Source organism: Mixophyes fleayi, chromosome 6 (assembly GCF_038048845.1).
Source record: "Mixophyes fleayi isolate aMixFle1 chromosome 6, aMixFle1.hap1, whole genome shotgun sequence".
Taxonomy (NCBI): Eukaryota; Metazoa; Chordata; class Amphibia; order Anura; family Limnodynastidae; genus Mixophyes; species Mixophyes fleayi.
This window is the reverse complement of record NC_134407.1, coordinates 38,208,646-38,280,734: the sequence shown is the minus strand read 5'-3', so window position 1 is coordinate 38,280,734 and position 72,089 is coordinate 38,208,646. Positions and strand designations below refer to the sequence as shown.

Genomic DNA, 72,089 nt, shown 5'->3' with positions numbered 1-72,089 from the left:
ACGTCTCCAGCATGTCAGAAATAGCTGTTATCCATGTGGCTTTGCACAGTATATTTCTTGTTACAGGCTTAACTGGAAATATTTTTATCCTGATAGTTCACTTTCTAGACTGGCAGAAGACTCGTGATCTTAATCCTTGCAATCTTATCCTTAATGTCATTGGAATTTTCAACATCATGCTCCAAGGAATAATTGTTCTCCAAGAGATTGCTTACGCCATGTTTAAGGAAATCTACCTTCTAGAATGGGTAAGCAACTTAGTTCAAGCAGTCTCCACTTCAGCTTCACTCTCCAGCCTCTGGTGTTCCACCTGTCTGTGCTTTTACTATTGTGTGAAGATCGTCAATCTTAGTGGAACATTTTTTTGCAAGCTCAAGGCAAAGCTTCCATTAATGGTGCCCTGGCTATTATTTCTTTCTATTGTCCTGTCTTGGGGTGCCGGAATGTCAGTCTACTGGGATATGTACATAGACATTGTCGTCACTCCGCTCAATATTACAGGGAACATAACATTAATGTCTTCTAATGTCTATTTTAGCAAGTGTAACTGTATGTTTCAAATGTTCATGCTTATTGTTTCTGTTGCTTTTACTATAATCTCCCTCACTACTGTTGCCATCATCACCTCTCTGTTTAACCACATGAGACGGATGAGACAGAACAATGAAGGATTTGGTCAAGCTAGAATCACTTCTCATTTATCAGCCGCCAAAACAGTGACTGCACTCCTGATCAATTACTTAATTGTGTATTGTGTTTCTATATTATTAAGTTATTCTTTAATAATGCCAGATGAACTAACAATAACGGTCTGTTATATTGTACTTTCCAGTTTTCCAACAATAAATGCTGCTATTTTAATCTTAGGCAACCGAAAACTGACAAATGTCTTGAAGAAACTCCTAGGTATGAAATCTATTGTTGCTAATACTGAAATCACAGTTACAGCTTCATAATGCTTTTTTATGTTTTCCAAATGTTCTGTGCATCAGGGAACACAAAGTTTTGTTTTATGCGAAAGTATGTTATTGTTTTATAAAGACCATTCCATAAAGATACAGTTTAAAGAGAAAATATACAAAAATGTGTTTTACTTTATTGTGTCGTTAAACATACTTGCCAACTCTCCCGGAATATCCGGGAGACTCCCGAATACCAGGTAGGCCTCCCGGACTTACAGGAGAGCTGGCAAATCTCCCGCATCTGCTGACTTCCTAGTGAAGTGGGCAGATTTCAAGCCTTCATGATGCGAATCTCTGGGAATTGCATAATTTTGCCCTTCTCTGTGGTAAAATGACACGTCACGGGTCATTACGCCACGGGGTGGGGCCAAAATGACACGATTCACGGAGCCCCGCCCCCTTACACCCGCCTCCACACCAAGACTCCTGGAGGACAATCTTCAAAGGTTGGTAACTAACTTGATAAATAAAATGGAACTCTGACATTTATATCAATACATACAAACACATACTTTTATTAGATGTATTGAATTATGACAAAGTCCTTTCTTTCCAGTACTTTTGGTTAAATTTTCTTTTAAACAGGAATAGAGTACAGTAGATGCAGCCATTTTGTTGGCCTGAAGCAAATATTCACGAGACTTCAACCTACAAATTCACAAGGAACACATGACATCAATAAACACCTTGTGCAGCCATTTTATTGGCTAAGCTACATGAGTATGTAGTATGTAAGTGCTTCAGTGATGTTGCCCTTTCCTAATGAATTAATAGACTGCATTCTAATAAATATTTGTTCACTCCACAAAATGACCGCCTCTATTGTGTGACGGTAACACATGCCCTTTGACCTGGGGTCAGTTTATTGACTGAGTTACAGCTGTTGTTACAATACCTGCTGTCTATAAGAAGATACCACATATAAATAAGTTAATTAATAATAAATACCACACTCCTTCAGTTTGATTCAAATAAGTCATTTTTGCATATGTTTATTTTTATGGCACTGCAAAATATATGCAGAACAAATGGGGTGGCACAGAATATTTAAACCTAAGGATAAAATAAAGCTTAGACTTTAATAATATGCAAATATCCCTATACAGATTAAATAAAATTGAATGCATATTCTGTGGCCCAATTAACTAACGCTTTCCAGACTGTTAAAATGTGTGGCATACTTAATTAACTGTTCTCCTATGTAAAAAATGTGATATGTTATTATTATTATTATTATTATTATTATATTACCGCTCGAAATATATTTAAGTGCATGTTATAATATAAGCAACTAAGAGTGATATTTCTATTGAAAACAGTTCTTGAGCTATATCAATTGCTTTTACCTCACATACACATGTTTTTCAGTGAAGGACATTGCTACATACCTGAAGCAGGAAAAATATGGGAGCCCATTAAAAGGTTTTTCATTTCACATAATGCTTCATTTCTTTATTATAGTATTTGTACAAATTGTTCAAAATTGTATAGGAAGAAATTAAAATAATATTATAATATGTTATCTAAGCTGGTCATACATGACTTGGTTGCTTTCTTTTTCTCAGTCTTTATATATATTTATATTTCTGTCTTTATGTGTCTTCATGTTGCTGGATGGCATTCATTTTCCACACATTTTATATAAATAAATCCACATTCAACCTGGTTTCCTTTTATGTATCACAATAAGGAGCTTGATTCAATGTGTTAGTATTATAAAGCCTGTCAAATTGGCAAAAGAAATCATTATAACTACAAAAAAGGTTGACCTTATGTAGTTTCCATACACAAGTTGAGTAAATAGTTATAAAACTGTTTGTGTCAACAAGGACTAGTTATATGGACACAAACCGTAAAGCTTTGATAGTGGAGAAACTACTGCCGTTGAAGAGGGCTCATCGGTTAAGGCCCCAGAGGTGATAGAGGCCCCCATTAGTTCCATAAGGTATATACCCTACTTCAGACCAGAGACTGTAGATTAATTATAGAACTGGAGTCACACACTTAGTAATCAACCTTAGGAATATTTGTATTATCACTGAAAATGAATTTCATCAATTAATCTGTTTGTAAAATAGATTTCAATATATATAGTGGAGATATTATTAAAATGTATATACATAAATATATATTCAATAGGTTATTTATATATTTTTTTCTTCCTTATATATGTTTTACCAGGAGACAACACCATTGTTACCTTATACTAATTTCAACCCAAATACATTAACTTACAACATATCCATACCTGTTAAATTAAAAATGAGTTTGATAACACCTTAACCAGCCTGTTTCTTGTCTCTCACAAAATGTGGATTATAGCATGTACTTTTTATAGCCCTTGCTTTTGTTCTCCAGGTCAACAGAATACCACTGCAGTGTTTAATTGCATGTGGAAAAGGGAACATTGTAGCTCATTATAAATATGTATATTGCATATTTTATATTGATGATGTGGCGGTGAGGTTGTTAATTATTGTCCTTAAAGTGATGTCGGGTGGGTTATGGGTAAAGATCAAGTGGTGTCCAGGATACAGGTGAGGGGGCTGAAGCTGCATGGATTCTCCCCACTCCTTCCTCTATAGGAAGCATGGAACAGCTGGGGACCCTGTGACATCAGAAAGTAGTGTAAGAGGTTAATTTTACTAGGTTCTGACTGCTACCCTATCTTTGGAGGTGGAGGGAGCCAATTAGTATCAAGTGTTCTCCATAGGACTGGTCCAGACGTTTTGTCTGCATCCCAGCAGGGGGCTTCTGTGGAAGAACAGCTCATCTCCACTCCCCCCTCCAACTCGCTGATCCAGGACCTACCCATGTTTAAAGAGCGAGAGACCCAGGGGTTTGCCGAGAGAGGGGAAAGCACTGTGGAAATTTGACTCTAGATATTAGGAGCCACTCCAGGGGGGAGGTGGTGTTCATTCTGGGATTTAATTCATGGAAGGTGCAAGATCTGGTTTTCAGTTGTCGTTCTCTACCAGAGTCTACATATGCAGCTGAGAGAGATCCATGGATCGTCAAGTCTGGACAGCCAAGTGACTGTAGCTCTTTAAGCTAGTGGCGTAAGGAGCAGATGATGTGGTAAACCTGCCATTTATTTACTGTGTGTACATAATAGTCTAGTGATTGTTTTTATTACAATTAATGTATTGCTTTACTTTCTAACTGCATTTGCCTGAGTAACTATACGAACCCTAGAAGGTACTGGGTAGACTTCCCTGGCATAGGAAGGGACCCGTGGGTGGCCAGCTAGTGTGAAGTGGGTAGCATTGGGCCAGATAAACATGGTATCTTCACACAAAGTTTCTAAACAATACATACATCAAAATGGATTAAAATAATCATAATAATAATGCAATTGAACTGTACTTCGTACTCAAGGTTCCCCCATGCATTCTTCTGGAAAGAGACAGAGGCTTCTGCTTTTATATATGCCCTCCCTGCAACCTACCTTACCTACTCACTCCCATTGGCCTAATTTCTCTATATTCACTATTACGCTTTCCTGAGAAATCCCGCTATTCCTCTTCTGTTCTGCAAGATCCCCTTGCTCTCATAACAGATGTGGGCCCCTGTCATTCTCCTTGCTGCAGTCATTACCTGCCTGCTGATTCCTAGTGGGGGCTTTCAGGGGCTAACTGACAAGAAGGGCCAGATACCACATGAGCCAGGGCTGAAAATTATAAAGGGTTTATTGTGAGCATAGATGGACTCAATTTAAAATTTACACATATATAAATTGGCAAAGCTGGGTGCAAATATAGTCCCCATTGCTGTGCCACAAGTTTGGATATAAAGTTTACAAAAATTAAAAATAATTAAATGATAGAATAAACCAAACTAATTGACAGATGAAGTCCCTATGAGTATTCACAATATTCAAATTAAGTTCCAGATAAAATCTTATGGCCTGAATGCCCTTATCATGGGTGTCACATTACCTTATCATGGGTGTCACATTATTGGGGCTAACCTAGCTATGCTGACCAGCTAACAGTGCAATATATAGAGCAAAATGAAAATAATCCCTTTTGCCAGCAATAACACCCATATTTAACAGTAGAAAAGCTTTTTGCTCTTTGATAAATTAGTCCTTGAATTCTATACCTGCTTATGGCTGCTGCTCATGGGCCAGTGTGTTTCCCCAAGGCTAAAACTTGCCAGCAGGGCCGGATTAACAATTGACCTGATGGGGCTGCAGTCCCAGGTGTCTCCACAGAAATAGGCACAGGCCAGCCAGAAGGGGAAAAACATTTTTTTGTTTTTTTCGTGAGGGAACCTGGCATGGGGGGAGGGGTAGGGGGGTTTGGGGCAATGAGCAGTACGGGGTGGTTATGTGGCCTTCCTGATTTCCAGGAGAGTGGTCATGTCATTGTAGTACAACAGGCAACCAATCGCAAGGCTGTCTGTTGCTGAGTGGGATGGGGCCTTCACCTACAGAGCCCTATAGAGGCTGTGAGTGACTCATTCTGTACAAACTTCCACCCAGTCCCAGAGTGAGGTCACCAGTGCTCAGCACAACAGGTAGCAATCATTTATTTTTAACAGGGGATATGTGACAACATAACATACATGTGTGAATGGCCTATGTGAAATAGCCTAGGGGTTAGTTCCTTTTCTTACAAAAAAATTACCAACTTTTTCAATGGAGATTATACCCTGGTGCCACTGATAAGTAACTGTGTTTGACTATTTATATTTTGAAGTCTGCACCGATGTATGAACACTTAAAGAAAGAATAATTATATATAACAAATCTTTTATACTCCCATTTGGCCATTTGCAGTGTTAGGAGGTATGAAAATAAGCAATAGCTTATAATCAATTTCTCACACATTAACTGCAGAGTTTGTTTGTATCAATAAAAATCATATTTTACTCTCTGTATTGGGCAGCGGTCTCATGGCTGCCCTCTTTATTGTGTGGCAGTGACAAGGTTGCCCTCTGTATTGTGTGGCAGGGACAAGGATTCTATGTGTTGCATGGTAATCACAAGGTTGCTATTTATTGTGTGGTGGTCATCAGGCTGCCCTCTGTATTGTGTGGCAGTCACAAGGGTGCTGTGTGGTCTTCTGCTGCTGTAGCACATCCACTTCAAGGTTAGATGTGCTGTGCATTCAGAGATGCTCTTCTGCATACTACCCATGGTTGATTGAGTTACTGTCGCCTTCCTGTCAGCTGGAACCATGCTGGCCATTCTCTTCTGACGTCTCTCATTAACAAGGCGTTTCCACCCACAGAACTGCTGCTCACCGGATGTTTTTGGTTTTGAACACCGTTCTCTGTAAACTCTAGAGACTGTTGTGTATAAAAATTCCAAGAGATCAACAGTTTTTGAGGTACTGAAATAACCCGTATGGCACAAACAATCACCCCACAGTAAAAGTCACTTAGATCACATTTCTTCTCTATTCTGGTGTTTGGTCTGAACAAAAATTGCAGTTTTTGACCACCGTGTCTGCATGCGTTTATACATTGTGCTTCTTCCACACATTATATATATATATATATATATATATATATATATATATATATATATACACACACAGATAGTAGAGGGCACTTGGCACATAGGGTTTGGGTCCCCTGGGATTCTATATAAAGATTAAAGGATCCCTATAAAATCATTCGATATTTAAAAAACGGCACCAGACAGGGTTGCTCGTTATCACCATTGATTTTCATCCTCTGCATGGAAACTCTTGCAAGAGCAATTAGAGCCAATCCTGATATTTCTGGAATTAAAGTAGGGAATAAGGAATGTAAATGAGCACTTTTTGCTGATGATTTGTTAGCATCGATCTCCTATCCCGTAACCTCGCTCCCTAGCTTGATTACCGAATTTCACACTTTTGGAAATCTCTCAAATTTCAAAATTAGTTTTTCCAAATCTGTGGCCAAGAACCTTACCATCCTTCTCCCGATAGTTAAAAACTTTAAAATATTTTTTCCATTTATCTGGCACCAATCTCATCATAAATATTGGGAAAGACCTTTCCCAACTCTTTTATTACAACTTCTAAACTATTATTTCATCTGTAAAGACTGACTTGGAAAAATGGCATTTTAAAAGGCTATCATTGATTGGTATAGTTAATGTTATTAAAATGAACACAGTTCTTAAAATCTACTATAATAAAATGCGAACTCTTCCGATCCATATTACCTCAAAATGGTTCCAAGGCGCTCAAGGCTTAAACAGACGTATTATTTGGGGCAAAAAAAACTCCCCGCATTCAACAAGAAATTTTATTCAGATGCAAACACTTAGGAGGACTATAACTCCCACAGATATCTAGTTATTATAAGGATATTATGCTAAATAGGATCTTGGAATGAACTAGGTCCAATGATAACAAACAATGGGTCTGTATTGAGGAACAATTCCTACACCTCCTAATTGAGATTATGCCTTGGTTGCTGTGCCATAGCCTCAATTTCTCACCCAACTGTTCCACCTACACTGAATTGTTGGAAACAATTACAAACTTTACCATATATCTCTTCTAAAATTTCACCACGTACATCCTGCTTAACAAATTCTCACCGTCCCTCTTCCAAAATTTGGTATCAAACAGAAGACTTTAGGTTGGGACAGTTGATGGATACGAAAGGTGTCCCTCCATTTACTGATATCCAATATAAATGGGATATACCCAAACTTGATTTCTAGAAATTCCGACAAATTCACAATTTTTTACAATCAGCTAAACTAACCCAACTAGTATATAGAGAACTTAATGATTTTGAAACCACATGTACATCTGTTTCTAAACCATCCCCTACAATTTCAATTATATATAGATTTATTATTGTAAATTTATTTCAATCACTCCCTCATTTCACTAAATGTTAGGAACAAGATTTACATAGAACCGTTTCTCCAGAAGAGTGGCAGAAAGTTTTCAAAATCACTCGTATATGCTCCATTAGTTCCTCTATAATAGAGACAGAATACAAAATATTAACTCATTTGTACAGACATCCTGTTACACTTCAATGCAGAAATCACAGCTAAGGAGCCCGAAATATGGTGAAACACACAATGTTTATTGCAGGATGGTACCAGCCAGATGTTGTAGGTATAGAATGATGATTGCAGGTAGATGCAGAAAGGAAATACCAGGAACACAGCTGATGCAGGTAAACAGGTAATATGAAAAAATCCCAGGGAACAGGTAAACCAATAGCACAGCAGGGAACAGCACAGCAATATACAACAGCAACAACAACAATGACCAGCAAGGTATGCAAGGAGTGGCAGGTATAAGCAGAGAGACACCCGAAAATTTGGTGCAACAAGTTAACCCCTGGTATGAAAGGGAAGGCACAATAGCAGCACATCTGATGAACAGAGGCATTGCAGATAATACATGAAACACAAGTCTAAAGTCCAGGAGGCAGAAGCTGTCAATGTAAGCAGCATGTAATGTAGAGGTCTGCAGGCAGATCCTGACACATCCGAGTTTACTTTTAAAGGTATACCAGAATACCTCCAATGTATGCTGGCAATGCTCCAATGCTGTAAGAAGTTATTTACACATATGGTGGGATTGTCCCGTTATTGAATTTTTTTTGTAGATGTTGGCTTGATACATGGAATATACCTTACGTTATCTTGCTACTTAAGATCCTTACTTCATTCCCCCCTTCTCTCCCTTCCTTTCTCTCCTCATTCCATTTCATTTATCTTTATATTTCTTTACTATTAACTATGAAAATGGAAAGTTTTGAAATGTATCTTGTTATATCAACACTGATTATATTTCTTTACTTTATTATGAGTTTTTAATAAAAATCAGTTTTAAAAAAAAAGGAAAAGGTAAAAAAAAAAAAGGAAAAAGGAGTGGCAAGGGTGAATTTGGGTAGATCGGGAGTGACTTAAATGTCCTTGCTTTCCAAAAATTAATATTTGAAGACATGTAAAGCCAAATAAAAGACACTTTTACTAAAAAAAAATCCCCGTCCTTTGGTCCAAAATATGCATTCTTTTTTCAAACTCCAGCAAAGCATTAACTAACATTCAGAGTATTTATTTTTCTATATAGAAAGATGAATTACTTTATATTAAATGTATTTTAAAAAAAACCAAAACAACATTTATCCATTGACTTGTTCAGCCGTTAACAGTTTGTAAGATGTTAAATATTTTATTTGTAAAACTTTATTCATAGAATTACCTATTCAAGGTTTGAACCTGTGAAATAAAACACAGTTTTGCATTTTCTTTTAAAACAGCCTACATGCTATTCAATACAAACACATGCAGCAAGAGCCCTACATTATTTGCATTAGACAGATTAGTGGCAAAAACAAAACACCATTTTGGTTACACTGCAAATTTGCACTTAGTTATTATGTTGTGGTGCTACTTAGCAGGTGTAGATTATTTTGCATGCAGACGTAATATCCCCATTTTGACCAACACAATAGTTTTATGTAATCCATAACAGCTGTCAAGTGACTATTCCTTTTGCCTTAAACAAAGGCACAAGAACTGTGGTTCTCATGGCAAAAAGAATAAATGGGGAAAGCATAGTTGAAAGCCCACATGGGAAAAAATAGGGACAAAAAGGTGGAGGGTATAGTTTATAATTACAATGATAGCAGTGTTGAGTTGGTGAAGAAAGGTTAGGTGTGCCAATAGAGGGAAGTTAAAGGGCATGTTGGATGCTTCTCTTGGGGTGAGTTGTTCTCATAGGAGGAATGGGAGAAACAAACCAGCTGCATAAATTTGAAAAGGGGATGGAATGGAGGATGTCATGGGATTCAGGCAGGAGCAGGATGATTGTGCAAAAAACATTTGTTTTTTGTAAAAACAAAGGAAGTCACTGGAAATAGGAGGTCACTGACAGAAGCCCATTAAAAAAAGATCACCAGATAAGCAGATGAGAACACACATCAGGAAACAAGAGACAGAACCCTGGTATAAACTACGTGACTGTAAAGTCTTTCAGCACAGAAACACAGAAAACAGATGCAGGTGGAGTGCTCATAGGGTAAGTAGGTAATCCAGGAGTAATAGAGTAAAATAGCCAGTCCAAGGGCAGGCAGTCATAGCACAGTCAGAAACAAGCTGGAATCAAGAAACAGAGCAATGACTATAGTTACAGAACAAGTTGAGTCAATAAATGTGAAGTAAGGACCACAGGTGAGCTGCTCAAATCTCAGTCCCTATAAGAGGCCCTTGACCTTATCACTCTCTGTCTTCCCCTAGACCAAGGCAGGTTTGTGTGGTGCTTCAAATCAATCAAATACTTGAAGCACAATACAAATCCCCACACTGGCTCCTCATTTCTTTCAGAATTGAATTCTAGCTTTCCACCCTCACCTTCAAAGCCATCACAAACTTCCCTCCCTCATACATCTCTGATCTTTCCACGAGATACACTCACTCTAGCCCTTTAAAGATCTGCCTCTGAGCTACCCCTTTCCTCTTCTCTGGTATATCTCATTCCTGCCTCCAAGACTTCTCCTGTGCTGCACCCTAATTATGGAACTCTCTACCTTGCCTGACCAGACTCTTCCCCGAACCGTCAATCCTTCAAGAATTCTCTCAAAACCCACCTCTTCACTATAGCCCATCCTCCCCACACCTGAAGCTACTCCCTCTAAATGTTCTACCAGCTCCAATCCTATGTCCACCCTGAGTCCATCTAGCTCCTCTTGTCTCAGCATTCTTCTCTCCCAATAGACTGTAAGCTCTTGCAGCTCCTTATGTCAATCTTGTATGTACTTGTTTAGTTTTATGTGCAATTGTATTTGAATGTCCAGTGCTGTGGAATTTAGTGGCGACCTACAAATAAACAATGCTGATACTTGTTTGGAATCCTGCATATGCTTGTGGAGTACATAATGCATGGAAAACACACCTTTAAGGCTATAGGAGCAATTCAATGACAGTCGATCGCCACTGCTTGCTTTTTCTCCTGCTCCCGTTCATTTTACATGGTATAAGAATGTCCTGGTAAATTCACTTGTAATTGAATTGCCGCCTATGTCCTTTTAATCTCAGAATCCACCTTTACAAATATCAAATAGACAAACTACATAAAGACAGCAATAGTTATCGATACAATCTTAATTATTGGAAAATATTGGAAAAGTTGCACATTTTATGCTATTTTAAGCCATATCGCATAAGTGGACCCACAACTATAGAATATAGATGTTCTAAGAGAAATCTCTCTATGCAACCTTACTAATCATTGCCTTGTATCATGACAACACATAGACAGGGATTCTCCGCTAATACACATAATGCGTCCCAATGAGAAGCCTGTAATAGCTGCTCACTGGACTTCCTTTTATTCTACCGGGCCCATTCACCTAGGTAACATATGTCTTTTCACATATCGTTATATTAACAAAAATCTGTCATCAACTTAACCACAATGTATTATAAAGGAGGACAAACTATTTAACCATACTTTCAGTTATGAAAAACACTAACCAAATACATAGTTTTACTTAAGAAGATAACTATGAGAACATATAAACAGTAAATAAATCCTTATGCATTGTACCTATAATATAACACAGTTCAACAGGTAAGATAATAAAGCCCACTAAAACACTAAGACAGTTTCCAGTTGAAAGTTTATATCCATAAATGCTCTTCCTTTTCTTCTCTCATTTAACTCTTAAAGTTAGTTATACACATTTGCAGTAAACATATGTATCCCTACATTCTATTCACAGACACACCATAGTAGATAGCCTACACGTGGGACTATACTGTATATAGCTTGCTTTCAGCCACTTGCACACAGATTCTGCTATATATAGGTACACATAACACATCACAGAGACAATAATACTTATATCAAGTTTCCATTGCTCTGAATTAAGTGTCTGATTTATAGATACATATATAAATATGTGTTGAACTTTGTGTAGGTGGGTTTGCATCCTATACTAATCTGTGTTATATTTCTCTGCTTTACCGCTTTCTTTCTCCAATGTATGTGTTCCCTCCATCCTAATGTGGTCAATTACCATATAGCATGTTACTGGGCTGGTCTTATACTCAACCTGCTTTATCATATAAATATCTCAGTCCCAGATCAATATAGCATTCCTATATATCAGTATATGTCCTAGTGTGTGTGTGTGTGTGTGTGTGTGTGTGTGTGTGTGTGTGTGTGTGTGTGTGTGTGTGTGTGAACATGAGTGTTCTCTATCCCAGTATGGCCACCATCACATACCATTCTTGTATATCAGTGCAGTTTCCATATCTTAAATACCAATATAAGTACAGTAAGACCGCCATGCATGTATGTTCTTGTGGACTCCGTTGCTCATTATGCATCTGTTAACTGGCCGTGCAGTTGAGGAGGAAAGAGGAAATACTTCTTGTCTAGGTGTGATGCCACTGTTCAAGCTCCTTTTATCCAGATAGATGTGACTGGACAGAGCCTTTGCTACATTGGGAAGCCTTTTCTACATTTTGTGTTATGAACAAAGCATACAATATGGATACCATTGTTCTAAAAATTTCATCTCTTGCGACAATAATTCCAAAGAAGATTGTGTGAACTCAATGGCACAAAATGAATCACATGTAGGTGAAGACTGGAATATCATTTAACACCCAGCTTAGTTAGTTAGAGTTGTATTTATGGATTTACTGATAACAAATGATGTGTCAAACCTTACCTGCTCCATATTCCTGTGCTGATGATTACCTCTGCCTCTGTGTAGAGGTCAGCACTTCCTGGCTCAGGTGGTCACATGATCGTGGCTAGGAGGCGGCATAATCAAATCTGCAGAGTTTATAAGGTTTACTCTGACACTGCAGTAGTGTCACAGCAATAGGTTTCCACACTGGTCTGATTCCCTGTTATGCTGCAGAAGTTGAGCTTTCCTGTACTTCTCCCTTGGATTACTTCTCTGCCTATTAACTCCTCGTGTACCAGTCCTTCCTTGTTTTGACCACTCACTCTCGGATCCTGATTTTCTACTGCATTACTGCCTGTGTACCAGCCCCAGCTTGCTGACCTGCTTCTGGATTACCCTTCCTCCATCTCTGCTGTGTTACGCTTAGTGGCCTTTTCAGAGGGCCGCGACCAGCGAGTTTTCGGCTGCTAAGTCCATCCCACCTTGCAGTGTTTTTTAGTGAAGAGTGGGTAAACCTCTGTTTGGCCAGCGCTTAACCAGGCTAACACGTGATCCCTTCCTAATAACCGTGTTACATGCGTGTTAAATACCAAATGTGTTGCCAATACAATAGCTTGTTACGTAGTACTACAATCAAAAAGCAGGAATCTCTCTTTAGGGTTTTACCAGGTATATTTTCAAGTGAAGCACAATTGTTCCCAGTCTTCACATTATTATCTTCAACCAAAATACATAACCGAAATATTTAGAAAAAGAGGATATAGGACATTGCAAACAGACAAAACAAAGCCCCTAAGGCAGACAGACAGGAGCTTCTTTATGGGGGGGGACCACAGGAACTGTTAAAATGGGAGTGTGAAGACCCAGGAAATTAGAGCCTAAACTCACACGGGGTTCCCTGGGACTTCTGGGTCAAGTCACACAGACAGGAGACAGGGAAAAATACAACAATATCTTTATTAGAAAGTTATCTAATACAGGTTCTCTAAATCAGCAAAAACATGCAACATAAAAATATATAAACCAGGCTAACAGTTCCCAATATGCACCAATTTACCTCTAGACTTCCCAGATCTTTCCCACACTGTCCACAAGTAATGTCCAACTGATTCAGATGTGATTGGCTAAAGTGTTATGGAGCTACTATTCAGCAGAGCCAGCAAGTCTGTAAGTACCAAAAAAGTTTGTAGTCCAGTAATCACAAAACTTCCAGGCAAAATCCTCAGCACACTGGTAGCAGCCCAAACTCCAACACCAGTACATTTTTGAAACAAAGTCACCCCCCAAGATTCTCCTGCAGGCCCTTTTTTAAAGACCCACCAAAATTTCACACACTGGGAATCCCTCCCTGCAAGGTTATCCACAAGTCTTAGGAAAAAAGTCTGCCCTGGTTGGTGGAGTTCAAAGAGGGGCTGTACAGGAGAGTAGTCATGTTTCAGGGCCAACTGAGTTCCCCCCACTGCTTTCATGCCTCAATGTCTGACTCAGTCCTAGAGGAGAACAATGGGATCTTGATGTCATTAATCCCTTGGTGATGGTGGGTGATAGCCAGTCACTACCTGTTTTATTTAACCCCTAATAGTCATTTGTGGTGTCATTGGGCTCCAGCTGCTCCCAGCTTCCTGTTCTTACTGTCTTTACAGGAAGTGACTGGCCCAGAATAAACATTCTGGCCCTGTTTAAGAACAATAGCTGACCACTCAATCCTATACTTCAGTTTGACTGCTGGGAAATAACAAGCCTGATTATGTCCATTCCATCACAGGGAGATTGCAAATATATCCATTCTGTGCTGGTGCGTGCATTCTGGGCACCCCCAGACTGCCCCACCCCACTTCACTGGTACCACCCTTACCTACCCTTGCTTCTTACCTAGTGTGCGGGGGGGGGGGGGGGGGGGGGTTGTACCTTCTTTTATTATTAGTGTGGCACTGTGCTGTGACATCATTGCCCACCACCATACCCCCAGCCCCCACCCCCAAAGCAAAGAAATTCAAGGGTAAGAAGAAGCTGGCTATTGCCCCTTCGTGTTAGTGGCTGGGGCTCAGTATAACGTTGCAGTAGTGACAATAAGGACACTGAGTGACAGTATGTCACTAATTTAGTGCCACCACATACATAGAATTCACCCAATACTGTATATACTGTATGTTGCTAGTTTCAGCCTGATGATGCCGTGCTGGAAATTGTTTTGTCTAAAAATTACTTTTTATTTGTTAGAAGAGCTAAGAGTTTACAGGACTTTTTGGTTAGGAGCGAGTTAATTTGGTCAGATCCCAAACTGTGGCTGGAATGGGATAAGTGGTTGGGTCATAGGGTTGTGCACACTGTAAGACATGTAAATTGGTTCAGTCATCCTAGGAATTGTACAATCAATTTAGAAAAATGATGCCATTAACAAGGATTTAAGGCAGCATTGCCAGCAATGTACTGAGCCAGAAAAAGAGGAAAATTATTTTGGGGGGGGGGGGGGGCATCAAAATTAAGCCCATGGAGCTCCAGCTAGTGAAATATTAGTGAAATATTTTTGGTAGCATACCTCTCACCTCTTGTGGTTATTAAACCAAGACAGATGGTATATGCAGGCGTGGCCATGTCAGATGAGGGCATGGTCACTTCACAGTCGGTATGGCCAGTCCACACCCCAGAGTATGTCTAAGTGATAATCCTCTCATTAACCACTTCCCCTCCAAACAACCATTTCATTGCTGTGCTCTGTAAAAACTAAGCACACAGTAGATATACTCCTATTTCTGAAAGGGGCTACAGGGGAGTTGTATTGGTCCACTAACCAATTATTCCAAGTTTAGTAAACTTATCATGGCACCCCTGATGATTGTATTCTACGCTCTCATATTCAAGCATTCCGTTATCTAATTTGCCCTGTAATTGTTGGGGGTTCAGAGAAGTATATTTTTTGGCAACTACCGTTTTAAGAAGGTCAGCATAAAATTATGTCTGTAATACTACGTCCAGCAATTGTAGTATCTGATGGTGTACATTACTGATGATGTGTCAATGTGTCAATCAGAGCATCCATAGGAGTTCTTCACTGAAATACTTTCTGACAGTTCATTACTTTGATAGTGGACTTATTATTCTCACAGCAGAAATGCTAAAATGAACACCAATTAATAAACAATCCCAGTGGCACACTAGAGGTCACACACTATACTAAACTATCTGTAGCAAGAATTGAGACAGATTCAATAACTAACAATTAGATCTCATAAATGTATTCAAGTGGGTTCTCCTCCAATTAACACCCGTGTTTAATTTAGAGCGCTGCATCAGATCTCTTCTGCTGCGCCAAACAGTGCCAAATATGATCGTCAGAGGCCCCAACTATATGAGACTGCAGAGACCCTGTTGAACCCCCAGCAAAAGAACGAGTACTGGGAAAGCAGGGGATTTAGAAGAAATTATATATAAAGTAGAAAAGCGTTAAAAAATATTTTCTGAGCTATTTTGCTTTCTTATTTGTCTTTGTATATATTTTGGGTCAGTGTATAAAACAAACCTAGAATCTGGTATCTAGCGTAAAAAAAAAAAAAACAGACCATCAATCTGGCTGCCTATATTTTTAGCAGACCTCCAATCTAGTGGCTAGAGAATAAAGCAGACCTCCAATCTAGTGGCTAAGGAATAAAGCAGACCTCCAATCTATTGGCTAGGGAATAAAGCAGACCTTCAATCTAGTGGCTAGGGAATAAAGCAGACCTCCAATCTAGTGGCTAGGGAATAAAGCAGACCCTTTCAATCTAGTGGCTAGGGAATAAAGCAGACCTCCAATCTAGTGGCTAGGGAATAAAGCAGACCTCCAATCTAGTGGCTAGGGAATAAAGCAGACCTTCAATCTAGTGGCTAGGGAATAAAGCAGACCTCCAATCTCGTGGCTAGGGAATAAAGCAGACCTCCAATCTAGTGGCTAGGGAATAAAGCAGACCTCCAATCTAGTGGCTAAGGAATAAAGCAGACCTCCAATCTAGTGGCTAGGGAATAAGGCAGACCTCCAATCTCGTGGCTAAGGAATAAAGCAGACCTCCAATCTAGTGGCTAGGGAATAAAGCAGACCTCCAATCTAGTGGCTAGGGAATAAAGCAGACCTCCAATCTAGTGGCTAGGGAATAAAGCAGACCTCCAATCTAGTGGCTAGGGAATAAAGCAGACCTCCAATCTAGTGGCTAGAAAATAAAGCAGACCTCCAATCTAGTGGCTAGGGAATAAAGCAGACCTCCAATCTAGTGGCTAGGGAATAAAGCAGACCTCCAATCTAGTGGCTAAGGAATAAAGCAGACCTCCAATCTAGTGGCTAGGGAATAAAGCAGACCTCCAATCTAGTGGCTAGGGAATAAAGCAGACCTCCATTCTAGTAGCTAGGGAATAAAGCTCCAATATAAGATCTTCAACATAGTGGGTAGTGCATTAAGCAGGCATCTCCATGCTTTACTCACTCTGTCATTGCTGTGCTGAGGAAGAGAAATCTTTAGCTTTCACTATCAGTAGTTCCTGACATTTTTTTTGTTAATAGTGTCACACAGGATTCTCCTTGTTCGGTTGACTTTGATTGGTTGCCGAAGGCCACTGTATAAACTGCTTCTGCATCCAGACACTGGTTGATTAATCAGAGTACCAGAAGTTATATGCTAGATTTAATTATAACCACCTACAGCAACAAGCAAGCAGAGTATCCTGCAGTATTATCCTTGTGCAACCATAGTGATTATCCATATGCTGTCTTCTTCTAACTTGTGGGGAAATATATTTGTCAGTGGCAAAGCACTGGTTATTTTTAAGCTAGTTTTGACATTGATTTTGTCTAATTATTGTACAAGTCTTGGGAAGTTTAAGGAAACTTAAATTGGGCGACCCGAGCTCTATGTGACATGAAGTAAAGGAAAATAACTGCTGCTGCATAACTGTGGTCATACTATACTCAGGCGCAGGCTGGGATACTGCAGGCAGGGGGGCACACAGACGGCCGCATCTCATTACACGGGATGCGGCCGCGTCATTGATGAAAAAAATCCGGAGAAATTGCATCGGGGGGGGGGGGCGGCCGATGCCCCCCTGCCCCCCGGCCCAGCCCGCCCCTGGTCATACTGATAAAGGAACAACTTCCAGCGCATTCATGGTCTGGTAACTCCAAACCCAGAATCATAGAGGATGTCATTTCCGAAGTGCACCTGATGCACACCACAATATGCCTTGGTTACACACCTGAATGGTCCCTCCAGACTACTCTCTGCCTTGGGAGATACCTCCACACCCTAGAAGCGCACCTCTAGGTGCGAAGAGACGTGAAAACTCAAAGGAGCACTGTGCAAAATCATAAATGTCATATTAAAGTTCAACTTCCTACCACTTTTGTACAACCCTTTTCAATAAAAAAAATAATTAACTTTTCTCTTAAAATACTGCTCAGTTTAGCTTCTTTCTGGTCTTAAATGAATTATCTGTGTGAGGGGGATATGAGGACTGTATTTATTACATGTGAGACGAGGAGGTTCTTTATTGGTAATAGTGTCAAGCAGCTTTTTGTATAATATATTTTAATTAATAATGGCAAATCACACCAAAGAAAAACATAAAAATAGCAAATGGAAGCCAATGTCTGAAGTTTGAATTAATCAAAAGTCCAGAAGTACATCCTATAGACATAGTTATATTGTCCAGTTGATCATAAGGCAGTGTCATGGCAATAGGGTTTCTGGTATCCGCCTCAGAACCTTTTGGACTAGCCGTGGGAGGGATGAAAGGGAAACTAGGAGGCCAGATGATGGTCTTGCTTATAGAGGGATCTCTTCAAGTTTACCAGATGACAGGAGGAGAAATGCTGGACTGGACTCCGTACTGAAATAAGCGACTGGAATCTGAATCTGGTGGACTGGACCCTGGATGCAGAAACAGAGGGACTGAACCCACGGCCAGAGTCAGTACCCCCAAGGATCCAGAAACTCAAAACATTATTGTACCAAAAATGGGACTGGGAAGACTCAGAACTCAGGCAGCAGATTATCAGGAGTGACTACCTTCTGAACTGGATAACCCTGGAACTGGCCCCAGACAACTCAAACTCAGAACCTACATCATGCCTGGAACTGGAAGCCTGTACCCAGAGATGGCTCCAGAAGTTGGAAGACTCAGACCAGTAACCTACTACGCGAAATAGCCAGTAGATGATTCAGAGGAATAGTGTGAAGAGAGCTGGATTCACAAGAGGACTGAAAGCTGGAATTGGTAGAGCAGCAGATAGAACGAAGCTGAATCCACATGAAGGGTTAAGGTTGAAGCCTATACAGCAGCAAATAGAATGAATCTGAATCCACATGAAGGGTTAATGGCTAAAATCTGTACAGCAGCAGGCAGAATGAAGCTGAATCCACACAAAGGGTTAAGGTTGGAGCCTGTACAGCAGCAGACAGAATGAAGCTGAATCCAAACAGCAAAAATGGTCAGCTGGAGCTAGAAAAGTGTTGAACTGGCAATTAGCTGAGTATAGGAGGCGACTTTTATAATCTGCAGAGGAAGCTAATTGGTGGATGAAGTTAGGTGCTCAGAATTGGCAGGATGTAGCAAAATGTCTCACCCAAGACTGCAGTCTCCAGTACAGCAGACAGAAGTTACGCTTTGTCCCAGGATTTAGAATGCTGAATTCTGACGGGAGGAAGATGCACAGTTATATGATACCGCCGATTGGCATAAAGAGGACTAAGACCCGATTCATGACAAGCAGATGTTGTAAAATGAAGATCTTTCTTTTCCAGATATAGTACATGCAAAGATGGAAGGATGGATGGATGCATATGTTAGAGATATGTACTAATGAGAATTAAGACTTGCTCTTAAGTTAAAGTGGTGGTGGCTCCTCTATGTCTGTTCCTGTCAAGGAGACACTGGCATACACCTGCTGCTTGTGTAGACCATCTCTAGTCTTCAGTTCTGATGTACTGTGTGATGTCTGTGACCTCTGCTGGTCTGGACACTGGATGCAGAATGGAAGCTTCCAAATGAGTGCTGTACACATCCAATATATTTTGTCTGTACATGGGGAAACCCTCATCATGGAATGTTTATGTTAGAATACCGGAGAAAGGGGTTATAAATATCTCGGTTCCTCTATTGGTTCTCTAATGATCAATTATTAGGCTAATGTGTGTTCACCGGAGAAATCACATAGCTAAAAGTCAGTATTTACATAAACAAACATGAAGGCAGCCATACTGCAATCTTCAAATTGCAGTTGAGCTCAGAACTGATCTATACATATATTTCCTAATAAAATAAATGTCCTTATTCTAACTTGTGTCGCTGATATTACATTGGTGTTAATTCACTTTTAAGGTATTCTGTGTGTATGGTTAGCTGTCAATTCAGATGTATGCATGTGTATATTAAAAAAATCTCTATCTAATTTTAAATATTATTATAGTAGCTCAAACATTCTTAATAATATGTTACAAAATGATGAATCTGCTTTCTTTGAGTGCCTAGCAGTACCAAAATGTATGAGGGTAGATCTCTTAGTATTGTGCACATTCTTAAAAATCTGCTAAATGGTTTTTGAATGTTAGGAAAGTCATGTAAATATGATTGTCTCATTCTAAAATGTGAATATTTGCACTTTGTAAATGACTTCTAGTGAAAGGTCAGTGTGCTGTAAAAGTGGTTTGCAGTATCCAGCAATTTAGTTTAAAAAAAGAAAGACTCAGCAGGCGCTCAGTAGTCAGATATAATTTGCTTCATGGTAAAGAATTCAAAATACATTATTGCTTGCAGAAAAATTTCCAGAAAACAAGTCAATGACTCTCCCAATAGTGCATACTGTGTACTAGATGAAATGTATTTACAGCTATTGAATTCAATTTGCATGCACAATTTGGAGCATTATAAATGGGTTTGGAGCACTACAGCCATAATCTGATTAGACATTATTGTTATTGAGCATGATCATAACACAGTCATATTGTTTCTAAATTAGCCACAGAGAATAGGAATAGATAAAACTGCATTGAGTACAACATACTGCAGCTGATACACATTATACTGACCCAGTTTTCATGTTAACTGCAATCATTAAACACAGCAGCAGATGGCAGCAGTAACCTCATCGAGCCACACAGGATCGTCCAATTACTGGGGGAAGTAATAAAGGTTGCGCAGCGCACTTCCTACAATACCTCTTGTTGTTTAATGTCACAGACTTAATAGAGATGTCTAAACGGAGGGTGCTTGAGCTGTTTTATGATGTGGTCTCCCCATATTCCTGGTTGGGGTTTGAGGTCTGTCTATATTCGCCTATTTTTTAGAAACAGACAAATGTGCATTTGTGTTGAACTATAACCCAATAACGACTAATATGCAATGTATGTTAATAAACCTAGTTGTTCTCCTGCAAATCTGCATATTCTTTTATTCTTGCAACGAAACTGGGATGTACTAAACGGATCATTGCCAGTAGTTACATTATCTGCTATTAGTTGGCACTAACTTTTTTTTTTCTTTCACCCAATACTTGCAATAGAGAAAAAACAACTCAGCAGCACTTTATTAAAATTATTTTCAATTTAGTTTATTAAAGTATGAATTGCACTTTCATATACATTCCTGTTGATAAAAAAAACTTTCTTTACTAGACAGAGTAAATGAGTGTGATGAGCTGGGAATTGCTTGTGACTATAAAAATCAATGGAAGGGGTGAATAAATGTGTTTTCTACTTAATGTTAATTTTAATTAAGCAACCCATAACAAGGCTTCACATAAGAACTTATTTTGGGGAGTATGTATGTGTGTGTGTGTGTGTGTGTATGTATATATATATATATATATATATATATATATATATATATATATATATATATATATATATAATCTCTATCTCTGTTATTAATATAGTGGCACTAAGAACTCCTTCACATCAGTCCCTGCCCCATTGAAGCCTACAGTCTAAATTCATGCACACACACAGAGAGACAATTCCCTAACACACACACAGAGACTGTCTGAATTCCCTAACATACACATACACACACACACACACACACACACACACAGCGAGAGACTAGGGTCAATTTTGATAGACGCCAATTCACTTTATTTTCACACTTTTTGTTGTTGTATACCAGGGCAAATAGCATTACATTGGGTAGAGGAACTCAAAAATTTGCTAATTACGCAATATTAAAGCAGCTCCATAAAAAATGTTAAGGGATTTTCCATCTGTTTTTTACCTTGGTATTGTGCACATACAAACCTTCACTAAAAATATGGCTGACATTTAAACAATGAACTACATAGGATTTGCTGATTAGTGCGTTTATAACCTTTTCTATGTGAATTCAAGCTATTTTTTCCTCTGTGTAACAGGTCCTGTGCCGGTATAAGAATGTGTGGAATGTAGATGTTCAGTTACGTCCTGGGTTTCTTGCGGGAATAATGCATGCATCTGGTATGTAACAGAATTTAGAGCAAGGAACAGACACACAATGGGATGAGAAATTATGTGGTTCTGCTTTATAGCTGTCATTTACAACATTAGGCCCCTTGCAGACAGTATGATTTCTGCATCGTGTTATGAACATGGCTCTTGCATACCTCCCAACGGGACAGCCTCGGTTTCAGTGGGACTGTCCTGCTGGAATCGGGACAGCTGGGAGGTATGAACTCAAAACTGACTTACTGAGACGTCCCCATACAGCGCATGCGCAGGACACAAGAGCGACCCCTGCTATACACAAGTCAAAACTCTGTGGTGTTACCATGGAGATGGGTGGAGCAGAGATTGAGATGAAAGGGGGCGTGGCTTATTTTGTCTCGCTTTCGGGACTCTAAATGTTGGGAGATATGCCCTTATGTCATGGCCTATCAACAAAGGGCAGATCATCCAGAAATTTAATTTGAGTGATCAAATGTTGCCAGACTCCTCCATCACTCCCCTTCCCTACCATCCCCTTCCCTCCACTCCCCCTCCCCTCCATGGTTAAGGATGGACCTGGTTGCTACTTACCATTATCGTTTTGGGTGGTCTGTGTGTAGTGTGTGCGTGGGATGATTTTTATTTATTTTTTTTCTAGGGACTTTTCTGGGTGTTGTTTTTTTTTTTTTTTTATACATTTCAATTAAGCCAGGTCAAGAAAGAATACAATTATATTTTAATTTAATAAATTAGGGAATGAGGGTTTTGAGGAGTCCTTTATTTCATTTTTTTTGTTAGTAGTTTGGCAAGGTTATCAGGGATCAGTGCGGTTGCACATTTACCACTCCAGGGGCCACGTTTGTGTTAATTATTCTGGCTCCCACAGCCCAGGGTGGTCAGGAATTGCCCAAGCACTTTTCAGCAACGGTGTTATATAGGTTACACACAAAGGAGAGCTCCATTGCTAATGGTCATTGCTGAAATGGAAATAATAGGGCTGGCAGGCTTGGTATTAATCTGCAGTTACGTTTTACTGTACCACAGCTCACTCAGAAACAGGAGAGGTGGCAGGGTTCAGTGCTGAAACAGAAATTGTAATAGGGCTGTCAGTGTTCTTAAAAGTCTTCAGTGACATTCTACTGTGCCATAGCTCCTACAGAAACAGGAGGGGTGGCATTGTTCTTGTCACTCTCCAGTTTGTCATGATGATACTAATCCCTCTACCTCATGTGCTTAAGCCTATGTTCAAGTGCATAGTGGTTTTAAGTCAGGGAAACAAAAATGTAAATAAAAGCTTTTACTTTTGTAAAGAAATAAAAACCTCTCTAATAAAGGTGAAAGTTTACTGTAGAAAAACATAAACTTGCCAACATGCCTTTCTACCCAAAATATTACCAAGCATACCAGCATCAGCTAGCTCCCTTCTCTAAGCTAGATTTCAGCACCTCCAATCTACACTGTCATCATATTCACCCTCATCAATGTGTACATCATCCTCAAACAATAGTAATTCATCCCAGCAGAAGTCCGTGTACTTTTATGTAATTGCCGATAATGGCCTTCCGCATGAAATTTGTAGTTCATTTTATGACAGAGCTGTCACGATTTTTTGGCAATTTTTTTAGACCAGACCAAATGTCAAAATGTTGTGCTGACTCATCTACATCACCATTGGATTTCTTTGGAAAGCTTCGTTTTTTCCTAGAAGCAGTTTCCAGAGAAATTGAAGGAAGAGACGTTGTGCCATGTACCACTTGAGCTGTCATCCTGCTGACAAAGGAGCTCACTGCATCTCTTGAGATCTGGGTCAGTTGGAAAGAAAGAGAAGACATAGCTCTTAAACATAGGATCATGGTTCAAGCACAGATGGCAAAATGTAGTGATCCGATTTCAAGATGTTGAAAAATTTTGGATTCTGGCAAAGCGAATTAAGTACTTAATCTACAATTCCAATATAATTAGCGGATTTGCTTTGTTTTAATTCAATTCCTCTAGCTGCTTCTCAAAAAAGTCTAATTAGGGGACTCGCTTGACTCAAGCTAACAGTGTTTGCACTCTCTTCACAGGTGACTACTTTGCTGGACTAAAGTACATTCCCCCTCAAATTCCATTCTTCTTGCAGCTGCTGCTGCATTCTCCTACATGCTGTTTCAAAATCCCGAAAATTACCCTAAATATTTTGGGACACAGACAGCATCACCTGCATGTCATTTTTTTAAAAGGTTCTGTACCACCAACTTGAATTGCCATCCAATTCCCTGCAAAACAGGGAATATGATGGAAATTCCCCCGCTGTAATGCTCTAACAATATTGGTGGCGTTATCAGAAATCACATATCCTCAGGAGAGTCCAAGCAGGATAAGCCATGTTGCAATGACATCCCTTTTTCAAACATGTTGTCAGCGGTATTACTGCTGACCTGAACCTTGCCTCGTCTCTGATAACTACCTCTCACTCCCGTCTTCAAGACTTCTACCGTGCAGCTCCCCACTTATTGAATTCCCTGCCACGCTCAATCAGACTTTCCCACAGCCTTCAAATCTTTATATGCTCTTTGAAAACCCATCTCATTTTTAGAGGTGACCTTATCCTCAATAACACTATTCACACTAATGCACCCTCACAACTATCCTAATCTCCACTCTGAGCCACACTCACTCCTCTTGTTTCAGCTGTGCCCTCTTCCCTTCAGAATGTAAGCTCTCTAAGGAGCAAGGTTTTCCATACCGTTTGTTTTCATGTCTCCATCTATTTTGTCTGCCTTGTCTGTTCTTGTTTTATGTATATTCTTGTCTTCCTTACTGTACGGCGCTGTGGAGCACTGGGGTGCCTTATAAATCTACAATCTACTATATAAATGCCTAGTGGCGTGTGTAAAAAAACAAAAAAAACAAGCTGCAGCGCCACCTGCTGGGCAGAGTTATACACTGACCTATATATTTCTTGAAGGAGAAGTGACAGTTGGGAGTGGTTGGTGGTTGCCGGGGGTGACAGTGGGGAGTTTTTAACACCTTAAGTAGCTTGATGAAGGATGTGGCGATGAAGATGAAGGATGAGGTGATGGAGAAAAATGATGAGGTGGTGACATGTGGACAAAACCACGTTAAAAATGGGCGCTTGCGTCGGGAAGTAACGCTCTTCCCCTGAGGAGGCCTGGGCTAGGCCCAAATGCATGACAAGAACCTTTTTAACACCTTAAGTAGCTTGATTTGACTAGAATGCATGAGTATCATGCACGGGTTAACTTGTAATAATAATATGCCTCTTAGTGAAGCAGATGATACAGAGTAGCCTGCCTCTGAAAAATGTGACGTACTTGGGTACATGCTGCTGCTGTTCCTGCTGGTGAAGGCGGATCACCAACCCAGTGGGCTGTCAGTCATAATCATTAGTTTGCCCAGTTTCGCTTGTCCACATATCTGTGGTTAAGTGTACAGTGGGTAGAAAGGCATTTTGTAGCCCAATAATTACATTTTTACAAACCTTCTAGTGACGTTGAGGAATAGCTTTTGTAGTAAAATTGTGTTGTGATGGAATTTGGTAACGGGGACACAAGACCTCAAGTAATTGTCTAACACCAGCTGCATTAATAGTGGATATTGAACGCAGATCTAATACTAGCATAGTCATCATGGCGTCTGTGATCCGCTTCGCAACTGGGTGGCAGCTTTCATACTTGCTTCCTCTTGCAAAGGATTGTTTAACAGTCAATTGTTGTAAACTACTAGTGGTCTTCTTCATGGTCTGCTTCTGGGTTGAAGATCCACTGCCAGGAGCAGCAGCAGTGGGCCTAACGCTCAAGGATTCTTCTGAGAAGTCCTTGATAGTGGAGGAGTCATTTCGCATTAGCAGGTTTGATGCTGGACTAACTCTGATCACTTGTGAGGATATTGATGATGAAGGTGTTGTGGATGTAGATTGCAGGTGCTGGCATCTAGATGAGAGAATTGAGGTAGCTGATGCTGGACTGCTGCTTGTTTTTTTTTAGCCTAAGTTTCTGATTTTCCCAAGAGCTTTCCATGAACTTGCTTCAAATGGCTTAACATGGATGAGGATCCTAGATGGTTAAGATGGTAATGACTGTGGCTTTACAATGCTACAAATGGCTAGCCAACTGTTGTTTCTAGTGAGCTTCAGGTCCATGCTCGCGGATCTCCACAGTGATGCATGCAGCACTGAGTGTCCTGTGTTGCATTTCACCTGTATAGTGGCTGACCTGAAAGTGACCTCGGACACCGGAGTGCTCTGATAACACAGTGGTCTACTGTCTTCCCTGCTCACATCCATCAGGGTGTCCAATGCCCACTTGTTTGTTGCATCTTGCAAGAAATAGTGGTCCAGGGAGCCACCCCTGTTAAGCCGGTATTCATCACTGGCTGAATATTGAGGTCCTCCAGATCCTACACCAGGAATATCCAGGTAAGCCTTTTAAACAAACAAATAAATCTCTACTCTGACACTTCCTATACTCAGCTGTAAAAACAGGAAAAAGACACTTAAGAAGAGGAGGTGTCACATTGTGTCCACTGGAGGTGTCTCTGCTCAGCTAATCAGAAAGCTAACCCAATTATTAGGGCTGCCAGGTTTCGAGGAGGAAACCCTTTCATATGTCTGGTGCTACCCCTTAAACCACTTTAATTTACAAATAAACATCTTACAGTATTATATCAGATAATGTATCTTGTACTGTAGACCAAAAGGTTGCTGGGAGCCACAGAGATGTTCTATGACAAGGCCACAGGACAATCACTTTTAGATTTAGGTTACCAAACTCTGTGACTTCTGACATCCTTGTAATTTTAACATTATTGGGTAAAATAACTTTATTTTATAAAAACGTGTCTAAAAATCTAGAGGACGTGCGAGCAGTTAAAGAGCTGGTAAAGGCACTGTTTGAGATTAATAAATGTCAGTCTGTGTGTTACTGAGTTGAGTAAAATACATGAAACTGAGTAAATTTGTCCACCATGCTATTTTACCCCTCTGGCGGTTGTCATCTTAGAGGGCGATGCACTTCTCGAACAGTACAGACAAGGACTGGCAGACTTGTTGTGTAGACCTGCACTGTGTAGACTAGTGGATTTGTACAGATGGGAATGTCTAGTTATTTCTCTCTGGCAGTGATAACTATATTCTCATTTTTACCGTATTAGATCCCACTATGACACGGTCCTAAAGATGTTGGAGTAACTTTAGTTGTCTATAATGGACCGGTGGTTTAATACTTTTAACAGAGCAGCAAGTTAATGTTGAGTTAATAATGAAAAAAATATTTAAACTTTATGGTTATTATCTGAAAATTTCAATGTCTGGTTTTATAGATCCTATAAATCTGTTTGCAGTATTACATATATTTTCTGCTTACTCTTATATAGTAATAGAGCCTGTTACTTTAGGGACAGTACAGTATATCATCATTAGCTATTTATATAGCGCCACTAATTCCACAGCGCTGTACAGAGAGCTCACTCACATCAGTCCCTGCTCCATTGGGGCTTACAGTCTAAATTCTCTAACATACACACGGAGGAGGAGACTAAGGGCAATTTGATAGCAGCCAATTAAAATACTAGCATGTTTTTGGATTGTGGAAGGAAACCGGAGCACCCGGAGGAAACCCACGCAAACACAGGGAGCACATACAAACTCCACACAGATAAGGCCATGGTCGGGTATTGAACTCATGACCCCAGTGCTGTGAGGCAGAAGTGCTAACCACTAAACCACAGTGCTGCCCTCTATACAGAGGAGGAAAACTGTATAGAAGTTGGGAGTTGGTCATTGTAAAGTCTTCCATTCTCTTTACATTGATTCCCTGCTTCTCACAGAGTAAATATTGAACACTAATTAACACTAACACTCACAGATTATGAAAACGTTTGCACATAAATGCATTTTTTATTGATGTCTAATATGTAATGTGTACATTATTATATTGTGTAGACAATATATTGCAGCAGTTGAGCTTTCTAAAAATGACCTAATCATCTACAGGAGGGATGGGTAACAGGTGGCCCTCTGAGCCTACACCTGCAGCCCACAGAGCCTTCCTGCTTTATTGTCAGATTTGTTTGTTATAGCTTGTAACTCTTGTTTAAAATACATGCTGGTATGTCATTACAGATGGGTGTCTCTTCCTTTGATTCAATGTATTATTTTAAATTATTATGGAGATTAATTGCACACACCCAAAAGTGTATTGGGTTGCTCATTACTGATCTACAGTATGTCCATAATAAGCATACTCAAGGGATACTACTACCATGATGTTGAGTGAGTGGGAGTAGGAGTTGGCACTTAACTAGTTAATTCTGAGCTGCCGACAGACCCCTCCTCCTGCCGAACCCTGAGCTATCGGTTTAAAGTTAGGTGCCCAAAGGAGTTGGGCTTGTTTTTTCTAGCAGTGACTAATAATCAGGCTTATATCAGTGCTAACCATCCTGTGCCAGATCGTATTGTTGCCCATTCTACCAGTTCTGTTGGAGCGTCTTGGGCTGCACGAAATGGGGCCTCTGCGGATCAGTTCTGCAAAGCAGCCACCTGGTCCTCGGTCCATACGTTTACAAAATTTTACCAATTCAATGTCTTTGCATCGGCAGACGCCAGTTTTGGCCATAGTGCTCTACATGCCGGGCTATCGGAGCGGTCCCTCCATTCAAGGGGGCTGCTTTAGAAAGTCCCCATGGTAGCAGTGTCCCCCCAGATGGATGAAAGAGAAAATGATTTATATACTTAAATCTGTATCTTTGATTCCTTCTGGGGGACACTGCGTTCCCTCCCTTCTGCTTTTCTGTATGATGTTGGTTTGTTATCATCTTTGGGGCTTTATAATTAAACTGAGAGCTCAGGGAGTTGGAAGGGGAAGGGGTCTGTTGGCAGCTCAGAATTGACTAGTTAAGTGCCGAATCCTACTCCCCTCTCACTCAAACCCATGGTAGCAGTGTCCCCCAGATGGAATTGGAGAAACAGATTTATCGTAAGTATATAAATTCTCTTTTCTGATACAGGTAATCCATTTCAAGCCATGGTACCAAGTAAAGGAGCATACATGATACAGGACTTGGAGAGAGTTTCCAGGTTTTTCCAGGTCCCTCTACATCAGCCCAGTGATGTGTTCCATGTTATTATGAAAGGTTAGTATTGAAATTGAATGAGTTGTAACATGTTTCATGTTTCAGCCTTTGGACAGTGACCAGGTTCAGGTTTGGTCTCTAAATAATCACTGGTGCAAGTCCGTACTGGCCTTGCAAAAAGTACATTCCAAGAAGCATGAAAGTCTTGCAGAGCTTAATTTCATAAAAGCTGTAGAATATAAGTATAATCATGGCTGCTGGGCTGGTTGCTTGGTTGAAAGGCATTTAACAAAAATAGCTAATTACAGAAAGAGGCAAGGAACATAAGCTGAGAGACATGGGATCCTTTCTCATGGTTAGGTGCAGATTTATCCCAATGAATATTAGGTATAGGACAATATATAGTAATAGGTCTTGTGCTCCTATTGATCATTGTGAAATACCTCCCTATACTACTTTAGTGCCTACAGGTAAGTAAAAATAGACCTGAATATCTAGCATTTTATGAGAATGTTGGAATTAGGGCAAACAAATGATGATATCGGGGTATCAGACGGCAGATATAGAATTGTTCGAATATTCAGTCGATTACAAAATGGAGTCTAGCAGCCATGATTGTATTTATATTCTACAGCTTTTATGAAATTAAGTTTTGCAAGAAATAAAAATGTTTATGACTTTCATGCTTCTTGGAACGTACCCTTTGCAAGGCCAGTACGGACTAGCACCAGTGATTATTTAGAAACCTAGATAAGAGAAATGATGTGTCTATACATCAGGGATCCTTGACATGATGTTAGGGAGGCGCATTCTCTGAATGTGGGGGAACAAGTAATAACGTGATTAATAGTTATTCAATCATTGTAAAGGTCATTACAAATGTCAATTAAAAACGCCCCTCTAAGTAGGGGATGTTTGTAAAACGTGTACGAATGTATAATCATTACCTTCTGATCTGTCCTAGACCGGATGGTCCGTATACATGCAAGTTAATAAACTTGACTATATAAAAATATCATGTCTTCAGACAACTCCTTTTGAAAAAGCTACAATAGTTTAAAGCACAATGGTGGTGGTGGTTGGCTTGGTTGATAACTGGTGCGGTGCATTTCTGTTGTGCACCAGTTTTCATAAATGTCCCCCAACGTGTCCTGTTTGTTTCTGTCAAAATAATGTTATCGTTAAGCTTGTTTGTAAGGAAATGTACACTATGATTGTTTGAGACCTACATTTACCGTTATGCTATTTTTTTGATAAATGTTTGGTTGTCCTAGTATGTACTTGTATGTCTTTTATAATGATCATGAGCTGTAAGTGAAGACTTAGAAATTGCATGTTCACTTTTTTTTTCAGCTATGTTGAGAATTTAGTTTTACATTTTTTTTTGTATACGGTAATAGCAGCTTTACATAAAAATAAAAAAATTGTGCACTCTCTCCATAGATGCATCGGTTGCACTGACCCAAGTAACCAATTGATTACCATTCCAAAAAAAGCAATAATTTGTCTTCCTCCGTACTCCTTCTCAGTAACATTTCAGAGTCCATTTACACAGGCAGCCTCCCAGCCATGCGCTTTGTCACTGCTGTTCAGATGTCGCATCCAGAATTCCTAGAGTCAGTTTCCCGGGAGCTCTGGATGCGGATCTGGTCTGAGGTTAGTGTCACTTCATTTACTAAGGTTGCAGTATCAAACTTATTTATATTTCACTACTGTATAGGTGGTGTTACTGCATATGTTTTATTCATGTTATTTGTTCCAACAGGATCAAGATATTTCAGAACCGGAGAGTATTCTGAAGGTAATAATTGTAACAGTTGGCCTGTGCATGAAAACATGTGCTTTTCTTTATTTTTATTCAGTGTTTGAGGGCAAGTTACTAACATAGTGCCAAGGTTAAATCGGCGCTGAAACAGCAGCAACCAATCCAACATCTCCTTTCATTATCTGAATTCCCCTTGAGCGATAAAAGCTATTGTCTGATTGGTTTAGGGCAGATTTGTTGGTGAATAACTCCCTTTGTCATTGCTCTTTGTGATGAACATGAGTGAAATTGCTATACAGGTACAATGTTTTTATTTATTTATTAATTTACCTTTCACACTCCTTAAGTACATAACCGTAATTAACATGTGCACAACATTTGAATTGTGCAGGTGCTACTTTTAATGGCATTAACGATTACTCAGAATATATCAATGTAGGATACTGTGATGCTTTCCAACAAGCATTTCTCCTATAACCTGTGTATGATTTCCTTTTTCTATGCTCTGTGGATCTTATAGGCTGCTAAAAAAGCATTAATGCCTGAAGATCAGGCTAAAATGTTGCTGAGCACAATATCTTCTCCAGAAGTTAAAAACAGACTCAAGAAAATCACAGACAAAGCTTTGGGATACGGGGTAAGTAGTGAGCAGGATAGTGTTGTTTTGTAAAGTTATCATTTTAGCTCACAGTTAAATTCAGTCCGTTACATACGTCCATCAGTTACCGACATTCCATTAAGCTTTCTACTGATTTCGCTTCAGCTTTCAACATATCTCATATAACCTCTTAACCCACACCGTGATGGCCATTTCCTTGACCTTGTATCTTCTCACCTCTGTGACATCTTTCTCTAATCTATCATTCTCACTTTCTGACCACAACCTCCTTTCCTTCCACAGCTCCTTTCCTCCAACTTTTGCACCCAAAACCCTGCAAACACTATGCAACCTGCTCTTTCATATCTCCTTTCTGTCTTGCCCTAATGCAGCAGTCTCCTTTTACAACTCCACCATCTTCACAACCCTAGATGAAAGCCTCCCATGCTACCACACTTCATCTTTGTCATTCTGAGCCCCTACCTTGGCACTCCAAGCTCACTCGCTAACTTCAGAGATGCTCCCATTCCACGGAGCGCCTCTGGAGAAGTCCCGCTCTGATGCAGACTTTATTCATTTCTCAGTCTTCCTGTTATCCTATTATGCCACTCTCTCTTGCCAAATAGTCCTACTTCAAAGTCCTTATCTCCTCCCAGTCCAAAAACCCCTGTTCTACCATCAACTCCCTTCTCTGCCCTCACCACCTACAACTTGGTTTCTTCAAGCGGAAAATAGATTCCACCTGCCATAATATTTCCTCTTTATCTCTCCCTTCCCCCACCCCAGCCCATTTTAAAGACCCTGCCACGCTCTCTGCCATGACTTCTGTTGCTCTCACCAAGGTCACTAATGATCTACTCTTGGCAAAGTGGAAAGGCCACTTTTCCCTGCTCTTGCTTCTTGACCTCTCTGCCGCTTTTGACACAGTTGACCATCCTTTCTTTACTCCTTGACACACTTCACTCCCTTGGTCTTCGTAGCACTGTCATTTACTGATTTACTTTCTACCTCTCTGATCATTCTTTCAGTGTCTCTTTCTCTGATACCTGCACCCCTCCTGTTCCTCTATCTGTTCCTCAAGGCTTTGTTCTTGGCCCATTACTTTTCTCTTTATACCTTCGCTCTTGTTCAACTCATCCGCTCCTTTGACCTTCAATAGCACCTTTATGCCAATGACCCTTTAATCTACCTTTCCTCCCCTGATGTCTCCCTTCCTCCTCTCCCGTGCGTCTGATCTGCCATATCCGCTATCTCAAACGTGACATATCCAAAACTGAAAAACCGTGCTCAATATAAAAGTATATCTGATTGCATGTATAAAATTGCCTTATTTAATAAAACAAATAGAAGCAGAAAAAAATATAACACAATATCACATAATTAATGAAGAGTAAAAAAAAAAGAAGTAATATCAATCCTAAAAAATGGAATTCTAAAAAAAAATAGGTAAAAAGTCTTAAGTGCCAAATCCTCTCAATTAAGCAGTGGATATCCAAAATGTCCAGTACTGAAGAAATAATCACATCCCAATGCAACAAATAGAATGTCAAGAATATAGGGAAATCCAATGTACTTACTGTTGAAAGATCTCCTCTTGATGGTGATGACACAGGGTAAGCGTTGGCCGGCTCCTTGATAGTAGTGGGTGTGAGAGACAATGATCCTGAGGCACTGTATCGGTGAAGGAAGTCTGCGTACGTTCCACTGCGGAACGCACATGTCCCTTCCGATCGGCAGATTATGACCTGAAAGTGGAATAGGCGGCAACCAAACGTGTTTCGTCACTTTAGTGACTCTTTCAATGGGGAATGCAGGAGTCCTGAGTGTATAGGTTTATTGACGCCTATTCCACTTTCATGTCATAATCTGACAATTGGAAGGGACATGTGCGTTCTGCAGTGGAACGCTCGCAGACTCCCTTCACCGATACAGTGCCTCAGGAACGTTTTCTCGCACACCCACTCCTATCAAGGAGATGGCCAATGCTTACCCTGTGCCATCACCATCAAGAGGAGATCTTTCAACAGCAAGTATATTGGATTTTCCCATATTCTTGACATTCTATCTGTTGAATTGGGATGTGATTATTTCTTCAGTACTGGACATTTTGGATATCCACCCTCTATCCAATGGTTAATTGAGAATTTGGAACTTAAGACGTTTTGCCTATTTTATTTTTAGAATTTGTTTTTAGGATTGATACTACTTCTTTTTTTACTATTCATTAATCATGTGATATTGTTATTTTTTTAATGCTTCTGTTTTTGTTTGCATGTATAAAATTGCCTCATTTAAAGAAACAATCAGATATACTTTTATTTTAAACGCGCGGTTTTAGAGCGCTGGATCTACTATATTTTCTACAGTTACTCTTGGACAGGTCTGGACAACCTGCACGATCTCTAGCAGCCAATCCGTGCTTTCACTGGTTTGTCGTGCACACTAATTATCTTTTGTTTATATCCAAAACTGAGCTTATCTTTCCACAACCTAGCATCACATCCCCTCCTCTGATCTTGCTTAAGGTTGATGGTGTCACCCTTTCCATTGTTCCCTACGCACACTGCCTGGGGGTCTTAAAGCTATTTTGTCCCCACTTGGCTCTGTGACAAGTGCCTCGGACTCGTGTTGAAGGAATGGTGGTCAGCCGGGATCCTTTTGCACATCTGGAGAAGCTGACCCAAGCTTCAACCATTCTGGAAGGAAGTAATCGCCCTAGCCACCAATGTTATTGAACAACAGATCTATTTTTAAACTTAACGCATTTTGCTGCCTCTATCTGTTTTACAAGCAAGGCTACCGGGAGAATTTAAAACTTTATTAGAATCAGGCTAGTTATAACAATTCACCCAGTTGGCTTCAGCAAAAAACCATTGTATACCCTTCTATACATCGTATCCTTCTTAATAGATTAAAATAACTTCTGAATTCTTTTGGCAACCTTGTCTGGATGGGAGCAAATTATTTAAACAATATTTTCTGTACACACAGGAAACCTGAAAGAAAAAAATTGTCATTTATACAAATCTGTTGCAAATGTAACATCAGACAAAGTTAAAAACACATTGGGTAACTTTTCAAGATTGTCTGTTACACCTTCCACTACATTTCTGTAATATTTTAATTTCCTTCTTTTCTTCTTTTGCTATTTCTTTGCAGATTTTTGGTATGCCTTCTATTGTGGCTCATATAAATGACAGACCTCAGCTGTATTTTGGATCTGATCGCTTTGAGATTCTAGCGCATGAGCTGGGTGAGTATATAAGTACAATCTAATAACACATTTCACAATCTGCTTGTTTAATCAGAAATGCATACACAGTGGGGAAAAAGCCCTAAATATTTCTTTTGACCTTTTACTATCTGAAATTTTCATAGGTTGTCAGAATATCTGTTTACTAAAGAAACCATTTACTGAATCTGTAGTTGATATCCCAAATTTCTAAGAAAGGCCATGACCACTCATTGCAGGAAGTAGCAGGAGAACATTTGACCCTGCATCACCTTTGTTGTCCATTATGTATTGCAGCCTCAATCTAAGGCTGAACTATTTGCTTAGTAGGGGAGACTATAGTACATAGACTCCATTATTGCCAGCCACGTTGGTGCAGTGTGGGTGTCGAGCAGGCAGCCTATGTGGTCTGTGCATAGGCTGACACATCGAATACTACTAAATGCAGCCGCACAATTCATACTACAGTACAATATTCTATGAATGAATGACACAGCTGCAGTGAGTAGTATGCGATGTGGCAGCCTATGCACGGGCCGCATCTCTGTGAGGCAGTAGCTAGATCCCCCTTCAGACAGATCATGTGACTGTAGCAGTCACATGGTACACAGTGCTGGAGGCTGCTGCAAATCTTCTGGTGCAGCTGGAAGTCACTGTTGGAGAAAAAGGTAATGTAAAGGGTTAATGTGATTTGGGAGGGGGCGTGTGTGTAAAGCATGTGGGCAGAGGGGGCGTGTGCGTGTGTGTGCGCGCGTGTGTGTGTGTGTGTGTGCGCGCGTGTGTGAAGCATGTGGGCAGAGGGAGGGGGTGTGTAAAGCATGTGTTCAGAGGGAGGACGTGTGTGTGTGGGCAAAGGGGGCGTGTGTGTGTGTGAAATCGTGTGCATCTCTATGACAGCGTTACAGGGCTCCTTTCCTAGACTATGGGAGCCCTGAAGCACCAAATTGCTGTATTCTCTAATGAGGATATATTAAATTATTCCTTGCCTTGCGCTTTTCACCTGCTAAGAACACCCCCCAAAGATGCACAACCACACCCTCAATGGTCAGGCTACACCCTCTTTGGCAGCACATAAATTTATGTGCTAGTCTACTATAGGGGGGGGGGGGTCCAGAGTTCCTCTTTGCGGCCCTGCTGATCGGTGAGATACTCCATAGGGCTACATGAGTCTCAAACGCTAATAGTTGTTAATAGGCCTAAGTTTCCAAATAGGGCAAATGTCACTTGGAGGTAAATACATGACAGCAATTTATCTCAGATTACAAATGTAAAGTAAAAATTTGTCACTTTTTCATATTGGGAACATTCCCAAATATATGTAATTTAACTTGTGTCTTTGTGTTTATTCATTGTAATAAGAGTCAGTAAGCCTCTATTGAGCTTTCACTACAATGTGTAAGACTCGGAGAATAAAAGTGAAACTCCACACGAGAGAGTTCTCCATTTTAATACAATATCTCCCCTTTTCTTGTAGGTGAAAAATGGTTGGGACCAGTGCCACAAAAATCCAGACTGTGACACAAGAGAGGACGTCTTGGCAACATGAAGTTGCGGCTACGGTGGTGGTGGTAAAAGCCAGTGGGTTGTTAACCTGTCCTTGTGTGATTTATTGTGTGTGTGCCCCTGATCTTCTTTTCACCAAAAGTGTCTGCTACAAGCTGAAAACCTATTGGATTGATAACACTGTATTAATAAACAGTGCACCATTATGTGATATATTTTAGTAGAATTAATATAATTGGCTTACAGCCAAAAATAAATTAATTTAAATTAAACATTAATTGAAATTTGATTCCCTGGTTAAATTTGGGACTTGAGCCATTAAAGGTTAAGAGCCTCTGTTGTAGGCCACTAATCCTGCCTTGGTTAATAAATTCAGTCTGCATTGGAACAGATTATTGATCTTTGTGTGTTTTACTATTAAATTACACCACAGTTGTTCAAATTCAAGTTTATACCTGCAGGGTACCATGTTGCTTTGGGATTTCAGACCATCATCCCTAATCATTACATGCTCTCTGTTCCTCATTTAAATGGGCTTTGTTATGCATGTTTTGATGCTATCCAATAACGATTGTCGAATCTCGATTTGTGTTTCCATTGCACAAATATTTATTCTCAAAAAATAGCAGAATAATTCAAGCGGAATAATAAGAAGTACAGCCGTTACTTATCGCAGGCGCTCTGGATCCAGTGAACAGTCATTCAGGTCTGAAGTCTGTGGTCAAGATGACTGAACACTACATGAAAATCTACTGCTTATATGCAGACAGAAACACAGTAAAACAATGCAGATGGTGTGGCTTGCTTCTATTGGTCCAGGCTTCAGGAAGGTCGAGGAAGTTGCAGATCATAGGCTAGTTCAAACTAAAGAATCCAAAGGTGGGGGTCTCTCTCTCTCCAGGGGATGTGCTCCGAACTTCCCGCCAAGACCCCAGTTTCAACTAGTCCATTAGCATTTTATAGTCCGTATCACATTAAAGGTTTATTCCTTAACATCAATAACTAGAGTATGCAATGAGCGATCTCTTCGCTGAATGAACCGGACAGCTGCTGATGAATGGGGGATTAAAATGATACCAGACATGACACATTTTCTTTAACCTGTACCATATGTTTTACTAATATGCATATAACTTATAATATTACACATAAACACTACTATATTTTGACATAAATAACTGTGTTGCAACTACAATTAATGTGTACTGTTTACAAATGTGAGTGTTCGTGCGAATGTATATAAAAGTGTAAAAACTGTTTATTGCCACGTGTTGCTGCTGGATACGCCCTTCCTCTTTTTATATTGGCTAGCAACTGATCAGTTTATTTCCAATTGAATAAATTGTTTCTCTATACTTTTATACATGTTTTTGTGGCTTTTTTTTTGTTTTTGTAAGAATGTAAAAATGTGTCAGTCACAGATTTAAAACGTGCTAGTATTTGCTTTATTAAAAGCAGGATCCACTGTAGTGTTCAAACCTACAAAATAGATAGATGAAGAGCTAATTGTATGAGAAAATACTGATTTAAATATTATTCTAACACAATACATTTTTTTAAATTTCCTCAAGTATCATTCAAAACTAGCATGATATCAAAACTTTTGCACATACTCCAAAATTAACGTGTGTGTGTGTGTGTGTTAGCGAATTTAGGCTGTAAGCTCCAATGGAGTAGGGACTGATGTGAATGTCAAATATTCTCTGTACAGCGCTGTGGGATTGGTGGCGCTATATAAATAAATAGATGATGATAGAATATAAAGTAAACTCCTAGGGATTTGCGTTCACAAGTGCTCCAAATAAACACCCCCCAATCAGCTTACAATCTAGTTTATTTCTTGTCCTTAATATATTAGATCTTCGTATTGTTACACAGTGCAACATACGTTCCAAATGTGCAAATAAAAAATATTGGTTTGAAGTTTATGCTTAGGTTAAAGGACACAAGACAGCAGTCTATTGTGAAGCGCTGTAGAAATTCTTATTTTTCATTTCTCTTCTCAGTTCAACCACCCTTGTTAGCCCATCCGCTCTTTTCTTTGAGGAAGGAGTCTCTCTGGGTCATGTTGGGGTCTGTGTCTGCAGACACGCTGAAGCAGTCTCGTTTTAAGTAGAGCAGTGAGACGCATTGTGTCAGTTTGACACAGGGGGCACATGTGCCACCCACTATAATGAGGGGGTTTGTGAGACTCCTGGGAGTCCGGAAAATCATTTTGGGAGTCTCCTGGACATTCCAGGAGAGTCGTCAAGTTTGTTCTTGACACAGGTGGAGCATTATAGGTGACATGGAACATTAAATCCACCCCCTAAGACATTATTGTTATTGGGCATGATCATAACACAACTGTATTGTTTATAATTTATCTGCACAGAATAGGAATGGATACTGAACACTGCATTTAGAACAACATAAGTCCTATTGTCAGTGATTTACATATGGGCTGAGCGGGCTGCAGTCCAGGGATTCATCATATAGGAGGGCCTCGGACTCCTGGCAATTTTTTTTTTTTTTTTTTTTTAAATGTACCATTAATTTTATTTCATTTGTAACTATATTTTACTATCTAGGCCCAGTTATTTGGTAACATTAAGCATGTGACATATGAGTCTATGACTATATAACAGTTACACAAATACATACTTACTGTTTATTACAGTTGTGGAGGCTTTAATGCTACTCAGAATCAAATGATAAAGTCAACTATGAAGCAATACAAGTGGTCCCAAGAACTTAAAAGGGAACTGTCATCAGTAACTACCACTACAAGTACAGAAACTTCTGGAGAAAGTGACAATGAAGTGACAGGACTTACAGCCAAAGAATTAACACCAGGCGCTGAAGGAAGATGCCATGAGATTGTTACACCAAAAGAAGCAGTTCAAGCTCATTACCGTTGTAAAGACTTGGAGAACAAAGTAAATTATCTCAGTGAAATCCCTAGCATTGCAGACACAAAAATACCAACTGTTCATGCTGCTAATGATTTCAGAGAACATAATGACGTAGGTTTATGGACCACATTAAATAATGAGGAAATAACATTCTGGATTGAGGAAGGTCCATCAGAATGTTGGCACTGGGACGGATCCTTTACCAATTCGAAGCGAGCATACAAAAACCAAGGCCGGTTCTACTCAAAGAATTCCATTGCTCCAAAGTAAATGGAAAAACCTACCCTCGAGAATGGCTAATGCATTCTCCCACAAAAGGAAAAGTCAACTGTTTTGTGTGCAAACTATCTCAACTACAGCTTGTCACGCCCAAGAGAGATGCTACCTGTTGGTATTTGCCCTGCTAAAACTGGAGGTGCGGAGTCTAACGCACCCTTGTCTTCACCAGGGACCTCCGCAAGGAGGTATGGATATGGCTGCTACGGAACCACAGGTCACAATTCTCCAGTACAGCTGCCAACAAAGTAGAAGTAGAATGGTCAGACAATCTTGGTCAGAACCAAGCAGATGAAGGCGGTACCAAATCGTAATCCAGAAGAAGCGTCAGGAATCAAACCAAGGTCAGAATCCTTGATAATAAGACAGCAAGGGTCAATCAAAGTTTAGTTAGAAAACAAGCCAAAGTCAATAACCAGAAACCAGGAAATAAATCCTGTAGATGCTGGAGTAGAGGTAAGACCTAACACTCTGGCACCCTAAGTTGTGCCAGAGACCTCTTGAAATAGGAATGGCCAGGCACTAATTACCAACGGTGGTGACGTAGGCAATGGCACATGCATGCACTCCTTTGCCGACCTGGCGGCTGGAAGTATGGTCGTCGTAGGGGGAACCGAAACAGGCGACTGTTCAGAAGGAGGTTCGGAGGGACGGTGCCTGACACAGCTTCTACTGGATTTGATGATTGACATCACACTTATCTTGTTCAAACCCACGTAAACTAAACTAAAAATCCTATGATCTCTATGCTAACATACTTACCATGAAAGCGTAGTCACATGCTCACATCAAAACTCAAAGAGCAAATCAAAGCAGAGAAGGATTACTGGAGGCACGTATGTCAGCAAGTTATTGCAGTGATTTCCCTTTGGGCAGAACGTGGCTTGGCATTTAAGGGAGATGATGAAACATTGGGTTCACCAAACAATGGCAACTTTCTTGGATTGCTTGAATTATTTGCCAAATTTGATCCCTCCATGTGTGCTCACATAAATCAGTTTGAAGGTAAAGACTCTGGTCAGCCATCGTACTTGTTCAATATGGGCACATATGGTTATATGTGGAGAGGTTATCCAGTTTGATGGCTAATGAAGTTCGAGATGCAATACTGAGCAACATTAAACAGGGGAAAGTATGGCTGAGCTGATACTGAAGTACGTCAGTAAACTTCAGTAAATGTAGAGGACAATCCTATGACAATGCAGCCAATATGGCTGGAAAGTATAACGATGTTAAACAAAATATTCTGAAATGGAAAAAATTTGCAAAGTTTATTCCATGCGCAGAACATTCCCTAAATCTAGTTAGACGAACTGCAGTCGACTTGTGCTTGGATGTAGTAACTTTGTTTGGCAAGATAAAAGCTTTTGTTTTTTTATCAGCTTATATAAAAAGAAGGGCAGTGTTAAAGAATGTCTAGCCTTCTGAATGGAAAGTTCCTAAACATTTATCAGACACTAGATGGGAGGCTGATGCCAAAGCTACTGCGGCTATTAGCGAAAGTTATGCTAACATTGTTGAAGTCCTCAGTCATATTTACTGTGATGAAACTGAAAAAGGAGATACTAGACGACAGGCTGAAAACCTTCTGCAGAAAACTGAATAATTTGAATTAATTTCCGTGCTTCACATTTTTGGACACATTTTCTAGAATAATTTCATAAACTTAGCAAGGCGCTCCAAAGTTTGTGAATTTCATTGTGCAAATCTTTAAAGCTCACTATTGCAGTTAGTGTCAAACACTCGGGACAATTTTGATGAAATTGAGCAGCAAGCAAAAATTACTCTACTGGATGTAAAGTACAAAACTGTTTTTTAATGATCTAAGTGCTACGTTTGCATCCAAAAAGCTCAAAAGAAACTGTTCTGACCTTGTATATAATGTAATGTTATAAGACAGCTATAATTCCCTTATGAATGTTCTGTGTGAACATCTTCATTAATTTCATGCTTTATATATTTATGACTTTTAATAAGTTTACAAAACAATCTTGTTATCAATGCTAACATGTCAGCAATGTTCTACTTTTATTCATTAAAGAAGAGAATGAAGTTTTGTTTATCGTCATCAGATGCTATTAAGGGTTGGGCATCCCAAGGTCTCCTAGTCCAGGGCTTCCAGTTGCTTTAATGCAGCATTGGCTACTGTGTATTTGCAGCTGTCACACATTATACTGTTTTGAGTCTGTTTTCATGTTGAAGGCAAACATTAAAAACACCAGTAGATGGCAGCAGTAACCTCATCGAGCCACAACAAGGTCACCCAATTGCAGAAGGAGTAAAGGTTGTTCCCGTCCCACAATGCATCTTGGTTTGTAAAGTCTGCAGACATGTCTCAGCGGAGGGTGATTGAGCTGTTCTATGATGTGGTCTCCCCATATTCCTGGTTGGGGTTTGAGGTCTGTATATATTCACCTTTTTTCTAGATACAGCCATATGTGCAATTATACTGTAAGCTGTAACCTAACAACAACGGATGTACAATAAACCTAGTTCTCTGCTGCAGATCTATTGTTTTCTTTTATTCTTGCTCTGTAACTTTATTAGACACAATTTATCTGAGGGTAAAGGAATGAATGTGACTAACTGGGAATTGCTTGAGTACTGTTGGTATTGTGAGATCTAAATAAGGATGTCTGTGTGTGTGTGTATATATACAGTGTGTGTATACAGTATTCATGGTGGTAATCAATGGAGATAAATGAAAGTGTTTCTACTTAATTAAAATGTTACTTTTTCTCTTTAATATCGCAGTAACCAATCAGTAACAAAGCTTGAGCACATATCTTGTGTAGCAAAGTCCCCATTTATGTATACAGAGAGAAAGAGACACATAAATGTACCACTTCAGTTTGCTGTACTCAAAGAGAAATGGCAAGATTTGTGAAATGCTCAATATTATAAAAAATACACATAAAAAATGTCTGTAATGGGATTCTCCATCCATTTTTTTTTTCAATGTGCATGGTGAAAATGAAAACAAATCGTGCTTATTCTGGGTTATGTCCATGCATACCCACCGCTTATGTGGTAACGGTATGAGAGAGCCCTGGAGATGGGGCCCCGGTACTCGCCTACTAGATTATGTCTACTTGCTGTGCACACTCTCTCATAACGGCACAGCATGCTAGCCTAAAGAAAACAGTGTGGATGCAAAAGCACTTCAACCTTCTCATAGAATGGTTAACAACAGTAACGAATAAAAAAAAAAAAATCTTACTATATTGACATACAGGCAGAACCTTTGAATGTTTTGATAATCTAGAAGAGGACGTCAAGGATTGGAGAGACAGAGTGTTGTCCAGCAAATCGTTTGCATACTACCAGTGCTATTTTGTAGAAAGTGTCCTGACAAAAGGCAGAGGGTCACAAAACCAAAAAATGGCAATTTACAATAGCCTAAAAAATTATTTTATATAAGTATATAAAAGTCAGGCAAATTCATGTTACATTTATATTAATGAGCTTAAACTAAAATTGTACATGCACACATTCATTGTAAATGTCAGCCGTATAAATAGTGAAACTACACAGGATTTGCGGATTAGTAGATATCCTCACCTTTTACATGTGGATTCATGCTGTTTTTCTCTCTGTAACAGGTCCTGTTCCGGTATAAGAACATATGGAATGTAGATATTCAATTACGCCCTGGGTTCCTTGGGGGAATAATGCATGCATCTGGTATGTAACAAAATACAATAAGAGCGGTAAGCAGACACACAAGGGGATGAGAAATCACGTGGTTCTTCTTTATAGACCTGTGATTCCTGTATCATGTTATAAACATGACACTGACACTCACTATAAGTTTGGCATGCACTAGACCCTTATCAAGGCATGGCCTTCTAACAGTGTGTATTACCCAGAAAATCTATTACTCTATGTTCGTATATGAGCGATTAAGTGTTGTCTCCAGGATATGGCTCTTTCACTTGGACTTTGAATTATAAAGATAACAAGGAGATATATGTTTTACTTGAGTTCTACAGTTTCCTAATAGCAAAAACATAAAGATTATTGTGTGTATTTTCTGCTTGATACTGCTGGGGATCTCTGTGGTTTTACTCACCACTAGACTAGCAAGTCAGGAGCCCTGGGTCCATAGTGAAGTTTGTCTCAGTGTAATGTTGAGTTTTATGCCAATCAGCCTGTGTGGCAGCACGGTGGCTCAGTGGTTAGCACTTCTGCCTCACAGCGCTGGGGTCTTGAGTTCAGTTCCCGACCATAGCCTTATCTGTGAGGAGTTTGTATGTTCTCCCAGTGTTTGTGTGGGTTTCCTCCGGGTGCTCCGGTTTCCTCCCACACTTCAAAAACATACTAGTAGGTTAATTGGCTGCCATCAAAATTGACCCTAGTCTGTGTGTGTGTGTGTGTGTGTGTGTGTGTGTGTATATGTTAGGAAATTTAGACTGTAAGCTCCAGTGGGGCAGGGACTGATGTGAGTGAGTTCTCTGTACACCGCTGCGGAATAAGTGGCGCTATATAAATAAATGGTGATGATGATGATGTGTGGTCCACCCAAGCACTTATTAATGTGCTCACCTCCTCTCCATACTCTGCAAAGTAAGAGTGCCTTTGTGTGCTGAAAGGAAGAAAAGTCTTTCGGAGGTTCACTGTGCTAAAGTGTAACTCACATCCAGTTCCATACCCCTTAATGTTTTTCAGATATATACAAAATTCACTTTTCTACTTAAAGGCAAGTGTTCAGCATGGAAAAACGTTTGGGACTTGTTGGCTGGTGAAGGGGAGTCCTGGTTACTTCTTACTCTTATCATTTTGGTTGGCTGTAGTGTGTGGTTGGGTGGATGGGTTGACCCTAAAAATGCACCCCTCCCTGCCTCTTTATCTCATTATAACAATCTCGCTCTCTCAAAATTAATTCTTATTACGGAACTGCGCTGAAAAATAAGGTACATTGCTGCGCCTGTTCCTATACTATACTGGAAATGCTTCAATTCAGTCCAACTCTTACCCTCTGCCTGTACAACTACTGCTCTTCCACAAATGCGGTCATCTGGCTTCACAATACTATGCACCCTGGTGGAAATCTAGAAACATTCGTACAAATTGAGTAGCCAGTTTGCGCTTCACGGATGATCTTCAGTCAATGGTTGGACTTAGACATGTCATGCATAGGTGCGTGATGCTGTCACTAACAAACTAATAGTATGTGGGTCTCTATGCTCAGGGCCACTCCACCCCTGTTCAACTACTATACCATTGTATAGCTTGTAATTGTTTGTTTATGAAAGAGAAACCTGTTCATGTGTGTGGTGCTCAAATTTACAACCAAATATCTTTTAGTTTTACTATATAACATATAATGTACACAAAAAGGATATTAGGATCCACAGAGGTGTTCTGCGACAAGGCCACAGTGGTGACTTCTAACATTATAATTTTATAATTTCTAACATTTATAATTTTAAAATTTTTGGGTGCAATAAAGTTATTTTACCAAAATGTGGCGTGTGGGAATTTAAAGAACTAGTAAAGGCACTGTATAACATTAATAAATAACAAAGGCTGTGTATTGCTGTCAGTGATGGTAAAATACCTATATATAAGGAACATCTCGGCTGCTAAGTAGGGAAGGGGTTAACATACAAAATAACTTTATAATTGGTGAGTTCTCACACTAGTACTCAGATTATGGGGGAGATTCAATGAGCTGCAGAGTGTCCCCGGAACATCTGAGAAACACTTTGCGGCGAAGATTTTACAGAAATCCCCGCTCATTTTTCCTCACACCCCACTATTGAATACAATACAAAGACATATTAAGTGACAGCGCTTACTAGGTCTTTGTATTCACTATAATTAGTTCTCTGTGTCGCCTACCTCTCTCATGTCACATAATTGGACCCACAGACAGACACATGGGGATGTGTTAGGGGTCAGAGCTCTGTCTATGGATAGAGAACTAGAAGTAGCATGGTATACTGTCAACTGCGAATGTCTCATACAAAACAAAATTCAAGTAAGTATGTAAGGTCAGGTACAAGATAAGTAAAGTGTGATTAGAATAAAACAGAATAACAATTCAGAGTAAAGTGTTGCATCCAGTGTTGTGACCACACATAGCTGAATACATAGATATATTATGTTGTTTGTAGAGTCTTATGCTGCTTTCTCATGGAGCCAGAGTCCTTAGTCACATATCACAGAGTTACAGCACTTCATTCTGAATTGTTAATCTGTTTTATCCTAATTGCACCTTATTCATCTTTATTTACATGTGACCTTTTCTATATATACTGTACTTACATGGTTCACACAGACTGATGCACACACATCTGACACACGTATAGACAGATACACACACTTCTACAAACACATAGGGCTAGATTTACTAAGCTGCGGGTTTGAAAAAGTGGGGATGTTGCCCATAGCAACCAATCAGATTCTAGCTGTCATTTTGTAGAAAGCACTAAATAAATGAAAGCTAGAATCTGATTGGTTGCTATAGGCAACATCCCCACTTTTTCAAACCCGCAGCTTAGTAAATCTAGCCCATAGACTTAACTGTGTCCTGGGATAGATGCTGACAATAGTGTAGTAGAACTCTTGGTTTGTTCATTCTGCTGAGGGAAAGTTCCTAAATAAAGTTTTGCTAGAACATCATTTTCAGGTGAATTATCATGTATTTTACAGTATGTCTGTATTAATGACTAAGTTATAAACGCGGCAGACATTTTTCTGTAGACCAAAATGCACTGAAGCCTATGTAAATAGCTCACCCTCTATGGCTTCTACATTGGAGACAAATTGAGTGGTGAGTTGAGATTGAGCTGCGGGAAGTGTCAGTATGTCATACTATTCTTTACCAGCCCATTTTGATCCGGGTCTAATATGTACTGTACAAATTATTATTTTGTGTAGGCAATATATTGCAGTAGTTGATCTATCTAAAAATGACCTAATCATCTATTTGTATGTCCATAATAAACATTGTTTCGGTATACTGGCAGTACACAGAAGAGATGGAAAATGGTGTTGTTTTCTGATACAGGTAACAAACCTCCTGCCATGGTTCCAAGTAAAGGAGCATACATGACACAGGATTTGGAGAAAATGTCCAAGTTTTACCAGGTTCCTCTGCAGCAACCAAGTGATTTCTTCCATGTTGTCATTAAGAAAGGTTAGTATTAAAATTGACCTGTAACATGTTTCTTTAGTCAGTGACCAGGTCCATGTTTGATTTAAGGGACCATGATGGTTGTTGGCTTGGTTGCTATTGATTACATTGCATTTTTCTCTTGAACAAGTTTTCATAAATGTTGCACACCAAGTCCTGGTTATCACTTTCAAAATGATGGTAGCATTATGCTTGTACGTAAGAAAATGTACAGTGTATGATTGTTTTCTATAAACCTTTGTTGCACTGACCCAAGTGACCATTAGATTCCTATTCCAAGAAAACCAATGATTTGTCCCTGTTTCCATGCTCCACTTCTTCCCAGTAATGTTTCAGAGTCCATTTTCACAGGCAGTCTCGCAGCCATGCGCTTTGTCACTGCTGTTCAGATGTCACATCCAGAATTCCTAGAGCCAGTTTCCCGGGAGCTGTGGATGCGGATCTGGTCTGAGGTTGGTGTCACTTCATTTACTAGAGTCTCTCAACCTTATTTATAATTCACTACTGCATAGGTGGTGTTACTGCATAGGTTTTATTTCTGATTTCATGTTATTGTGTTCCAACAGGATAAAGATATTACAGAACCAGAAAGTATACTGGAGGTAATAATGCTACAGTTGGCCTGTGCATCTTTGTATTTATTCAGTGTTTGACGGCAAGTTACTAACATTGTGCAAAGGTGCAAATCTGCGTTGCAAATATAGCAACCAATGCAACATCCTCTTTCTTTGTCTAGACCAATAAAAGCTAACGTCTGATTGGTTGTTATGGTTTTGGTGCAGATATGAACCTTTTTGCAATGTTGGTGAATAAGTCTGTTTGTTGTTTCTGCTTTTGATTAACATGAATGAAACTGCCATACGGGTACAACATGTTTATTTATAAATTGGCACTTTCCACTTCTTAAGTACATAATTATGATTCACATGCACACAACATTTGAAATAATTTTGTGCCGGTTGCTACTTCTCATGGCATTAGCCATAATTACTTAGAATATCTCATGGATACACAGATGTTTTACTACAAGTTGTTATCTTATAATCTGTAATATTTTTATTTATTTTTTTATGCTCTAAATATGACTTTTATAGGCTGCTAAAAAAGCAGGGATGCCCGGAGATCAGGCTAAAAAGTTGTTGAGCACATTATCTTCTCCAGAAGTTAAAAACAGACTCAAGGAAACCACAGACAAAGCTTTGGCGTATGGGGTAAGTAGTGATGAGCAGGATCTGTGGTGTTTGTAAGTTATTGTCTTAGGCCATAACATTTGCAGTTTTCACTCTTGCAGTTTTATGCTCCCCATATACTACTTGAAAGGCCCCACAAACTATTGCATTATTGCACAGCCCAATTTACTAAAGGTATTTTATATTTCTGTTCAGTAAAAACAAAAATTATATATATATATTGTGGCAAAGAGGCTTATTTGCCACACCTCTCCTATAGGGAAATAGGTAAAAACCCAGTTAGTCTGCAGGAGCAGGATGCAGACAGGGTAAATTCCCTCTGGGTACTTCTTCTAGCACACACACATACAGGTGTAGCACATGGGTGTAGTAATTGGTTTGTTGTGTTGTGATTTGTTTGTAGTGCTATGGTGGAGGAATGAAAGCACGGTTTGAATTTGTGGGTGGGGCCACCGATGCCAGTTAGTGGCCGGCTAGTAGTAAGGAAACTACTGTTTAGCAAGACGTAGGACTGTGGGTGAAATTGTCATGAAAATTGCTGTTTATGGTATCCTGACACTTCCCAAATAAACAGCAAGATTGATTCAGCAGTGCCGTACTTTATCAGAATATATATATATATATATATATATATATATATATATATATATATATATATATATATAAACTCTCTTTTGGTTTTGTGAGTACTTCATATTTACAGAAAAGTGGTGCTCCTATAGATTGTAAGCTTGCGAGCAGGGTTCTCTTACCTCTCTGTCTGTATGTATTACCCAGTATTGTCTTATTAGTGTTTGTTCCCAATTGTAAAGCGCTACGGAACTTGCTGGCGCTATATAAATTAATGTTGATGATGATGCGCCCATATTGTAGCCCTTAGTATTTAGTATTTTACAGGCAAAGCTGCCAGAGGAATTCAGAACTCATTAGAATTAATCCATTGTCATAACCCTTGACTTGCTATTGGTTTGACTTCTGCAAAATCCACTGTATACCATTCATTACATTGAATTCTTCAAAGTAGATGAAGTAGGTTTAAATAACTGCTAAATTATTTTGGTCTCCTTGGTTGGAGGGGAGTATCCTAGTTAAATAATAATCACTGTTGGCACAGGAAACTGGAAGGAAAAATAGTCGTGCTGCAAAGGCAAAGCTAAAACACTTTGGGCCAAAGCAAAAAAAAAAGAGTAACTTTGCACCTCGGCAAAACCATGTTGCATTGGAGGGGGAGGTAAATTTAAAATGTAGAGGGAGATTTATAGTTGGGATAGGGCATTTCCTAGATCAATTTTAAATTTCAGTGTAAAAATAAAGCTATTAAGTATTTGTTTGCTAAATGAAAAACCAGCCAGTATTTTACTTATGTGCAAAATAATAAACTAATTTACACCAACTTGCATTGTAACATGGTTTGTCCAGGTTCAAATTTACTCCTTTTTTTGCCTTGCTCTCTTCTTAATGACACAGACCCTTTATGTTGCATTGAAGCATATTGCGAGCATGTACTATGAATTTACTATTTGTCTGTTACATCTCAGTACATTTCTAATATATTTTATCGTCTTTATTTTATTTTGATTTTTTTTTTCCTATGTCATTGCAGATTTTTGGTATGCCTTCTATTGTGGCTCATATAAATGACAAGCCCCAGCTATATTTTGGATCTGATCGCTTTGAGCTTCTAGCGAATGAGCTTGGTCAGTTTATACATACAATTTAATAACACATTTCACACTACTTGTTTTGAACAGCCATGCATGTATGTTGAAAATAAACCTTAAAATATATTTTATGTTATACTAAAAGGTCAACTGCAGTAGCTGAAATTTTCATAGGTTGTCTGAATACCTCTGTTTTCTAAAGAAACAATTTATTGATTCTGCAGATAATGCCCCCTTATTTCTAAGAAAGACCATTTCAAATTATTGGTGGGGTATTTCAGGAGTCCTCATTGCAAAATTTTACCCTGCACCACCTTGTTTGCCGAGTGCATATTGCAGGCTAAATCTGAGACTGAATTATTTACTAAGAAGGGGACATTATATTACATAGACTCCATTATTACTAGCCACATTGCACAGAGAGGTGGGATTGTCATCCACATTGCACAGCGTTTCATTACAGAGGTCCCCAAGCCATTCCTCACTCCTGTTCCTAGGTGGATGTCATCTGTGCTCCACTTTCTCCCAGAAACCCCACCTGATGTGGGCTGATCTGATCTGCCGCTTCCTTTTATAGACCTTTTTATAGTCTCTCTGATTGGTGAGATACTCTTAGACTCTCGTAGCTGTTCATTGGCCCTTCAGCTATTTACTTAATTGACAGCAATTTATATCAATAGATAGAATGTAAATACTACTTATGCCACTCTTTTCATATTGGAAACTGCAAGAACATTCCCAAATATATGCAATTTAACATATTTATATCTTTGTGTTGGTTCCATTTAACGACCGATTCAGTGATCTTCTTTTGATCCATCATTAAAATGTGTAAGAAACCTCAGAGACAGAAAGGGAAACTCCAGAAGAGAAAGTTCTCCATTTTAATGTAATGTAATATATCTCCCCTTTTCTTGTAGGTGAAAAATGGTTGGGACCAGTGCCACAAAAACCCAGACTGTAACACAAGAGAAGACGTCTTGACAACATGCTGAGGCTACAGGGGGGCTAAAAACCAGTTAACCGTTCCTCCTTGTGCGGTTTAGTATGGGTCCCACTGATCCTTTTATCAGCAAAATTGTGTACTACAAGCTGAAAACCAATTGAATTGACAGGACTGTTTTAATAATTAATAGAGTAATTGCATAATTATATGATGTACAGTATTTTAGCAAAAATCGTATAATTGGCCTATAGCCAACAGTACATTAGTTAAACATATTTTAACTTGAATTGCAGATCCGAAAGAAGACTTCCAAGTTAATTCTGGGTCATTGGGCAATTCATAGTTAAGCCATAACTGCCACTAATTCTGCCTTGGTTAATAATTTCAGTCTGCATTGTTTCAGATTGTTGACCATTGAGTGTTTTACTATTAAATTACACTATTGTTGATTATATTTGTGTTTATATCTGCAGGGCATCTGCTACATTTTGCTTTGTGCGATTTCATACTATCGTATCACTACACACTTAAGGGGTTGTTCACTATTTTTTTTGTTGTATTTAGTTTTAAAAAGATACACTCAACATTTTAACCCATGGGGCAAGAGGACCCCATGCTCATGGTTTCCCTTTTATAAAGGAAACTAGCCTGGGCTGTGTTGCACTGGGGATGGTTAAGGATCTGTTCGATGCATTCCCTTCTTTACTTAATTTATTTTATGTTCTTGTTTTTTTTTTAGCATAAGTGCATTGAGTGGAGGTAACTGCCGATCACTTGCAGTTCTGTGCTATGCCACCGCATATGTATTGTTCTGCTAGTTACTGCCAGTTACCTCTGCTCAACCTCATATATGTACAATGATTCAACTGCAAACCATTTGATTAGCTATGGCATTGCAAGTATAACTTTACTGTATGGCGTATGTAATGCCTGCAGATTTTCCTAGTGTTAAAAAACTGTTTGATATGTTCTTCATCTTTAACCTTCTTAGGTGTTTTTCAGCAGCTATGCAACTGCTAACTTTTATGTTTGGGGAATCAGCACAAGCAGGATACCTGTTTTCTCATCTAGGAACATACCACTATTGTACAGTTGCCATATGCACTGCTTACAATGTGCCAGACTGAAGCTGTGGGTAAGAGAATGGCAGTACATACCAGTATGGGTGCCCTACAGGTGCTTTGTAATTATTCTGGGGCTGCTATGCATGCATGTGGTGAAATGGGGCTACCAGGGCACTTAATAATGCTAAGTGAACATGGTATCACACTAGGGGCCTTATTCATTAAGGATCTTAACTTAAGAAACTTCTTATTTAAGTCTCCTGGACAAAACCATGTTACAATGCAAGGGGTGAAAATTAGTATTCTGTTTTGCACATAAGTTAAATACTGACTGTTTTTTCATGTAGCACACAAATACTTGATAGCTTATTTGTACACTGAAATTTAAAGTTGATATTTGTGTTCTACATGAAAAAACAGTCAGTATTTACCTTATGTGCAAAACAGAAAACTAATTTTCACCCCTTGTATTGTAACATGGTTTTGTCCAGGAGACTTAAATAAGAAACGTCTTAATTTAAGTTCCTTAATGAATCAGGCCCTAGGTTTCAACTGTCCACAGTCAATGTTACTTTTAACACATTCATCATGTTATGCAGAAACAACAGGTCCTTAAGCCCCACCACAAGGAATTTTATTTTATCGTACCACATTCCTACACTGATCAGGTTATTGGGTAATTTCTTACACATACTTATCAGTTTCCCTGGAGGAGGTGGGTGGTTGCTGGGATCAAACAGAAGCTCAGACTGGAGATTGCTATTCCTGTCTAGCACAACTATCCATCACTAAGAACAAGGGCATTCTTCCAGTACCAGTGGTATTGGGTGATTGTTATTCTGCAGTACTATATTAATGCATCCGAGATGAGCCTGCTGAAAACCTGAAGTTTCTTTGACCTTCTCCCTGTGGCATCAAAAGCATTCCATATCAAAAGGGCTTTTATCAGAGTAGCCAAGCTCCTAGTCTGCCGCGGACACAGTGCCAACAGCAGTGAGAACATTCAGTAAAACTAACTTATACTCTGTGTTTTTAGTGTTTCTGTTGTTTAGTATGTTAAATATTTCCCATGCATGGCATCTCTTTCAGATGTTATTAATTTCAGTATTGTTTAACAAGCTGAGTGCGAGCTACTACGTGTGAACTGTGTCTAGACTGAGCCCTTATTTTGTCTTGGCTGTCCCTCTCAGATGGACACCGCTCAGTTAGCACAAGAAGGGTCTTTTGACAATATCGTCCAACACAGTAAACCCAACATTTCCCTCGCAGATAAAAAAAAAAAAAAAGTTAGCAGCTACGAAGTTCCTGAAGACAACCACAAGAAATGTAAGTGCCGTTTTAGACAAAGTACTAAAAACACAAAGAAAAACTTCAGTGGAGAGGCTCTTTATAATACAATAGTTTTAGGTGACTATCATTCCTTAACACAAGAACACATTACTTGAGCAAACTATTTTATTGGCATACCTGCCAAATATATTTGAGCTTGAGCTTTAAATATTTGTTCTGTCCTCACTATAAACTTTCCTTTGATCTGAATATAATCAGACAGACCCCAGAACCACTTCTACTTTAATAATCCAGTCTAGATGTGAAGATCTGAAGTATGGTGTTATTTTAGTAGTAAGGAACATATTAATTTGAGCGGTAAAACTATAATAAACAAATGGTAGAATACAATCACAATATGAACAGATATGATTCATAACATGAAGACATGGCATAACGCCATAACTTGACAGAAAATCTTGCCATCAAAGCTGTGTGAAAAGGAGAAATATACTGCCTCTCTGTCATAATATGTGAGAACTAAAGATGGAGACCTTCTGTCATTACCCAAAGTCCATAGATAACTAACTACAGAGGCCTGAGTTGTTCAGTTAAGCTGATACTAGGCTGGCCCTAGGGTGGAGTTTACACAGGAATAAATGCATATATAAAACAACAATGCTGCAAACATAACAATATTTTTCATACTTAGTTAAATTAGTAATTTAGATTAATTATAGTCATTTAGATTACATTTAAATGTAGCATAGCACACTGTCTTATAGCAATATTGATTGTTTTTATTTATACATAAGCTAATAAAGGCAGGGTTTAAAATACAAGTTATTTCAAGTAGACCAATTTACCTGTTCATGGACAGTATTTGAAAAGTGGAGACGATTTCCTCATTCATTCAGTTTACTTTCCTGAGAACACACTGTTGACATGTCTGCAGATTTATAAGCCATGGGAGCTAATGAAAGTCCACAATTTGGTAAAATAACAAAGAAAAAATGGTGTTGTTGGAAAAAGGTTTAAAAATGTTTTCAGTAATGGTAACAGTTTTGCTAAGAAGCTTTCCAGGCTTGGTTGCATCATTTTACAATGTCAGCCAATATAAGTTCTTACCACAGTGTCACCGATCTTACAGTAAATAAACTTTTTGCTTTCTTTGTACAGGATGTTTTTTTTTTTTTTCTGTGATTTGGTGTCCAAAATAAATCTTCATGTTCAAGATGCTTTATAAAGGGATACAAATATACTTTTCTCTCCTCAGTCTATGTCCCTTTAAATACAAGATAATATGTTATGGGCTAAGATGGTACAAAGTGGCACTGCATGCAGATGTCATGTCTAGGATCTACACAGAAAGCAAAGTCGTAGCTTATCCCCACACTGAGAAATCATTAAATGGGTCGGATAAAATTATTGGTATGTTTTAGGCTTAGGGTTAGAAAGTAGTAGTTAGACATAATTAGATTTTAAGTAGGTGATTCTCCTTCACTTTGGAACTGAACTCACTTGTGAGTAGCAGGTGTCTACAATGTAAAAATTCATTATTAAGCAATCCTGAATAGAGAAAATGACTCATTATCCTGTTTTGTCACTGTGTGTGCTTCAATGAGAATGGGGAAAAGAAAGTCAGAGAACTGTCCTAGGAGGTCAGACAGATGATTGTAGCTAAGCATGAACAATCTCAAGGCTACAAATCAATCTCCAGAGATCTTGATGTTCCCATTTCCAAACATATTATCGCTTGGAAACTCGAAGTCAACAGATGGATGCTTAAGGCTATATTTACTTCCCCAAAAAAAGTGGGGGTGTTGCCCATAGCAACCAATCTTCTTCTAGCTATCATGTAACTTGGACATGCTAGAAAATGATAGGTAGAATTTGATTGGTTGCTATGGGCAACACCTCCACTTTTACTTACTAGAAGTTTTAGCAAATCTAACCCTTGGGGTCATATCGGATTCTGCCCCCCCCCTCCCAATAATAAGGCTCCATTCAAGCCTATTGGTCCATGCCCCCACCATGCATAAGTAGCTACAACCTATGCCTATCCCAGGAAGTGAATAAAACTGGCACCTGCATCAGAGAGTGTCTCACCTTCCATTCCTATTTCAGAGGGGTCTCACTTCCGATACCTGATCTAGAGGCGGTTGTGCCTCCATCTCCTGCTCAAGGGGTAATTCTGCTCCATAGAGCCCACAAACCAGCTTCACAGAGGGGTCTGTCCCTCCAGCTTACTCCAGAGGGGTTCTGTCACTCCAATTTGCAAGCTGTCACTCACTCCAACAGTGAGAGTTCCTTATTTTCATTTACTTCCAGAAGGAGTCTCGTCTTTTATGCTCGTTCCAGAAGAGCTGCTGCCTTCTACTCCAGTCTCTGTCTCCTGTTCTGAAGTTCAAGCCTCATTCTCCTGTTATGAGGGTCCAGTCTTTGTCTCATGATCCGAGGGGCCACTTGTTTCCTCATGATCCGAAGGTCTGGTCGTTGCCACGTATTCTGAGGGTTCAGACATTGCCTCATGTTCTGGGGTTTTGGTCATTGCCTCGTGCTGGGGTTTTGGTCATTGCCTCTTTGGCTGAGGTCTCTAAGAGAAGTGCCCAGTCTGAGTTCCCAGAAGCGACTGCCAGTCAGAGATACTACTGCTGTCCTGTACAGTATTTCACAGAGTGTATCCTGTATACCTTGCTACATCTATGCCAGCCTCTATTCTACCAACTACCTGTGTATCACCCACTGAGTCAGACTTCCTGCTGCTGGTGTCCTACCCAGTATTTCTACGCTGTGTCATTGGACTACTACTCCCATCATTCAGGACTACTTTTCCAAATAATTGTTACTGTATTTGTCTTGTTTCTTCATCAGATTGTTTACCATTTATTGCTGTTACCATTCTACTCCCTAGTCACTAGGTCTCCATAACCTTGTTTAAACCTGTGTGTCTATGCTACAATAAACATTATCACATTTTATCAGCTCCAGAACTCATCACACTATTTGTGAAAGCAATAACACATAGAATTGTATGAGTAGTGAGCATTTCACTCATAACTCAGACACATTTGAGCATTTACAGTACTAGCTTGGACACAAACATGAACAGCTTATATTCAGGTCTAGCGTTTGCCCTGGGGGTTCTCTAAGTAGTGTAGATGATGATGATGATGATGATGACTCCCTCATTGGGAGAGGGGCCCCATCCCCGCTGATAACCTAGAGGTGGGGACCTCTCTTTCTGGGAGTGGGAGTTTGACACTTGGCTGTGAGAACATAGCCACGCACCACACTCCTGGTACCATGGAGGAGCTGCAGCTAGCAACTTCACATGGAAAATGCTACATCTCCTTCATGTCAGCAGCTGCTGCTCTGTGTGGGGGACTGCCGAGGTTTTAAAAACACTGGATGAGTGCACATTATTTCTGACCCTAGTGAACAGATGGGTTCATACCAAAGTCTTAGACTGGAGTCAATCTCCCTCAGTACAAGTCAAAGAATACTTTAGCCACATCCCGAGAGGTGTGACTCCACACTTCCACCTAAAGGGGGCATCACACTTGTTTAAGAATATGGGATAATTTTTGGCCCGGTAAATTAGATTATTCTCATACATTTTAAGATAATCCTCCACATATAGATCTTTAGTGGCACCTCAGAAGGGGTATTAGAAAAATACTGGTATGCCAACATGACCCGTTTCACCTCTTGAGACATTTCATTTCTTCAACATTAACTGCAACTTTATTTTGGACCTAGTAGCTCATGCTCAAATAATGAAGCGATTAGTAAAGGCTATATTATAATTCTGTTAAATACCTGAGCCCAGGTTAATTTAGTCAAAACATAAATGGGAGTCAGATAGCCTCAACCTCCACCACATCTTACTAAATGTGTTCCTCATAGTCATTTAGACTGATCATGGATATTAGTTTTGCTGTCAGGCATGTGCGTCCCAACACATCTGGAAGTACACATACATGTAACATAAGAAAGGAAAAAAAGATATATAATTACAAATTAACAACAAGAACTTAAATGTGTTGTCCACTGCAAATATCTATAATTCACTGGCCTGTGCATGCCTTTCTGTAGGTATTGGAAAAATACACTGAATTTTGTGCTTTTCAGCAATGGATTAAATAAGCTAATAATATGCGTAAGCAGAGTAGTTAATTCAGGTTGCCCTGGGATATCATACAGCTCTACTGTGCTCTCTGCATTGTAACCAATTGAATCCATAGAGAAGTTTTGTAACATTTCAAAGAGCAATAGGAAAAAATGATCTGCTCATTATATAAAAACATGGCAGAAAGCTAGAAAGAGTACTCTATATAATAAAAGATACAGGAGGGCATATACAACCAATAGGTCCTCTGCACATGGTAGACAGCCCTTTTTCAAGAAAACAAGAAAAAAGCTGGAAAATTATAAAAGAAGAAACAGACGGCTGCCCCTGAATGCCTGTCACTAGTTCTGGCTTATGCGGTATTTCATAATATGTAGGCGGGGCAAACGCAGGATTTGTAGAGGGGGGTTTCCACACCATGTCACCAGTGGGTGTGACCAGCATGCATGGGGGCATGACTATAATATTAGACAGTGCTTGGCTGCTCTCCAACTCTTCATATCCCCATAATATACATGGGAAATGCTGCATGCACTACTGTTAGGTGCACACAGCCCTCCCTTTTCAAGCAGAGCCCTGTGAAGCGGGGGCAGGGTCCAGCCACCTCAATTTTACAGTGCCCCAGGATTGGATGGGGGGTTTCCAGGCACTAGCTACCCCCCCCCCCCCCCTCGATTTGCCTATGGCAGGCCTGTAAATAACTCACTAAACCATACCTCACAACTGTCCCAAATTGAGAGCTCTGTCCCGCCATTCTGATCGGGACAGCGTTTATCCCACGGATGGTACATTTTGAAGGTATTATATGTTCACTGCTGCTCTGCATGGCACAGATGCCGCTCGCACTGGTGCGCACTGCAGTGGAGGTCTTTATAGAGTAGAGGGGGAGAGCAGAGGGCACCCTCCCAGGGTGTGGTCACTCCCCATCATTACATGGCCAGCCCACTTCTTGATGCGGCCACGTTCCCCCATCTTGATGCGGGATTCCCAAAAATTGGGAGGTGCGACTAAGCTAATACCAGAAATATTTCCCCATCTACATCATGTGTATGAAACACTCCATCACTAAATACCTACTGACAGACAGACAATAGACTATCGAGATAATATGCCATACCGCTGGCTACAATACCCCAGCTATAGTAAATATAAAAATAAGATGTCTCTATTAGGTCCAACATTGCTGCACTTTATCACACAACAACTACCTGTTGTAAATGTTATAATAAATAATTGTTTACTACCCTCTCCCTAGTAAACAGTTTCAAGTGACTAAGGACTTTTCCATAGCATCTGTTATAGGATAGTATAGTACACACCATGTAAAAATAAATGATTAAACTCCTATAAAAATGTGCTGTATGAGTAACTGAGATTAAAATAACTGAGCTCTAAGTGAACTACAATATGAGCGGTCAAACAGAATGTTCCTTTAAGAGGGTAGAGAAGAGGAGGGGTGGAAGTTCCCCACCATATAAAAGGTCATGGAAGTCCATTTTTAGGGCAGTAAGATCAGTGACAAGAACAGAACAAGATCAAGAGCGAGGACTGAGATCCCTCGAAATACCATCTGCAATCCTCCCTGCCTCTCCCCCCCTTCTCTCCATAAACCATTTAGCAGGGAACACAAGAAAATTAAAAGGATTCGCAGTCATGAGTGAAGTAACAGCTGAAGAACCAAAGCCCAAAGCTGCAGGGACCGATCCAATCGCAGCTCCTGCTGGTACTGGTGAACTAGAGAGGAAAGTATTGGGTGAGTCATGAGCACATGGACAGTAACTTTGTACAAGAGACGACTGAAGAATCATATAAATTCATATATAAAAGCAACCTTTATTTTCCATCTTTTTGTGTTCTCACTTTTTATGTTCATTATATAATATTCTTGTCATGGTCTATTTTTATTCTGGCTGATTCCACTTCTACTCATTTACTTCACTTTACTTAGGTAGATACTGATATATTAAGTGAAAGACTATATTTTATTTTGTCATCCAACTTTATTTACAGTTTTACATTCTTACATCATTTTAAAACTGTGTTGAAGTAAAACACTGGATATACTCAATTACAAGACTCCATCACATCTGTTTCATATAGCTCTGTAAACTATATTTGACATGTAGATTTGTGTTTATTTTAAAACTAATGGTTTCAAATCTAAAATATTGCTTGTGAAGTTGGCAAACAGAAAACATACTTGTATTCATCGCAACATTCCAATAACAAAGTGAGTCCTGCATTGTACTGAACAATTTACACAAATCATTTTATTCATTGGCTTTACAATAATTTAGTTTAGATTTGGTTTAAATTAGTGTTTGCTATTAATACTTATTAACATACTAGTATAGAGAACAAGAATAGTGACAGACATAACTTTCTAATAAGGGCATTTAGCAGCTACAGAATGAATAAGCAATTTGTTTGGAAATAGCAGATTTTCACTGCTGTGTATTCAGGAACTCACTACTTCAATGACAAATATATGCTAAAGAGTGAAACTAATTCAATATTGTAAAAGATAAAACTAATATACAGAAGTGAATTACTTACACACGGCATTTGTTCTCTGGTCTCATGTAAAATGACACAAACGGGTGAGGCCATTCTCCATTTTTGTCTATCACAGTAATTTCACACATGTATGTGATTCTATTCATTAGCCACTCTCGTGTACATAATATTAGACAAATATATCCATATTTAGTATTAAAAGACTTACTTGACAGCTAGAGAAATGTATATTAGCCATTAGCACATTACATCTTTAGAACGGACTTCTTGACCATATTACAATAAAGTCTACACACAAATTATTACTCCTCTATAGCAGAAGTAAATTGACACAAATAAATTTGATTTATCTGCAAGAAACATATATTTTCTTTTATAGCAACAAAAGTCCAAGGAACTGTGAAATGGTTCAATGTAAGAAATGGCTATGGCTTCATTAATCGGTAAGTTTTAAAATAGCAAAAATATTCTCTATTGGGTCTTGTGCACGTGGAGACTGAGGTTGATTGAGGATGATATATGGCCGTCACCTAAACAAGTATCAGTGAACATAAGGCAGTGTACAATGCCATATAAAAGCCAAGATTGGATGAATGACCTGCTAAAAGCTGTCTACAGATCTACTCACTAAATATGTTTATTTCACAATACTATAATAGCCTTGTGAGTTTGTAAAAGAAGTTGTATTGTCTAGAACACATTTATCATGTTGTGAATTATTATTATTTTCATAGGAATGACACCAAAGAAGATGTCTTTGTCCACCAGGTGAGAGAAGAAATATAATCCACAGTAAAAGTGTGTATACCGTATTTCACAGGGATTCATTTTAGTAATTACTGTGCTATTTAGTACACATTTAATATATTATTTATTTTTAATAGGCTTTTTACTGTAAAAGTTGTGTATACACATTATTAGAATACGATTAATCATAAATAATGATTAATAATTTGATAATTGGTAGCTTTGTAAAACTGGATCATGGAGACAGCATGTGGACTAATTTTGTTAAGGTCCCAATTTATAAGTTAAGGACCCCTGATGTATCACCAGTTGTCACATTCATAGGAAGAAGCATTGGCAAGCAATGTGTTCTACTTTTATGTGTTCACAACGCATTTCATCTAATTTTCCCCCTTGAATACAAATTACAGTAATTACAGATTTTTCTATGCATGTTCTCAACTCGATTAGCACTATACTTTACATTTGTAGTCTACAAAGCTAATACTTCATGGTTATATTAATGATTGACTTATCACTCCAAACGAATGTTTCATCTCTTATGGTTAGGCATCCAAAAGCATTAGTACAGATCAGCTCAAATAGAAGACTCAGCTATTGCCAGATCTGCCAGGTTGTAATTTAAGAGAGGAACTAACACTGACCCAGTTGTCAAGTACACAAACTGGAGTCATTTGATGGGTCAATGGGAGTAGTTAGTGGATAATATTCCATGAGTAGTAACCTCATATTTCATATGAATAAAGGCACAGACAAATCAACATCAAAGTTTTAAAAATACATAATGGTATATCCAAGTAAACTAGCATAGCAATGATGTGTAACAAGCGCAGCATAGCTAGCTTGGGGGATAGATACTGGGTGTCGTTGGTATAATTCCAGTTGTCATGCAGTGTTTATTCCCATTGATGGCACAGAGCCTGATACTGCTGCTATCCTAACTACAAGGCACCTGTTCCCTTCTCACACTGCCAAGCATGGCAAATGTGCTGATGAAGAGGACTTTGTGGTGTGAATTCTATCTGTGGGGGTTGGTCATTAGTTTGTCTGCTAAAGAAATTGATCTAATTTTTAAGCCACGTGTGTTCACTTCACATTATTACACTTCGTTCATTGTGCACTAAGGAATTATATAGTAGAGGCTTGTAAACATGTGACACACAAAAACAAATGTAAACAGCCTTTAAAGACAATTTCTATTATAAATTTTAACTTTTACTGTGCTTTAAATCATTCAAAACTGTGCATTTTAAGCATACTATGCTCTCTAAACAGCCCCTACTTTCAGTATAAATATATGGTAACTGATGTCATGTGTTTGCCACTTCACAGACAGCAATCAAGAAAAATAATCCTCGTAAATACCTGCGGAGTGTAGGGGATGGAGAGGTTGTGGAGTTTGATGTTGTTGCTGGGGAAAAGGTAAGACATCTGTTATAGTGTCATACTATCTCCAGGTTCTGCATTCTTAAAACTGTTTGTACAGGACATAGTTATATACGAGTAAATCCCAACATAAACTGTAATATTCTCTAATAACTTGAAGGTGAAAGCTGTCGTTATACAACTATTTACACATAGAGGTTGGTGGTAAAGTAAATGTTACAGCTGGTATAATATTTGCAGTATACATTGTAGGAATGTGTATATTCTATGTCCTACCACCAACAGCACTGAGTGGGTGTTTAACAATTAAGCCCAATGCTCTTTATCTCATACTCCATTTCTGGTTCACAGTACACTGTCATCGGTCTTCATATGACTTATTGCTGATCGGTGGGTTGTTTGTAACTTCAAGGGATCTCAGAGACAAATGTCTTTTGTCTTCTTAGCAAAGATTACTTAGACACAATGATGATAAGGATACATACTGTATGTGTTATGTTAACATAAATCACAACTGTTAATTTTAATTGTGTTATATGTAAGTTATAACATATATGACAATATATATTAATATGTTAAATCTTCTGCTTCTGTTTCCAAAATTAATATTTTCAGGGCGCCGAGGCATCTAATGTAACTGGCCCGAAGGGGGCTCCAGTTCAAGGTAGTCGATATGCTGCAGACCGACGCAGATATCGCCGGGGCTACTATGGCCGCAGGAGAGGGCCTCCAAGGGAGGTATGTAATAGGTTTCCAAGGTTACGGACTTATGATTTGTTTTGTCTGTCATATTAATACTAAGCACTGTGTAATGAAATACATTTAATTGTCTTTGAACTAGACATACTTATTCAATAGAACTTATTTGGAATAATACCAGTATTAAACCCATTAGTAGTGAATCTGCAATAAAATATATGATACACCTATAACATGAAATATGTGTCTAAACAACCATGCCGTGTTTTCAACAGAACAATGTAACGGAATGAGAATGTACCACAAATAATTATATCTATCACAATCCAAACACCCAGCCTTGGCTGTCGCTCGTCCCTTCTAACATCTTTACCAGTTCTTACCAGTCCAGCTATGGTCGCAGCTTTGCAGGGCTGCTGGTGTGCGTGCAGTTCGATAAATAAGAAGCCTTGATAATGTGACTTTATATTTTCTGGTTGGCCCCTGTACTGCAACAATCAAAGCTGGATTGGTTTGTAATTTAGGTGTAAGGTGATGTCAGGGGAAGAGAGAGTGAGTTTGTATCTCTCTGTCAATGTAACTCTATGTCAGTGTTAGTCTGTCAGTATCTGTTTTTAATTACATAGGTGTGTTATAAGAAATAATTAATTTAACAAAATATAACAAAAAATGTGCTCAAATTTAAAATGAATTTTTATGCACACAGCATATTAACATTTTATTTTGATTATGCTCTTGCTCTTTGATCTCTGCTCTTTTACACTGGGTATCTGAGTTAGAAGTAATAATTCCAGTCATTAGAATATGACAATTACAGATAAGAGTTCAAAAAATTCCACATTGACCTAATTACTGTACATTTGTCACATTTAAAAATAAAACTAGTGACTAGTAATCCTGTCATCTAAAACTCGTCATCAGTGTAGATTGGTGAATCATTCAGAGATTACATTCACAAATCAGTCCAGATTTGCTTGAAATTCTCCTAATAATGTTTCCCCCCCTGGAGAATCACATGCCTGGATTGAACATTTACTGTCAACTCAAATGTTGTCAGATGAGTATGAAAATGTAACACCACGTGAAATACATGAATCTGATGCAGGCAAAAAAGTACAATTGTGTTCAGACAGCCACACATCACTAAGTAAATTTGACCAAAAAAGAAGCAATGCAGGTGCCAGTGTGAATGAAGCAAAGAAAAAAATGTATTTTGCAGTGATTCACACATTTTTACGAAAAATGACTCCAAATTCCAGCAAACATAATAATTACTGGGACTTCATACACAAATTGATAACCATAAAAAAATTGACATTATTTGTAAAATTGGTTCTGACAATTGACCTCCAAAAGTGTTGAAAAATGTCCTTAAAAATGTTGTATTTGGACATTAATATAATTATGATGCCAGTCTACTACATGTATTACTGTTATAAAGATGGTTATTGTCTGTACCACTGTTTTGTTTGTTTTTTAGTTTGGTGTAAATTGTCCTCAGACACCAAAGTGTCAAATAAATGTTGAACAGCAAGTAAATTATCAATTGGATGTTAATCTAAAGTGTAAATATTGCCTATTTAAATAATATACATTAAATATCATGTTATCTTTCCCATCCCTTTGTTCACATGTGACAGCTTTAAAAACCTGCTTAGGTTGGGCCCTCACAGTTTGAAACATGGCGATGGAGGACTATATTGAGACAAAAACATTTCTAGCTAGAGATCCCCTTTAGGGGGATTTCAATTGGCCGCGTTACTTGAAAAAGTAACGCGGCCTGCGCACTATTACCGTTATTACGGTAATAGTGCGCGTACATACCGTTATTACGGTAGTTTTAACGCCGGCTTTTTGCAGAATGCCGGGTTAATATTACTGTAATAACGGCAATAGTCTTTACGCTGCGGTACTTCGGGGGGAATTTAATTCCCCTAGAGACCACTCTGTACACTGAGCAGACTGTTTTGTTGCATTTGTTTTCCAGTTTAAAATATTAAAGACAAATAAAAACCACACTCAGGCAAAATAATAGTGTAGATATAGATGTGACAGTCTTAAATGACTCATGTCAATGTTTCCTGGAAATGAAGGGGTAGATGAAGAATTAAATGGAGCAGCTGTTGCTGTTGAAAGTCTAAATTTGTCTCCTGAATTTCATGCTGTGTGAGAGAGTGAAACAGATGCTTAGGATTATAAGAGAAAAAGGAGTGTGAAAGCCCAGTCAACTGGACAACTCAGATTACAAGCACACGTGTCTAGGGGTCATGCCTATAATGACTTGTCATATTTTAAAGGTCGGAGAAAATGTGCAAGACAGACAAGACTATCAAAATAGTCTTAGAAGATCTTTATAAATGTAATCTAAACTTTGCTTTGAGTTCAGCCCTTTGGTTGTTCGTCAAGATTGGTTCTACACAAAAGCAACAACACTCCTGGGGGTATATTTACTAAACTGCGGGTTTGAAAAAGTGAAGATGTTGCCTATAGCAACCAATCAGATTCTAGCTATCATTTTGTAGAATGTACTAAATAAATGATAACTAGAATCTGATTGGTTGCTATAGGCAACATCTCCACTTTTTCAAACCCGCAGTTTAGTAAATATACCCCCTGGGGTTCAGTCTACATTCAGAGGAACTTGATTTAGTCAGGGCCATCTAAAGATTCCTGGTTAAAAAAGAATGACTAAAAAACAAGTTATGCCCAAACAGAGAAAACTATATTAGAAATAATAGGGTATTCATACCATATAAGTTGTGATATAAGCAGTATATTCTCTTCTATCCATATAACATTGTCTGAAATAATCTCCATCTGTAAGATTAAAATTTAGTATTAGTATTTCGCATATAAATTTAATTTTGGTCGCAATCCATTACAGAAATAGAAATATATTTTAAATGAACACCATTTTTTATTGGCATATTGTTTTTAGTCGTTATTGACAACTCCTTCTTAAATAAACATGCCCCATATTTGTTGCATTCAGAACTCTATGTTACCTGAAAGTGAGTCAGCACTCACGGAAACGCACACTTTGTCACAGCAGGGATAAAAAGCAGATTACATTGTTCCTTATAGCTCTATTGTAGAACTAGGGACGTACTTCCAGCTCTCAGCTTCAGGGAACAAGGACCACACCATTTTCTACATGTGGGAGTCATGTTTTATTAAGGAAAGAGATCCCCTTTAGAATTTGAATGTAAAAGACCCTGCAAGTTTCTTAGCTCCTGTAAAAACTTTGTAAAGTCTGTTTGCAAAATGTAGCTTACCTATTGTACCACTCTGTCTCATTGACAGCCTATATAGAAGAATAGTATACAACTAAATACTAGGTAGATATATTCTTAAGGTTAGAGTGCCTTTAATATAAAACCATTAGCCAAGTCATAATCACGATTTTTAGCATTGTTAAAGCTGACCTCTATATTTGGAACTTTGCAAACTATAAGGCCGACTGCTGTTGTTTCATTCCTTTACTTACTGTATTTACCGTTACTTAATGCTGTTCAGCAGTTTGTAATTGTTCCCTGGGATATATCTGGCTCTTTACAGGGAGGAGATGGAGAGATGAAAGATGGCGTTCCTGAAGCAATTCAAGCCCAGCAACCAATGCGCCAACCTACCAACTACCGTGCAAGGTATCGACGGTAAGTTGGTGCTGTCATTAATCCAGTTATCAGTTCTTAGGTAACTAATATGGCGTAAATCAAATTACAAACGTGTATGAATAAATGTCCAATGCAATTTTTATCCTAATTTTTAAATATAAATGTAATGTCCGGTATGTGTTTATCCACACATTTTTTGCATTTATTATTATAAGAAATTAGACAAATTCCGTACATTCAAAATTTAATTCTACTTGTAAATGGTTTTTGATGTCCTATTTGCCTGTATTTTCTTTATGTTTTATTTAGTTGTTTATTCCTCATTCTATTATGATTCTTTTGACTAACACAAAAAAGAGGATGGTCAAAATGAAACCATTTCACATGTAAAGAAGGGTTGAAACAATCCCACCATAAATACATTTTAATATCCTGTACTTTGCTTAATATCCAGGGGCTGGCTGGGCTGGGAGGCGGGGGGCAAATGCCCTCTGGGCTGGTGCTATAATGGGCTACCTTGGGTTGGGTCAATGGCTACCTGCATTTTTCTCCTTTAAAATGTTCCTAATAGGATGCTGAGCTGAGTCTCCCCCAGTGCTAAAATTTGCCAGCCCTCCCCTGTAAATATCCCAAAATGCTCCCACAGCTGAATTACTTCAAGAAGAAATAACCATCTAAAATTTCTTATTAGACTCAATACCAAGTAGTAGAACTGCAGTTTGACAGATGCTCACCTCTGTAAGTGCCTCATTGATATTCCAGGCTCACTTTATGAGCAGGTATAATAAAAAATGTCTCTGTGCAGGCTTGTTTATTGGAAGCACCAGAGCTGTGAGCCGTTTCTATTTCATCTGAGATGGCAGTGGAATGACTCTCTCCCAAACTATGTGGCACAGACCCAAAGCCCACACGGTTCTACTACTTAGAGGGAATTACATATGGAGTTTAGCTTTAAAAGAAACTCTACATTTTTGTCTATTCCCCTTTACTTGCTACATTCATTCACTGTAGGTTAATAGACGATTGAGTACAACATGCATAAAGGTCTCACATGCTGTAGTCCAACTTAACTAGCAACCCACATTTCAACCACAATTAGCAAAGATCTAAGTCAGTCCTGTTTGGCATCTGTAAGACACCAGTAGAGCATGTGTTCATCAGTAATCTTTACTATGTTTATATTATAATCTTCACTCTTTCATTATATTTATACAGACCCATGTCTCAACCCAGATCTATGCCACCTCCTGGAGAACATGAAAACAAGGACAATCAGTATGAGACAGGGGCCCCAGACCAACAACAGAGCCGCCGTGGTTTCAGAAGACCGTACAACTATCGGCGTCGACCTGACCAAGGAAATGCTCCAACGCAGGGGGGCAAGGAGACAACCAAGGTCTGTAATCCACAGCAAAATAAATATATTTACATAAATGGCATCTATTTTGATAAAGGAGGACTGACTAAAACCTTGGTTGAGTTACACTTACCATTTATACATGGAGTAAATTGATAATCAATCCATCCCTAAAGAAGTCCCATAATATTTACCTTAGTCTATCTCAGGAGTAATATGTCAGTATTCACAGCAATAAATGACTATGTTTAATCATTGATCTCAACTATATGTTTATGACGCAGGACCTTTAAGGACCAGATGCACTTTATACATTAAACATAAATATTATTTTTATTTGACATTGATTATACAAAGAAAATCAGCAAAAATGACAAACACACATGCCATATTCTGGCATTTTATGTTTCCAAATCATTATTTAACTGTTCCTCCCACTTACTAAGATATATATTTACTAAAATTAAGAGAAAAATCAGCAAAATAACACCCTACCCAAGTTTTAAAAAGAATATGGATACTGTTAAGGGGAAAATGCAGGATTTCTAGAGGGGGGGGGGTATATTTAATTGTTTTTACAGACATAGTTACAGTTCTCAGCACACACAAACACACTAACCACAAGGCTGTGGACTGCACATGTTCCAGTGCTGGCAGTGTATCTAATTTTTTCCCAGTGTTTCCCAGGCAATTTATCTGTTTGGTGGAACAGCATGATTATGTATCTCATTGTTTGATTGATTTTACCCCATGTTCATAGTCTATCACAATAGTAGCTATTTATCTTCCCAAAGTTCCTGTGAAACTGATGTTTTCCTACAGTTCTACATTTTGCTATAGGTAGAAAACTTACTAGGGGAGTGTGTCCTACAATTTACATAGTAATAGGGCCATGCAGACCGGGTCTAATAGAGATCCTTTAATGTAAGAATAATTGCATGTTCTCTTGTATGCTATGTAACCCCAGTCAAAATGTACTCCTTATCTAAAATCCCTTCCTTAAACTAGTGAAACCAGGGACTCTGAATTTAAGGAATAACTCAAAAATGCAGAACAAAATAAAGAAATACATATATATAAAAAAAACCTCACTCAGTTACCATCTGGTGATAAGCAATATCCCTAACCTTACAGCCCTCATGCATGTAACTATACATATCATATATTCTCCATCCTAGTACTTTGGTAGACCCACATGGTACCCCTGTCTTTTGCTGAGTTTACTAATGCCCCTGTACTTATATCTAATTGGAAAGCACAGGGTGCAATTTGGTACATAACATTTCAATGTAACGCTGAGTCTCTGCAGTTTCTGTTATCAGGTAAATCTCTGCGCTATAGTGGTGACTTAGGATAGTCAAACTGAATTATGTAAATTATGGCAAATTGAAGCAATCCAATTGGGACTATTATTTTACATTGCTGCAAACTTATTAAATTATTAGATTTCATTTTATTTACAACATTTTACTAATATCCATGTTTTAATGTACTCTATATTCAAACATATTTTATTTATTTATATAATTCTGTTGACTACCCCAAGTCCCTCATTATAACACACACATTTACCTGATACCAAAATTAGCATATACTTAACATTACATTGAAATTGGAGTACCTATTTGTACCCTACATTTTCCAATTAGATATTCCAAGTGTGGTGTTAAAACTCCCAGGGGTATATTTACTAAGCTGCAGGTTTGAAAAAGTGAAGATGTTACCAATAGCAACCAGATTCTAGTTATCGTTTGTTTAGTACATTCTACAAAATAGCTAGAATCTGATTGGTTGCTATAGGCAACATCTCCACTTTTTCAAACCTGCAGCCTGATAAATTTACCCCCTAGTCACATAAGCAGCATTAGGTACTGTACTTATAGTTAGTGAGAACTTCTGCCATCCATCGTGGATAGAAAGGATGGGCGGCTCCTTGCTGGATGTCATGCTTCCCGCCAAGAGTTAGATGTCATTTCTAGCCTTTCATCAGATATCTCCCACCTCTGTCACCCAGAGATCATTATGGTTGCTGTCAACAGAGGCCCCCACTAATTGTTAGTACGGGTACCTTGTTGAACTCAGCAAATGTGAACAGGGTACCCCCAACAAAAGTACAAGTGCGAAGACAGGGGGAGATTCAAAAATAAAGTTCATTAAAAGAGTTAGTGGCAATAATGAAATACAAGGGAATGAGCTTTCTTTTACAGCACTGAGCTCCACTGAATACACATCATGTTGTGATAGTTGTGATCTTATTACCGCAGGGATTTTATGCTGATGTTAAAATAACCTGTTTTATGTGCACACTGTAGCTGGCTGATACCACAGCTGAGAAGCCCGTGGCAGTGGTTGAGAAAAGCAATGCTGTGTAATCTGAGTGACCCGATGCTCCATCATGTAAGTGAGACGGTCAGTTACAGTTACAATGTGTGCAGTTGCTTCTGTGCCTCTGTCTAACTCACACTAGGACTAGAATGATGATAATTGTAAGTTTCATTACAGATGAAGACAACACTGTAAATTTAATATTTAATATTCCCCTTTTTCTGTTCATGTCATCTATATTTTCCAATGTGTTATATGTTTCGCCTACTATGGGCCTGATTCATTAAGGCACACAAAATGAACAAATTGTGTGTTTCTGTAGAACTGCACATAAATTGGGTCTGTGCACATCCATATTCAACAACTAGCAGATGTAAAAAATACGACTTTTGTTGCATATGGGTCTAGTTGCGCTGTGATCTAACAGATACACTGCAGGATATGTCCAATACATATCTGGAATATAAAGTCCCAAAAGAACACACAGAAAAAAATACCTATTAATGTCACCTGTTAATAATATAGTCATTAATGACCAGACTTTTTTTTTCCCATAAAAAACATTTATGATGATGCTATGATTGTCTACTGTACATACAATGCATTTTTACAGTTGCTCCTGATTGCAAACACATGTTCTAACATGCGTGTGCGACCATTCTCACTAGTAATCGGCACCTACAGATGACCTGTAGCTGGTGCCAGTGATAAGACAGAAAGACACATACCTTTGAGATGCCCAAAGCTTGAATCAACGCTGCCGCATGCGCTCATGCCTGGCACGCCCTTACTACACATTGACTACGTGCACACGCCCATTCCCCTCCCTGTTCCACCAATGAAATCGTAGGCTGTAGCAATCGTAATTTGCTCTTGAAGATAAATTGGACATTGCTGCGTTCCCTGGTGTATGGTCAAGTTCTGAGCATGCACACAGTGATTTTACACAAAATACAGCACGTATCAGCATTTACATTCCTTAATGAATCATGCCCTATATGTTTATGACACTAAGCCACACAAAAATTTATTTTTTATACAATAAGCATATAGGTAAAATGGTCTCTTAAGGTCATTAGATTGCAGCTTCATTAAAAAACAAAGTAGGATTGAGGAATTCCTCCCCTCCATTGAAGACAGCTGAAATCACATAGGACACTGTTCAAAGTAGATCTAATACAGGGTGAAAATCTTAAAGAGCGAGTAAAGCAATTGTTTGCCGTTCCTGTGTATTACTGAGCTGAGAAGTGTATATGGAATAACTCAAGTGTTTATTCTTGTCCGAATATGTCTGTCATGACTGAAAGCAGGATGCATTTTAGGGGGAAGGTTGGTACATGTGATTATCAACTGCCTGGAGCCAGAAATTAGCACTGCACATGTGATTATCAACTGCCTGGAGCCAGAAAGTAGCACTGTACATGTGATTATCAACTGCCTGGAGCCAGAAAGTAGCACTGTACATGTGATTACCAACTGCCTGGAGCCAGAAAGTAGCACTGTACATGTGATTATCAACTGCCTGGAGCCAGAAAGTAGCACTGTACATGTGATTATCAACTGTCTCGAGCCGGGAGCAATAAAACAGGACTGGGTATTAACAGGCACAAAGACGTATGTGGTGCCACATATTGCATATTGGTCCAGATAGACTACAAGGCTAATAAGTGCTTTTGGTCTGGGGGTGAGAAGGTTATTTGAGTACAGAAAGAGAACACAGAAAAACAGTTTATAAGTTTTGAGTGTTGATAGTAATCTTAATATACAAAACATTTTCACAATTTACCTTCTTTGTTTACTATATTCCTTTTTGCAGACAGAATGTGAGATGAACATTAGAAGTGACCACTGACTTTTACTAATTTTGATAATTCTGACGTCTGATAATTTGGAGGGAAACAGACTGCTGCTCGGCTTGCCTGCTGTGGATTTCAACACTATGAACAACCTACACCTCCTAGATTTCAAAGACGCAATGTGCTACTAATGGACATGGAATCCATAAACTATTCATTATTGCTATAAAACAACTTTACAACCACATGAAAAATGTTATTACACTCGTATGTCAAGACCCCTTTAGGTGATTTCAAATATAAGCTGATACTGATATATTCTGCTCCAAAATACAAGGCATGAAAAGTGATTGATAATAATGAAACTTTATTTACAGCTACTTCAGTAGATTGAAATCCTGTTTGAAGCAAAATATGGTTAAAGATCAACACAAAGCACAAAAAAAGTTTAAAAAAACAACAAATTTCTCCATCCTAGCTGCTGACATCTTTGTTGATTCATTATCAGCAAGTTTGTGGATTTTTTGCACAAGTCAAACACAAACCCTAGATGCCTTTGAAATAAAATCAATAGGTTTGGAAGATCAATAAACATTTGTTGGGTTTTATTTTGGTATAATGATGTTTATTTCAGATTACATAATTGCATATTTTTTCTCGCCAGTGAATGTATATGGAATATAGTAACATGCTAAGCATGGTAGGAGGGTGCCACGTTTCCAGGGGGCCCCACCAGCCTGATTGGGCCGAATTTTTTTTTTCAGAGTGTGCGAATTGATGGATGCTGTACCAACTTTCAAGTTCCTCGCTCTGCTCCCCGGAGATCAGGGATATTATTATTATTATTATTATTATTATTATTATTAATAATAATCTTTATTTATATGGCGTCACACAATACAAAAAATG

At 38.9% G+C, this 72,089-nt stretch overlaps 4 protein-coding genes across 8 annotated transcripts; all 4 read left to right on the top strand.

Moving 5' to 3' along the window:
- Positions 1–11: 11 nt before the first annotated feature.
- Positions 12–956, top strand: LOC142095319 (taste receptor type 2 member 9-like). The gene has a single exon (XM_075178275.1). The coding sequence runs from the start codon at positions 12–14 to the stop codon at positions 954–956; it is 945 nt and encodes a 314-aa protein (XP_075034376.1).
- Positions 957–20,721: 19,765 nt separating this feature from the next.
- LOC142161075 (glutathione S-transferase kappa 1-like) lies at positions 20,722–36,558 on the top strand. The gene is made up of 8 exons (XM_075216327.1): positions 20,722–20,860; positions 21,946–22,027; positions 29,003–29,128; positions 30,624–30,724; positions 30,834–30,869; positions 31,354–31,470; positions 34,591–34,684; positions 36,138–36,558. Exons 1-8 carry the CDS (start codon positions 20,792–20,794, stop codon positions 36,179–36,181), a joined length of 669 nt encoding a protein of 222 aa, XP_075072428.1. The 5' UTR covers positions 20,722–20,791; the 3' UTR covers positions 36,182–36,558.
- A 5,069-nt stretch (positions 36,559–41,627) lies between these two features.
- Positions 41,628–50,726, top strand: LOC142161074 (glutathione S-transferase kappa 1-like). Of its 2 annotated transcripts, none has more exons than XM_075216324.1 (8): positions 41,628–41,735; positions 42,939–43,020; positions 46,352–46,480; positions 46,829–46,929; positions 47,044–47,079; positions 47,572–47,688; positions 49,271–49,364; positions 50,249–50,726. In XM_075216324.1, exons 1-8 carry the CDS (start codon positions 41,667–41,669, stop codon positions 50,290–50,292), a joined length of 672 nt encoding a protein of 223 aa, XP_075072425.1. In that variant the 5' UTR covers positions 41,628–41,666; the 3' UTR covers positions 50,293–50,726. The 2 variants fall into 2 exon arrangements, with proteins under 2 accessions (XP_075072425.1, XP_075072427.1); XM_075216326.1 differs by having other exon boundaries at positions 41,647–41,735; positions 42,939–43,046.
- A 7,507-nt stretch (positions 50,727–58,233) lies between these two features.
- YBX3 (Y-box binding protein 3) lies at positions 58,234–71,772 on the top strand. 4 transcript variants are annotated; one of them, XM_075216322.1, is made up of 9 exons: positions 58,234–58,492; positions 59,636–59,699; positions 59,991–60,024; positions 61,336–61,425; positions 62,005–62,127; positions 65,647–65,741; positions 66,918–67,098; positions 69,372–69,456; positions 71,205–71,772. In XM_075216322.1, the coding sequence occupies exons 1-8, from the start codon at positions 58,393–58,395 to the stop codon at positions 69,429–69,431; spliced, it is 747 nt and encodes a 248-aa protein (XP_075072423.1). In that variant the 5' UTR covers positions 58,234–58,392; the 3' UTR covers positions 69,432–69,456; positions 71,205–71,772. The 4 variants fall into 4 exon arrangements, with proteins under 4 accessions (XP_075072423.1, XP_075072421.1, XP_075072424.1 ...); XM_075216320.1 differs by having other exon boundaries at positions 71,201–71,772; XM_075216323.1 differs by having other exon boundaries at positions 69,372–69,468.
- Positions 71,773–72,089: the final 317 nt, after the last annotated feature.

Bases quoted from the DNA above. Each gene is read 5' to 3' on its own strand.
- LOC142095319 (XM_075178275.1), top strand. From the start codon at position 12: ATGTCAGAAATAGCTGTTATCCATGTGGCTTTGCACAGTATATTTCTT.
- LOC142161075 (XM_075216327.1), top strand. From the start codon at position 20,792: ATGTCTAAACGGAGGGTGCTTGAGCTGTTTTATGATGTGGTCTCCCCA. The intron at 20,861-21,945 runs GTCTGTCTATAT...TCTGTGTAACAG, and splicing joins ATTCCTGGTTGGGGTTTGAG to GTCCTGTGCCGGTATAAGAA. The intron at 22,028-29,002 runs GTATGTAACAGA...TTTCTGATACAG, and splicing joins GGGAATAATGCATGCATCTG to GTAATCCATTTCAAGCCATG.
- LOC142161074 (XM_075216324.1), top strand. From the start codon at position 41,667: ATGTCTCAGCGGAGGGTGATTGAGCTGTTCTATGATGTGGTCTCCCCA. The intron at 46,930-47,043 runs GTTGGTGTCACT...GTGTTCCAACAG, and splicing joins GGATGCGGATCTGGTCTGAG to GATAAAGATATTACAGAACC. The intron at 47,689-49,270 runs GTAAGTAGTGAT...ATGTCATTGCAG, and splicing joins ACAAAGCTTTGGCGTATGGG to ATTTTTGGTATGCCTTCTAT.
- YBX3 (XM_075216322.1), top strand. From the start codon at position 58,393: ATGAGTGAAGTAACAGCTGAAGAACCAAAGCCCAAAGCTGCAGGGACC. The intron at 58,493-59,635 runs GTGAGTCATGAG...TTTCTTTTATAG, and splicing joins ACTAGAGAGGAAAGTATTGG to CAACAAAAGTCCAAGGAACT. The intron at 61,426-62,004 runs GTAAGACATCTG...TAATATTTTCAG, and splicing joins ATGTTGTTGCTGGGGAAAAG to GGCGCCGAGGCATCTAATGT.